Source organism: Magnolia sinica, chromosome 10 (genome assembly GCF_029962835.1).
Source record: "Magnolia sinica isolate HGM2019 chromosome 10, MsV1, whole genome shotgun sequence".
In the NCBI taxonomy this organism is placed as follows: domain Eukaryota; kingdom Viridiplantae; phylum Streptophyta; class Magnoliopsida; order Magnoliales; family Magnoliaceae; genus Magnolia; species Magnolia sinica.
This window is the reverse complement of record NC_080582.1, coordinates 71992560-72054147: the sequence shown is the minus strand read 5'-3', so window position 1 is coordinate 72054147 and position 61588 is coordinate 71992560. Positions and strand designations below refer to the sequence as shown.

Sequence of the window (61588 nt, the reverse complement as noted above, 5' to 3'; positions counted from 1 at the left end):
TCCACCATCTGCTGTGGTGTGGCCCACTTGAATTTTGAATTCGCCTATTTTTTTAGATCGTGACTAACGTGGACTGCCGAAACTGATGGACGGATGGGATGTGGCATCGGCACTGTGATAGGCCGGTTTACAGCAAATTCTAAATCGCTTTTGCGTGACTACACGTGGCAATACGGTGGGCCACCAGTCCCTGTTTTACATAGTATCAACAACACCTACTATCGTCACGTGCGACGCATAAGTTACATTTCAACGTACGTCATGTAATTAAGTTACGTTTTTCCACCCAAGTTGGTTTGGTGAGGCAAAAGTAACTTATGTTCCAAAGGCTATTTATGTATGTTATTAATCTTAGCTTTTTAATATATGACTTTTTTATTTCCATCTGACCATCTATGTCAAAGTAAGTTCTCTCCTAGGATCCACATCAAAGTAGGCTCTACGTGATGGATGACCAATATTAATTGGGCTCACATATGAATAATTCACATCAAAGGTCAGAACATATCAATAAAAAACCAACATTCAAAGGGAACTAGCACTATGAATGAGTCACTTCAAAGATAGGGCCTAGAAGATGAATGGTCCACATCAAAGGTGGGCTCCACATGGACATTGAAGCTAGGCCCCATATGATAGACGGTCCACATCGGTAGTTGGCCCCTAATGATGCACCCACATTCAATGCAAGCCTTACATGATGGGCAACCATCGTTGAAGGTGAGACTCACATAATCGGCAGTCTACATCAAAGTAGGCTCCACATGATGGTCAATTAATAATGGTCGGCCCCACATGATGGATGATCATCAGCGAGCCGGCTCCACATGATGGACGGTCTACATCAAAGGTTAGCCCTAATGATGAGTGGTCCATATCTAAGGCAGGCCCTGCATGATGGATAGCCAACATAAAAGGTGGGGCCCACATGATGGGTGGTGGATATTGAAGGTGAGCCTCACATGATGGACAATAACATTGATGGTGGACCCCACTTGATGGATGACCAACATCAAAGATGGGACCCCACATAATGAACGGTCCACATTAAAGGTTGGGCCATAATGATGAATGGCCCACATCCAAGGTAGACCACATATGATGGACAACTCAAATCAAAGGCAGGGCCCACACAATGAGTGGTCCACATCAAAGGTTGGCCTCACATGATGAATGGTGGATGTGAATGGACTAAGTAAACTTAGAAATAATTACTTATGATATTGGAAACTAAACCTGTTTCTTTTACTTTTTAGTTGATAAGTATACTGGTGTTACCAAACATATTTAACATACTTATATTAACTTAACAAGTAGAAATCAAAATAAGCTACTTATAGCATAAGTAGCTTCTACAAAGAACTTACAGTCCAAATGCCTCATAAGAACCATTATGGGAGATTATGAGCCGATCATAATTGTAGCCAGCTCAGCTCACCCAAGTCCTCGAATGGTTCTACTGAGCTTTGTTCGAGGTCTGCTCGATCAGACAAGCGACCGCGTCAAGCACTTCATCACCAAAGATCAGATAGCTAGGTAGGTCCGAGCCGTGACGAGATATGGGCTCAGATGATTTAGATCGAATTGATTGTAAGTGATCAGGCATATCCGTCTACAATTGATCTGACACGATCTGAGTCCAGTCAGGGATAATTGTGCTCGGCTCATCTGTTTTGTCTGAATCCAGACGATCAGCCAAGATAGTGTTGCCCTACCACGATCATGGGATAGGTGACAATATCATCATGTGCACGGTTCTCACCTAATGGTTGAGATCGTGTTGAGATTAACGGACGCCCACGTCCTAGCAAACACTATAAATACAAGACCACTCCAGGGAATCATGTACGCAAATTCTCTCACCCGAAACGCACCCACGCTACTTAGACCTAGATTACTGGCCTGACTTTGGCATTGGAGGGTCCCTTGCTCTAGCCAGGGTCTCCTTTGTTTTCCTCCTGTGCAAGCTTATAGGGCTTGGTGTGAGTGTAACGTCTCAGAAAAATCCGTACAAAGACCGAGTACCCCCTCTGGCAGAAATTACCCAGGATCAAAACCTTTTGAAAATTAGGTTAATGTTAGCAAGTGTTAAACTAGAGTGCTTGTGAAATTAGCACTAATCACTTTAAATATGATCTGCAAGACCCAAAACGTGCAAAATCATTGACGCTACATTACCCTGAAATTTAGAATCCATCCTTAAACCCGATTGCTCTCGGAAGCACACCGAAACTCCGTATCGGACCTGGACCACACGTCGAAAGTCCGATTATCCCGAAACTATACGGATATGACCGCATTATTGGACTTGACAATCCTCTCGGAAATTAAGTCTTGATTGTGTCTAGAAATACACAACTTAAGCCCCGAGCAAAGTGTGTGAGAAACGTGAAAATATTTAGAAATAAAAATCTGAATTTAAGTAATCTGAGTCGTGTCACTTGCGGGCCAAATATAAAGATTCAGACCGTCAGAATCTGACCTAAATACACCCTCGGATCAGGAGAAATATCCCACACATGTCGATGTACTTGTGGCCCTGATCGAGTAACCGTGACCGTTGAACTGAAACTAGTCCGCCACGGCTGATCTGTAAATCTGATCGGAACGAAAACTCAGCCTGACCTAAATTCATGGTCAGGGAGCTTAAGTCTAACCGCACGTGAAAAAGGGGTCACCAGAAGTGCTCCGTTGGACCGGAACGGTCCATATTTGAATATAACCTAAGTATACCTTGGCCCTAGGGCCATTCCCATCAAACTTGGGCCTATATAAGGAGCTTAAACCCTCTTCCTCTCACCCCATACGAATTTGATAAAACCCTAGGAGAGAGAGAAGAGAAAAGAGAAGGGAAAGGAGAGAAAGTGAGAGTGAGAGTTGGAGATTCTTCCCGAGATTCGATCCCGTTACTCCATGCACTCAACCGCCACTCCTATATCGCTGTACAGGCGATTCTGATTCCGTTCTTAGGTAAGAAAACCTAACCCTAATCTATTTTAGGGTTTCAGATAGTGTAAGTTATGAAATAGCTAACCTAATTTATGCTATAGGTTGCCAATCTGCCGTAGACAAAGACTTAGCTTTAAAACTGAGTTCGTTACAAGTCTACCGGCGAAAGGTGCGGACTATAAACGTATAGATTATGGTTTTTAAAGCTTTCAATGTCGGTTAATAATTTATAACTGACGTGGGTGCTATTTTACATGCGAAATGCGCCGTTTGTTTCGTTTTACAAGTATATATGAACTATGTGACATATAGTGTATTCTATGTATATGTTGTGATATTTGAATACGTATGGAATTTGGAATTGTGCCTAACATGATTATCTGTCGTGGATATAAGCTTGTTATATATGCGACAACTCCTTAGCGAAAGGACTTGCCCTAAATCACGCCACGGCCAATATACGTTATGTATGTTAAAGTGTGTAGCCCAAGTGTTTGTGGAAATGATTAAATGAATATGGAACCCGGATTCCTGCATGCCATGATTATCCGCCGTGAGTATATGTGTGTGGTATACGGGGCAATTCCTTAGTGTAAGGATTTGCCCTAATACGTGCTATCACCAACATACGTCATGTATGTTGGAATATGTAGTCTAAGTGTTTGTAGAAATGTCTGAATGAACAAGTGTGTAATAAATTGTACTTTATATGGGTATTGAGAAGAAATTCTCAACTACCTAATGATATGTATGATTTCCTCCATGTAACTTATATCCTTTGTCTGTTTTACTTAGACACTACCTATGTGTGAATTCATGTTTAAGTTGAAATCCATCAAATGCTCACATGCTTGTATGATTGGAATTATTGATCCATTACTGTTCTGATTAGCTTGTATGATTATCTGTTATAATTGAATGTGTTTGGGACTATGAAATAGTCCAGGCAATCGGTAACAGGTTCTGATTTGGTGGTTGAGGTTGTCTCGCCACATAGGACGTGATCGATGAATCCGAGTCGTACTTGGGATGTTGGCAGTGGTTAGGCCACACGGAGTGCTTACGCACTTCATGTCGATTAACTCAACGTGCGCTCGTACTAGTCAAGCTCGTCAAGTAACCCGATTGACCCGATGTATGTTCGCCATGTATGGACACTATTGCTTGAACCTAAGGCACCAAACTCACCAGTGAAAATCTCGTTGACCTTGGTACCTCAATCCGCTAAGACTCATGAGTCGGGCATGGTGGTATGGGACACCGTGGTCAAGCTGTCGGCCTACGCTGGGGTGACGAGCCTCCCCGTAGTGACCAATGAGCAATCCAGACTTGTGAGCCGAATACGATGGTATGGGACACTGTATTCGAGCTGTCGGCCTACATTGATATAGTGACAAGCCATTTGTAGTGACCTAGAGTGTACGCTAAGACTGCGTAGAGGCGACGAGCCCTTACGTAGCAACAAGAGTACACTAGGCCTGCACTGATAAGATGACAAGCCCTTTGCAGCGACTTAGAAACCACAATATCATATGAGAATTGCTAGGACTGACGACCCTAGAATGGATCAGTGTTTGGGAATTGATATAAGGGAGGTACCTTAGATTCTCAATTCTGCTGTATGAAAGGGACTAATAATAACTTGGTAATCACGCTCATTCCATCGTACTGCATGTGCCCCAGGTTGAAGAGCACAGAGGGAAGAAAGTATGCCGCGACCGTAAGATGGTGTTGCACGAGGGAGTGTAAGCGAGGGCATGCATCATGCTTATATTTCATCCTTGCATTAATAAGAGTATCTAGGAATGTCAGATATGTCAGCTTTATCATTACTGCTTGACTGAATTGATAACATGTTAACCTTTGCCCTATGATCCCACTGAGTTGATCACTCACTCTGTCTTAGTTGCAGATGACGATGCGACTCACGAGGCGGAGCCCGATTACTATGACGATCAGGATGAGTTCTCATATATGCAATTCTTTGGTGGTTTCGCTTAGGCCATCCGGACCGACGGGGCTACAGGGTTTATTATTGTAGTTGAACTATTTTGGACATTTGATTTTTTTCTTTTTTTGAACTATTATATGTATATGGTGACTCAGTGATGTATTCATACTCTGGAGACCGATCGTGATCCTTTTGGCTCATACACGTTTATATACATTTTTCAGTCTTCCGCTTGCATTATATGAATTGATCTGGAGTATGAATTACTGTTTTGGTATAATCTCACTCATGATTAATGCACTAACACAGACAACATTTAATCATCATTATCTATGTTGCATAAGTGATGCGTTGGAACTCGTGGGTTGAGTTTGTGCTCGACCCCCGATTTTCAGGGTGTTACAATGAGTGAGCAAGATTTTTGCGTCAACATTTTGGCGATGTCTATGGGAAGTGAAATAAAAGATCATTCCTACTTTACCAAAGAGAAAATAACAAAAGGAAAGAAGAAAGCACGAGAAAATAGCGAAAGGAAAGAAGAAAGCACATGCTCCGATGACTGCGATCAATCCCGAGCAGAGCAGACAACAAAACTCCACTTCTCAGCTGTAGGAAGGATTTGTGCCTACAGAACCGACTCAGCAATCTAGGAACTGAGGAAGTAGATACCAAGCGTTGCAGAGCCAAGTGGAAATGTTGGTCAATGAGCTCGGCCATATGAAACAACAAATGGCCAGACAACATCCTCCTCTCGATCAGGAGGTGAATTTTTCAAGGGTTGCGGAGCATCCAGCCCCTGCGGCCTCTCGAGGAGGCGCATCTCAAGGCGCATCTGCTCGGGCCCCGGCACTACCCGAGAGACGCCGACTCGGGGCTCCAACGCATGTTTCTGAGACTTCAGCACTTGCTCTAATAGACCTTCGCTACGAATTAGAAATGAGGAGGCACGGGAGGACTCCTGAAGCAGATCAAGCTTGGGAAACTGTGGCCGAGAACAGAAATCTTTGGGAGGCTCCACTTGAGGAATTGTGAGGGCAAATCGGCATGATGCGCCAGGCGTATCGAGCGCAAGCTCCTATCGTAGTAGAAGAAATGATGGAGGAGGCAGAACCCCCGTTCATCGACAAAATAATGAACGCGATCATGCCGTCCAGGTTCAGGATGCCTTCCATCGCGCAGTACACGGGATCCGGGAACCCGACTGAGCACTGGGAATCCTATCGCTCGTGGATGGAGATCCAATCAGCTTCAGGACCAATCATGTGCCGAGCCTTCTCCATAACCCTCACTAGGGGACACATGGTCCTGCTACAGACAACTGAAGCCGAAATCCATCGGCTCGTTCTCTAAACTCAGTAAGGCATTCCTGACACAGTTCATCGTCGGGAAACAGCGTCGAAAGCCATCCCCTCATCTGCTTGCCCTCAAACAAAAGGAGGGAGAAGCACTGAAAGACTACATCATCCGATTCAAGAAAGAGGCGATGTAATTCGATAACTACTCTGACAAGATGGCACTGGCCGCAATATTTGCCGGACTCAAGGAAGGAAAGTTCCTCTTCTCCATGGGAAAGAATCCTTCGACCACATTAGGAGAACTTATGAGTCGAGCTTAGAAGTATTCAAACACTGAAGAGTTCTTCAGTTCCAAGAAAAGTTCTCAAAGCTCGGGAAATCCTCCGGGGGATAAGAAGCGCAAAGAAGAAGCCCCGCACCAGTCAAACAAAAGGAGGTCGGATGAGGACATCTCACATGGCCAGAGCCTAAGCAGAAGGCCTGAAAGCAGGTTCAGCTAATATACTCCCCTCAACACATCTCCAGAGCAAGTTCTCTTGGAGATCCGAGATAAGAAGTTGTTGAGGTGGCTGAGCTGTATGAAGACTGATGCGAGCTAGAGGGATAAGTGCAAATACTGTCGCTTCCATCGTGCCACGATCACAACACTAGCGACTGTGTTAATCTGAAAGAAGAGATCAAGACTCTCATCTGCAAGGGACACTTACGCGAATTCATGAAGGAGGAAAAGCAAGCTCGGAAGGCCGAACCACCAAGCGAAATGGCGGACGATAGCATCGATATCCGAACCATATGCGGAGGACCGTCAGGGGGTGGAGACTCGAACCAAGCACAAAAGGCTCATGCTCGGAGTATTGATCCCAAACATTACATCTACTTGGCGGACAGGCCGAGTAAGGAGCCGCGGATGAGTCTGTGCAGCTTGACATTCACTAAGGATGATGCGCATGGAATTCAACACCCTTATGACGACGCCCTGGTACTAGCTATGACGATAACTAATCGAAATGTATATCGCATTCTGGTCGACACAGGGAGCTCGTCCGACATCTTATATTCTGAGGCCTTCGATAAGATGGGCATTGACAGATCGTGTCTTCGACCCATCAAGACCCCCTGCACGGCTTCGCAGAAGATAAAGTCATCTCGGAAGGTGCAATTCTCCTCCCTGTCACAACCAGAGAAGGGCAGAATCAAGTTGCCTTGATGGTGGATTTCTTGGTGGTAAACTCGCCACCAACGTATAACGTCATCCTCGGGCGACCTTCACTTAACTCCATGAGAGCGGTGGTATCCACGTACCACTTAATGATGAAGTTTCCTGTTGTTGGAGGAGTTGGCTTTCTCCAAGGAGACCAACGAGAGGTTCGGCGTTGTTACTCGATAGCAGTCAGAAAGGGCACGACAAAGCAAGCTCTAACAGTCAATGTGCTAGACCCTAGGGAGGATACCTCGGAAGGAAGCTCCCCTATGGAGGACCTCCTAATATCCCAATCGATGACGCCGACGCGACTAAAACGATTCAGCTCGGATCATCAGTGACCATCGACCAACGGGCATAGATGCTGGAATTCCTACGACAACATAAGGACGTCTTTGCATGGTCCCATCAGGACATGACAGGCATCGCCCCTAAGGTGATGGTTCATAGGCTAGATGTGGATTCAAATTATAGGTCGGTCAAGGTGAAGAGAAGGGCTTTTGAGCCCAAAAGGTACGCTGCGATTGGCGAGGAGGTTGATAAGCTACTCGATGCGGGTTTCATTGAAGAAATCCATTATCCAAACTGGATTGCAAACGTCGTGCTCGTAGAAAAGGCTAACGGAAAATGGTGGGTCTGAGTAGACTACTCTGACCTGAATAAAGCCTATCCCAAGGACAGCTTTCCCCTTCTTAGGATCGACGAACTGGTCGACAGTATAGCCAGGCACGAGCTTCTCATGTTCATGGATGCATACTCCGGTTACAATCAGATAGCAATGCACTCCTCGGACAAGCAGGAGACAACGTTCGCCATGGATAAAGGACTCTACAACTACAGAGTCACGCCCTTCGGCTTGAAGAATCCAGGAGCCACCTATCAGCGACTAGTGAACAAGATGTTCGCTTGTTAGATCGGCCGGACCATAGAAGTCTATGTAGACGACATGCTAATGAAGAGCATTAAAGTGGCTGACCACATATCTGACCTTGCTGAGACATTCTCTATCCTACGAAAATATCAGATGAGGTTGAACCCAACTAAATGCGTGTTTGGTGTGAGCTCGGGTAAATTTATCGGCTTTCAGGTCAGCCAGAGGGGGATCGAGGCGAATCCAGATAAGATTAAGGCTCTCCTGGACATGAGTTTTGCCCGGACCTTGAAAGAAACCCAGTGCCACATCGGGAGAGTGGCTGCCCTCAGCCAGTTCATCTCTAGATCAACCGACAAGTGCCTCCCCTTCTTCCAACAATTGAAGGGCAGTAAGAAGGCAGAGTGGACCTCGAACAGTGAATAGGTGTTCCGATTGTAGCATCCTGGATTTTCACTGTTTTAGATTTTCAAAAATTCTTAAATTTTTTTAATGTAATTAACTTATATTATCACTTACTGACCATTAGCACTCAATGTTAGTTTATACATAGGTGGTACTAGGAAAGAACAGTACAAGTCCGATTACTCAACTGTAGGAAGTTAACGAATCCGCCCGATCATTTGAATATTAAGTTTAGCCCCATGATTTACTCACATAGGACCTAAATCTAACCGACTCATCGTTAACTAATCAAGACAATCATAACTAAATTAAAGATTTAATCGAAGCCGAGTCAGATAAGGCCCGGATCTTGACTAATAGACCAAATCAATCCCGTTACTCTTTTAGCTTAAAACCGACAGTTTAGAGTAATCATGACCAAATCTCCAATTTCACTAGTTATAAATAGGCTACGCTATGAATATAGTTAATCCAAACCTTAATCATTGCCCATGAGAAATCTCAATACCTAATTCATTTTAGAAATGCCCCGATTTTTCGAACAAGCTCTAGGCCGCTCGTTAGTAGGTCATTAGTTCCAAAACTATAGAATAATGTCCGTCTTACTGGGCTCAACATCCATAGCGGGAGTTGGACCTGGGTAGTGTCCAGAACCACTCAACTTGAGCTGATGGACAAGTGTATGAGAAGTGCAAATACCCTAAAGGAATAAGCTGAAACTTAAGTGAATTGGGTTATCCACTCTTACGCAAAGTTGAGAATTTTGAACCGTCGGTTTATGACCAAACTTCACACGTAGAATAAGGATATTTTCCTACTCATATCCATATAGTCGCGGCCCCGATCGACCATCGGTGACCGTTGAACATACTTCTAATCATATTTGTCAATCGACGCATCCAAATGGCGGGTCGATCATGTCCATACGTAGATCATCATTAGGACTAACTATCCTACAGTGTATATCAATATGTACACCCCATAGTGGGCCCTAGAGGTTAGAAAAACCCTTCCATAGGGCTAGTATAGTAAAAACTCAACCTTTGGAGCCATTTACACAAAATCTAGCATTATAAAAGGGCCTCATTTAAGTACCCCCTTCTCCCATACGAATTCCATGCCTTACCTTGGTGAAAGAGAAGAGCAAGAGAGAGAGAAGGAGAGAAAGAAGAAGGGAGAGAAAGGTGGGCTCAAAGGAGGTAGAATCTTGTAACCCCTCTTCTCTCTTCCTCAAGAAACCCCCTATCTACAACTACAAACATGATTTTCTCCTTTAGAAACCTATTGTGTTAAGCTAGGCCTTGCATGTATTCTAACATGCAAGTACGTTTGACTCAGAATCTCTACAAATCGACCCACGAGTTTGGCAACCCTAGGTTGATTCCTCAAGCTCTCAACGATCCGTAGGTGCGGACCATTATCCTTAGGTGGCTAAGTACCAATTTTAGGCTAAATTTAATGATTTTAGATGCTAGATTGATGAACATATGAATTCTAAGGAAAAACTCTAAATTAGGAATCCATATGATGAGTACACCCAACATGCATGAAATGATAAATGGATTATTTGATCGCTATTCTCAAATTGTTTGGGCATGAGATTCGTATTGTGTGTACAGTCTTGCATCTAACATATTTGCATATTCTTTTATGTTGTATGCTTGATTGTAATTTCCCGTACTATGGATAATGGGTGATCTTTGCTTCTTAGGTAGTTCAACACTAGCTGCACACATATTTAATTTATGCTATTAAGAGTAGTCACATGCATGTTAATATCCTAAAATCTTATGCTTGGATGTGTTGTACGTTTTATGCCTTCTGCACTTGAAGATAAACTCTTGACTGCTTAAAATATTATTAAATATAGCCCACCCTCTGGGTTGGTCAAGAATCTGAGATTTGTAAGGGTAGTCCCGTTAGTTAGGCCACCCTGTGACTAGATTAACTTGTGCGGGTATACGCGAATGGGCGACAGTGGTAGGACTACATGGGTTGCTTGTACCCGATGTCGTGCGTTTCGTGCTCGCCTGAACTAGGGCGATCTAGTCCACCGACTGACCAGCCCTGTTTGTTAACCATGTTTGTTCATGTTTGTTTGGAACCTAGAACACCTCTCGCTCACTGGTGCCCACTGATAACGGTGAGTAAATTGATCCACAGCCTCGTGAATCGGGCATGGTGGAATTGGACACTGTGTTAGATCTGTCGGCCTACGCTGGGGTGACGAGCCTCCCCGTAGTGGTCCACGAGCGATCCCACTTTTCAGCACTCCTCACGTGCTTGCATTTGGGGGTGAGGAACCCGATGGGATCAAGGATCGTGGGACCCTGACCTCGCACGTTGAGGGGTCACAGTCTCGCAAAAATGGATAATGGCATTGATATCGTCGAGGTGCACCCGTTTCCCAAATCTACTAGATGAACGGACCTAACTAAAAACTTGGCTAACATGTTCACATTCGCATTGCATTAGTTAGTTGGCAACTCAGCAGTTGAGGTTGCAATGAGGAAGTGTTAGTCATGCGTGATCGTCAGACGAAGTCGCTTAAGGGAGTGTCGTCGGTGAGGCCATGCATCATATCATAATCCATGCATAAGCATTAACAAAAATTAGTTAAAGATTTGTAAATGTATGCTTTTCATTAAATTCACCATGAAATTATTTTTTGATGTAACTTATGGCTAATGACACCCACTGAGTTAGCTACTCACTCCCACTTTGGGATGGTGTTTTAAAACACCAACCAGACATTCCATTAGATACAGGTGAGGCAGAGCTCGACGAGCCGAGCGGGATGAGCATGGATAAAGAAGAGGAGCTTCCCTGCTTCCAGACTTTCGGCAGATCTTTTTAGTCTGAGTTCGGGTTACCGCGAGGTATGGGCCAGGGCTCTAGTCACTTTGGATCATGTATAGGTGGGACTAGTTCCCTACTTAGATGATTTGGGATTATGGTTTGGATATTTTTATATTTAGTGGCACTTGATACTGCTTTATAACTTACTTATGCTTCATGACTTACTTATGCTTCATGTCTTGCTAAACTTTCCATTGTTTATGAGATCATCCAAATGTAATTAAAATTTGAATCCCATTAGGGCACCCGTGGCACCTGGGAATTCGGGAGCTGAGTTCCTACACGGCCCCTGAAAACCCGAGGTGTTACACCAATAACTGAAGCAATATCTAGGGTCGCCCCCATTGTTGTCTAAACCGAAGAAAGGGGAGCCATTGTTTCTCTACTTGGCGGTCTCAGCTTCAACCGTGAGCTCGGCCCTGATTAGAGAATCTGAGGGGAAGCGGCATTCTGTGTACTACGTTAGCAAGGTAATAGTCCCAGCAAAGACATGATATCCGACCCTAGATAAACTTGCCCTGACATTGATTGTGTCTGCCCGGCGACTCCGCTCATACTTCCAAGCACACACTATAGTCGTTCTCACTGACCAACCTCTTCGCTAGGTGCTCCAGAAGCCTGAAGTGTCTGGGTGTCTGACCAAGTGGGCTGTTGAGCTCAGCGAGTTTGACATCGAGTATAAGCCAAGAATCTCCATCAAGGGTCAGACTGTGGCTGATTTCATCGCGGGAGTTCACGGCTCAGAGCAGCGAAGCTGGAACATCTAACCTGGATGCGCCTGCCGATTTGGTAGAGAACCTTATGGTCCTCTAGGCCAGTCTACCTACTGAGAATGCTAAAGCTGAGACGATGATTGTAGATGAGTGGACCTTGTTCATGGACGGGTCATCCAACTCAAAGCGCGGAGCAGGAATTGTTCTTGTAAGTACAATCCTTGGAATATTCCCTTTAGTTGCTGAGGCCAACTTCGCTAGAGCATTGGCCCATGAATTTTCAACCCTCGATATCTGATTGATATCACACTTCTAGAACTTACTCATGACTTTTTCGAGCTTCACCTAGATAGGCTATCATCTTGGTCTCTTTAGCCTTATATTCTGCTGATATTTGATTAACGACGAGCTGAGAGTCGCACCGAATGTCAAGAACTTGGACCCCCAAGGCGATCGCCAACCTGAGTCCTACCAGTAGAGCCTCGTACTCTACTTCATTATTTGAGGCTCAGAAACCCTATCATAAAGGGAAATAAAAGTAAAAAAGGGAGTTAGATATCTCGAATAAAGCCTAGCCTCACTCTATCTAGGACCAGCAGGCCCTGGATGGGCGAGGGGAGGTCACTCTGCAGAAGATTCCTTAACGAGCCGAGCATTAATCATCTTAACCATCGAATCGTTCACCCAGTGCAGGTGAACACGAGTTGGATGGACCCGATACTTGAATACCTCAGAGATGGTAAAGTGCCCGAGGATAAACTAGAAGCTCGGCGTCTGAGGCTCGGGGCGGCACGATATACAATTATTGGGGATACTCTTTATAAGAAGAGCTTCTCCCTACCGTACCTAAGGTGTCCACGACTAGATGAGGCAGAGTACGTGATCTGAGAAACTCGTGAAGGAATCTACAGAAATCACTCTAACGGCCGAGATCTGGCTAAGAAGATTGTCCGCTAAAGATACTTTTGGCCGAGGTTTCAGGAAGACTCCAGAAGTTTCGCTCAGAAATGCAATAAATGCCAAAGGTTTGCGGTCATCCCTAGGCAACCAGCAGAGGAGTTGACCCCCATGAGCAGGCCATATCCATTCACTTAGTGGGGGATCAATATCATCGGACCCCTGCCCCAGGGTAGGGGGCAGACTAAGTACACGATCGTGGCAATTGACTACACCAAATGGGCTGAAACTGAGCCTGTCGCTAGAATCATTAAGCAGAAGGTAACAAATTTCGTCTGGAAGAATATTGTTTGCTGGTTTGGCATTCCACATACCATTGTGTCGGACAATGGGAAGCAATTCGACAACGAAAGATTCAGGGGTATGTGTCAGAGGTTCGGCATTAGGAATGCCTACTCATCACCTCAACATCCTCAGTCCAATGACCAAGTAGAAGCAGTGAACGAAATAATAAAAGACCACCTCAAAACCAAGTTGGAGAAGGTGAAGGGCGCCTAGGCCGAGGAGCTTCTGTTCATGCTGTGGACGTATAGGATGACAGCTCGGTCCGCAATAGGAGAAACCTTGTTTTCCCTCTCTTATGGCGTCAAAGCCATTGTCCCCGTCGAGATAGGACTCCTCACCGCAAGAGTGCGATCCTATCGGGACAACGAGGGCGCTGAGCAGATGACTGTGAGCCTTAACTTACTCGAAGAACCAAGGAACACGGCTGAGCTGCAGATCGTGACTCGGCAACAACAGGTGGCCCGCTTCTACAATTCAATGGTCAAGACGAGGCGGTTCCAACAGGGAGACCCCGTTCTTCGCCACATGTTCCAAAACACCGCAGAGCCAGGAGTAGGGTCCCTCGGACCAAATTGGGAGAGACCCTATTGAATAGTTAGCTCGGCTAAGCCCGGCTTATACCGACTCGAGGATCTGGAAGGGCGTCCCCTACTACACTCATGGAATGTTGATCACCTAAAGATCTATTACTCCCGGAAAGGTTGAAGCCAATGTCGGCATTGCTTGTGGTGAATTTACTCTTTAAATAAAAAAATGTATTTTTCCACACGGAATCGCCCTATTTTATTCTACGCATTCTAACTCATTCTACATAGGACCTCCAATGCAAAAAAAAAAGAAGAAAAAAGGATGGTCCCACAAATGAGCCAACCACTTAAAGGAGTGGTCGACTCGCCATCCAAGCACGCTACAAAGGACCATCTCTCAAGTGCAGAGAAGGAACCCTTCGACGAGCTGACCCTTAAAGAAGAGGTCAGCTCGTCAATCGACGAGCATCACAAGCCTACTCCACAGATCGACAAAAAATAGTCCAAGCAACAAAGTTATGACTACAATCAAATATGAAATAAAGCATGACCATAGAGTCAAAACGCCACAATGAGTAAGAGCATTCATAAAAAATGTGGCATTAAAATGCCATAATATCCTTTAAAAAATGTGTATAAAATATAATGAAGGGCGGATCAATTAGCTCGAGGAGGAGGTAAGTCAGCAGTAGGGGGCTGGTCGGAGGAAGGAGCCTGCTCGGGTGGTGCCTCTCCAGCTTCCTCTGCGGCGAGGGCATCAAGGTTGAGGTTAGGGTAAAGATTCCTGATGTCTCCAAGATAGGCGTCATAGCAGTAATGGTAAGCGTTCTGTGCCTCAGCCACTCTCTCTGCCAAGGATTTGAACATCCTCAAACTGTTGCCACGTTCACCTCCCACGGGTTTGCAGTCGAAAAGCTGCCACCGCGGTACAACACCTCAATGACAGGGAGTCATGATTGCGAAGATTCGCTCTGATTCTGCCGATTCACCATCATGAAGGGCACGACGGACCACCTTCCCCAAGCATTTAATCCCTGAGTCCGAGCTCGGACTCAAAGAGTAGGGGGCTTTTGTTATGGAAGATCTCGGCTCGGCCACATCCTCAGATGGTTCTACCGAGCTTCGTTCGAGGTCGGATCGACCGGACAAGCGACCATGTTAGGCACTTCATCACCAGAGATCAGATATCTAGGTAGGTCTGAGCCGTGACGAGATATGGGCTCGGATGATTTAGACCGAACCGATTGTAAGTGATCAGACATATCTGTCTATAATTGATCTAGCACGATTCGAGTCCAGTTAGGGATAATTTTGCTTGGCTCATCTGTTCCGTTTGAATCCAGACGATCAGTCGAGATAGTGTGGCCCTACCACGATCATGGGATAACTGACAATATCATCATGTGCACGGTTCTTGCCTAATGGTTGAGATCGTGCTGAGATTAACGGACACCCACGTCCTAGCAAACACTATAAATACAAGACCACTCCAGGGAATCAGGTATGCAAATTCTCTCACCTGAAACGCACCCACACTGCTTAGACCCAGATTCCTGACCTAACTTTGACATCGAAGGGTCCCCTGCTCTAGCCAGGGTCTCCTTTGTTTTCCTCTTGTGCAAGCTTACACGGTTCGGTGTGAGTGCCTGGAGCTCGATGAGGGTGAGCAAGATTTCTGCATCAACAAGAACCACAAGCCAACTTGGAGAGTCAATGTGAGATCCAAATGGTTTGGCAGGTGACCACTTGTTAAGCCCCACCTTGAAAATCCAGAGGCAGCCATCACATCAACGGTCTGGATCAAAGAGACGTGGCCTTGCCAACCTAATTAACTTTAATTTGAGGTTGGTGACCGTTTAATCCAATCACACTTTGATTTTTTAAGGGATTTTTATTCAAAAATGCCACCTAATAGCTGATATTACTTGAAAGTACTTTTAGATTGCATATTTACCAAATATTATCTTGAAAAGTCTAATTTACTTTGACGTCGTCCATCTGAATCATAGGTTAGCCTAATTTTCCAGGCTTAAATCTAGCATAAGATTGCACATCTAATGGTGAGAGTGGATTTCACTCACATTATGGTACGCTGAAGCGAGCGTCTCATAAATTATTATTATTATTTTATTATTATTATTATTATTATTTAATATGGAAATCAAAATCTCTTTTCAAACGGGTGGAGAGCCATACGCTGGAAGTAGTGCCACAGCAATTATACCGCGTGGTGCTATAAAACCTCCGTGGCCCATCATGATGTATATGTTTTATCGACAGTGTTCATCCAATTTTTCAGATCATTTTAGGGCATGAACCCAAAAATGTAGTGGTCCAAATCTCAGGTGGACTACACCATAGGAAAAATCGTGGTTATTACACACTCACCATTAAAATTTTATCAGGGGCTATGGAAGTTTTTGATCAAGCGGATATTTGTGTTTTCCTTTCATCAAGGTCTGTGTGACCTAATCAACAGGTTGGATGAATGGTAAGCTTTCAATCACCACATTATCGCGATACCTTGGCGGGTGTTTGGACGGTGGGAATAGATGACAATGGGTGGGATGGGTTTTAAAAAATGTAATGATGGACTTTGTCAGAGAATTGTCTTACAATGCCATGGGTTTTGTAATTCCATGGGATCCTGTGTCATAGTGTTTGGATGGCATGGGATGGAAGGGTTTCAACAATTCCAAGTTGGTGCACTGTGGGCCCCACCATGATGTATGTGTTTCATCCATGCCGTCCACCCATTTTTCCATGTCATTTTATGTTATGAGCCGAAAAATGAGTTTCATCCAAATCTCAAGTGGACCGCACAATTAGCCTTAGGAGGTTTTTAATGGTGTAATTCAATCACTAATGTTTTCCCATGGTGTGGTTCACCTGAGATTTGTATCTACCTCATTTTTGGGATCAAACCCTAAAATTATATTTCAAAATGGATGGACTGCATAGATAAAACACATATATTATGTTGGGGTCCACCCAGCACCGACCACTAGCCACACGAAACCCAAAGTAAGCTGGCGTTGCTTCCGAGAAGACCCTGCAAACTCACTTCCAACGTCAGTCCCAAACAGACCCAAGCTAAAATCCATGGGTTTCACAAAGCCACTCCCACCTACTCCAATCTATTCCCACGCGCCAAATAGCCCATTAGATTTAGTGTAAGACCCGTATCCTATTCCGTACCATTCCATAGGCTTCCGCGGTCCTCCCGGTTGGATCCGGCAACTCTCGACCCATATTCGACGTTTGTGCGTGTACCTAAGCCGAGTCCTATATACTGAAGTCGGCTCGACCCGAAATTTGTACCTTAACGACCGCGCCGTCGCCGCGATTCTAACGCTGAACCGATACCCAAGCTAGAAGATGTGGGCCCACGTTCATTTCGAGATAAACGTCGCGCGTTGCAAATTTCGAGGGAATCTCTACAACATGTCACATCCATCAAGTCAAGTACATTACCCATACCTCATGCCACCTCACCCTATCCTAAGTACAAATGACCACTCCCTCTTTTCCCATAAGTCTCTCTCTCCCTACCCATCACTCTTTTACTAAAATTCAAACAAGCCCATATCATCCATATCCTTTTCTTACAACACCCATTCCACCCACCCATTTTCATCCCATCACTTTCTCTCTCCATCTCATTCCATTCCAAGCTTCCATGAGAGGAAATCTCTAAGGAGAGAAGAATGCAAGAAAGGGCCCATTTTCTTAACCCCTCATCCAACCATCTAACCCTTCGAAATTCATCTCACTCCCTTAAAGAAGGAGCTTAGGAGCCAAGGAGTCTAAGGAGCTAAAGAAGGAGGCCATAGGTGGGTGATCGTCCGTTAATTTCAATTTTCAAGGGCCCACTTGTTTTGGGACCCATTCGATGTATGTGTTGTATCCATGAGGGGCCCTTAATGGTGGGGTCCCTCTATCACCGTCTCTCTCTCTCTTTCTCTCTCTATCTGTTCTAATGTAGTGGGCCCCACTAATTTGTATTTTATCAGCACCGTCCATCATAGACGGTGGGAATCCACCGTGCAGTGCACACACAGGTCCATAGCTCAACTGGCAAACTGAGTAGAGATATCTCGTTTCAACACCTGAGCTCTTGGCATCGATCTCTAGTGGGGTGGCTAATATGGAGTGTGTACTGACGTCACCAAGCTGGTGAATGTGGACCCCACGACATGATGCATGTGTTGCACCAAACCGTCCATGCATGTGAGGCCACCATCACTCGTCCGTCCAGCGTCCAGAGACGCTGGACGTGAACTGGAAACAAAAACATTAGCTTGATTCCAAACTTTTGGGTGGGCCACTCCTGTGGGCCCCACCTTGATGTATGTATATAATCCACGCCGTCTATCCTATTTCTCCACCCGTTTTAGGCGTTGAGCTGAAGAATGGAGCCAATCTGAAACTCTGGTAGGCCACACCATCTAAACATCACTTTTAATGTGTCAAACCTACCAACTTCGGACTTGTTAGACCCGTCTTGAGCTAAGGAACCCAGCCAACGGACTGGATTCCCTTGATGTGGGCCCCACCTCTAAAAATCTTCAAAAAAATAATTAAACAAATATATATATATATATATCTACAGATATATATATATATATATATATATATATATATATATATATATATATATATATATATATATACGTTTGTTGCTCATGTGAGCAAGGAAAGAAAAGATAAAGTAAGAGAGTGGGCCCCACCTCAGGCCCCACCATGATGTGAGTTGAACATCACCACCGTGCATTTTGTGGGCCCCTTCTATTTGTAGGGCCACCTCAAAAATCAGCCGTCCAAGTAACTCAAGTGGCCCACACTACAAGGAACAGTGGTGTTGAATGTCTACCATTGAAACTTTTGTGGATTTTTAGAAGTTTTGGATTAATATGAAATTAATTAACTAATTAATTAATTTATTTATTTGGGTCAGTGTGTGACCTTATCAAATGATGGGATGGAAAATAACGTTATGATGGGCCCCACATGGGACCCACCTTCATCATGATGAATTCACCGTCCAGATCCATCTGGACGGTGAGTCTGGGCAGTCTGCTGCCACACAGTGAAGATATTTATTAAATATATAATATTATATTATATACTATATAATATATTAATAACATTATATTGGCGGGCCATTACGTGGGGCACACCATGCTTAATGGTTACATCTGCACCGTCCAGTTGCTGGACGGTGCAGCAGGCGTGATATCCTACCGCCCATTCATTTGGTGCTCGGCCCATCATGAAGCATGTGCCTCCATCCTCACCATCCATTCATTTGGTGACCGACCTCACCATGATGCATGTGCCGTATTCCATCCAGGCCATCCATCTGTTTGGCGTGCCAGGTGTGGCCCCACCATGATGCATGAGTTATATCCTTACCATCCGTACCATGCATCCACGTGTGTGGAACCATATGTGTGGGCCTACCATGATTGCATGGGTCTCATCTCCACCGTCTAGCTGTTGGACGGTGGTAACCCACCTTGTATGCATGTATACCCTGTCCAAGGACAGGGGCTGGACGTTTTCAAAAAAATAAATAAATACATAAAAATAAATATATAAATATAACATGATATTGTATAAGATATGTGTATGCACGTGAGAGGTGGGCCCCATGTGGGACCCACCTAGATGTATTGTTATATCCAAACCGTCTGTCCGTATGAAGACGGTGGGGCCCGTTGTTTTTCGATGTTAGCACGTTTTGTGGCCCCACCACGATGTATGTGTTGTATCTACCTCGCCCGCCTTGCATGTGTGCTACATCTAACACGTGTGGCCATGATGTGTGTTCTTCCAGCCATGTCACTACAACGGTGCAGATCAACACCAACCATGAAGTATGGGTTATATACATATTGTTCATCCGTTTAGGGCCTTGGGCTCTCCATGAGGCCCACCATGATATCTATCTTTTATCCCTGTCATCCATCAGTTTTCGAGCCCTTTGGTGTGACCCGTTGATACCACTCATTTGGTATATATGAGGCCCACTGACATGGCCCAATGGGATGTATTTCCGCCCCTTGTAATGAGGCCCATGTGATGCATTTTCGGCCCATGGATGTGGCCCATTATGGTGTGTATTAGGCCCATGTCGTGTGGCCCATTCGATGCATATGAGGCCCATGTGCAAGGCCCAACTGTGATGAATATAGGACCAGGTGTAGGGCCCACCTGTTGTGTATTTGAGGCCCATGTGATGAGGTGCCAATGTGATATATTTGAGGTCTAGGTGCAGGGCCCACCTGCTGTATATTCAAGGCCCGTTGAGATATGTGATTTTTGCCATAATGTATGTAATGATGTTTATGTGTGTTCACTCCCCAAGTATAGGGTTGTGATGTAGTAATAAACTCGGTGAGACCGAGGTCGAATCCCAAGGGACTGATACCTATACGTAATTTGAAACTAACTAGAGCTAGAACTAGAATGAGATGAAATCTAAATCGAGTGTAATTTAATGAATAATTGTGAAATAAATTAATTAAAAATTAATAAAAATAAAGGTGAGAGCTAGAGTGCCAAGGATCCACTTGTAGCAATTGGGAAGCTACCTTGCATAATTCAAGGACACAGCTGGAATTAGAGTCCTATCTTATCCAGCTGGTAAGAAGAGATTTGTCAGATCTCTAAACTTCTTATGGATCTAATCATCAACAGATAAGATTGGTGAAGATTTGGAAGTGATCCCGTCACCTAACCATGCCCAGGAGACGATAGCAAACAACAACGATTTACTAATGTCATGGCCAATCAGAAGAGACTTGTGAAAGTTAGGAAGGGTTCCGTCACCCTACCATGCCCATGGGACGATGGTGAACAACGGGTCTTACTAATTTCACAATCTCAAAAATGGAAAACATACTTAAAGCTATCGCAGATTCATTGTAATTTAAGTCACAACAAACCATTAAAAACTAAAAGTATACCTTCATAATCAAACTAAAATCCAAGAGAATCCATAAAACATGAATTAAAGCAAAACAACCATCCTAATCACGCTACAAGCTTCACCTCTTAGCCCTAGCTAAGAGGATCAGCCAACCATAGACATGATCAACTAAAGTCTCTTAAAACATCAAAAGAAGTAAAGAAATTAAAGAGGAAAAGGAAAAGGGAAACTCCACGCTGATGGCCGTCCACCCTCTCTCTCTCTCTTTCTTCCCACGTCCAAGCTCCCAAGGTGCCTCCACGGTTGCCCTAGATTATTTCCTCCCCTTTCTCATGTTTACAACCTCCTTTTATAGCCGCTGGAGGGCTGGAGTCGGTGGCAAAGTCGCAGTAGGAAACGGAGTGTAACTTTTCGCAGCTAAGTTTCAGTGTCTCAAAACTTACCACTTTTCTCGCTCAATTTTCAAAGAAACACCGTCCCTTAGGACATTTTTGAGTGCTCTAGATGATGGATGGTTCAAATTTACCATATGATGAAAGATGGTGGGCCACAACCGCCTGAAAATCTGGATTTTTGCGGATGTGCGAAAGCTTTCGCACCTCTTCGCTGTCGTGATCGGTGGGCCCCACAGAGGTATTTTCTGGGAAATCCACACCGTCCATTAAATTCAGGACGAAATTTCAGTTAAGAATGGATGGTTTTGAACGTCCATTGACGCAGCCCAGAGAAGAAATCACGCCAAAAATCATTTTGAATGTCACAGGACCGCTTGTTTGTGGCCTCTGTATCGCGCACATATGCACGCATGGGTGTAAAATTTCAGTAAGGTTTTGTAGTATTCGAGGCCGTCTACACGATGAACGGCTCGGATCTGTTGTACAGGTGATGTGTGGGTCCCACAGTCGTCCGCAAAAAGGGCCAGCGGCAGTTCGTTACGTAGTTGAAAACGGAGTCTTCCGTTTCTGTGAAGGTTGCCGCTGGCACGGGCCGGCGCTGGTCCAGTGCGGCTCGCGTACATGTACCCATGCAATGTACACACCTCACATACGGGCCCCACTGTGATGTGTTTCAAAAATCTGATCCATCCATTCATTTTCTCATCTTATTTAAACCATCAAGACCAAAGTTGAGACAGTTCCAGATATCAGGTGGGCCCAAAATCAACGGTTTATGGGCTGATCTGTCAGTTGGGGCACTTTTATAGTGATCCGAGGGCTGAAATTTGATATGTACGGTTAATTTATGGCCCTCAGGCCATGTATGAAGTTTTGAGCCAATCAGATGGCGGGAACTATGTGATCTTGCATTCTTCACCAATTTCGGGCCTCTTTAACATGAATGGCTTGATTTCCTCGGATCCCTGGCATGTAAATTCTTCTGTCTTGGTTCTCTGGAGTGTGTCCCTTGCTCTGGTGACTTCGGAGTGTCAAATCCATGCTTTTAGTGCTATTTTTCAGTCCACGCTCCTGATTACATCTTGTAATAAAAACACGATTAAATCGGGCCATTGAACAGTATCATGCTTATAAATCCAGGTAATAATTGGGTCTGATATGCAATATTTGACCCTCAACAATGTGGGCCACTCCTTGGAAGCAATCTCGGTTAAATGTCCACATTGATGGGCAATGATGGTTGAAGGTCCTTATTGTGACCTTCCCTTAGGCCATTTATTAGACTGATCTCGATTGTCGTGGCCGATTATTGATTCCAATTATCGTGACCTATTTGTCGATTTTGATTATCGATTGATCCAATTGTCGTGACCGATTTGCCGATTTTGATTATCGATCGATCCCGATTGTCCTGGCCGATTGCCGATTCCGATTGACGTGACCGATTTGTCGATTCTGATTATCGATCGATCTCGATTGTCGTGGCTGATTGTCGATTCCGATTGACGTGATCGATTTGCCGACTCTGATTATCGATCAATACCATTTGTCATGACCGATTGGCCGATTTTGATATCAATCGATCCGATTATCGTGACCGATTTGCTGATTCTGATTATCGATCGATCTCAATTGTCGAGGCCGATTTTAATTGTCGAGGCCAATTGTCGAAACCTATATGGTGTATATGCGACTTGTAGTTGAGGCCTAGTGTGATACATTTAAGGGCTAGGCGTTGGAGCCCATTGTGATGTATCTTAGGCCCATGTGAAAGGCCCATCATGATGTGTATTAAGCTCTTGAGTGAGACCCATGTTATTGTATATTTGGGCCCTTGTGTGAGGTCATGGGTCCACTATATGTTAGGATCTATGGGGTCATTCCTCGAGGTGCAATGTTGGTTAAATGTCCACATTGTCGAGATCGATTGTCGATGCCGGTTATTGATACTGATTATGAGTATGTGACAGCATAGCATCATGATACATGGTCATACGCATCATCTGCATGTTTGTTATGAGATGTGGTTGATCATTGCATATATCATTGAGCATGTTGTTATGAGACTCCCCGATAGGCGAAAGTTATCTCACATGAGCGTACGATATGCGCATGATTGATGCATGAGTGGATTGTATGACTCATGCATCTTGCATTATGATTACTGTACGCCCTAGCGACATCAGGGCCGTAGCCTCCACAGGCATATCGTGGATGGCCAAACGGGACACCAGAAATTTGTTCTAGCATACGGGCGCCATAGATGTCCTTGGGTGAAAATTCCTAAACCTCCGGGCCAGGAGACTCCCCAACGTCGAGACCGAGTGGATACATGAGCGCCCGAGTGCCGAATACCAGGAGACCGCGTCTCCCACTGTGTCGTGGTCGGTTGGGAGGGGGTGTGGCCTTACTCGCCTGAGGGTAGGGGACAATACTAGGTTGAGTTTGACTAGCTCGTGAATGGGTCCGCTATCGACATGCCAGATAGGTATTGGCAGACTATTGGCTAGGTGGATAGTGTGGTTTCTTATGCTCACTTGGACTGTGCGGCTGGGAGAGCGGCAGTGCCATTTGGAGTGTACTAAACCCCGGTGATGATCCCAGAGATGAACTGTACTGATATGTGGATTTAGTGAGCAGGAGTTGCATACTCATTCATGCATTCATTCATTCACTATCCACTCGGGTTGGTGGTGCGCAACTAGTTGTTACGTGTGCCTTCGCAATGGCCAGGATTTCGGTTGGGGCGCGCGACTAACCTGAGATCAGGAGTTTACCACATTGAGTCTGATTATCCAAATTTAGGTATGAGACTGGTTTGGATAGAAGTCCCTTGTGATGGACCCCATAGCCCGCGATATTACGTACTACCATCCCGACTTCACACTCCAGCATGGTCATTCCATTCGCACCGCATATTGCATTACATCCGCGGCATACGACATTTTGGGTTACTGTGTTTCTGCATTTATATGGTTTAGATACGGCTGATGTATTTGTGATCACATAAGGAATTATACATTACATTGCATTCTCGACATTTGATATTTGGCTCTTTATGACTCCTCGTTTGCATAGCTGTTATATATATTGCGTATTCTGATATTGATTGGCTCATGGACTTGTCCGTATTTCCGCTTACTCTGTTATCGTATGATCTATGATCTTGTTAGTATTTCTGTTTACTCTGATAATTCATGATCTTATCAATATTTCTGCTTATTCCGATATTGTATGATTTATGGATTACCGGTATTTTCGGTATTATATGATGATGTCATTATGTTGAATACTTGGCAGTTATCTTGTACACACACTTACACCACCCTCTAAGCTTTCTATAAGCTTATGCACGATAGATGCGTGCAGGTGATGTTAGGTTGCAGCAGTGTTGAGCTTGGAGCGTGCAGCGGTCTTCTGGAGCTTGATTTTCGATTTATGTATTTCCCTTTCAGCATTGTACTCAAATGATTATATTAGTGGATATGTGATGATGATGTTGCCTTGTGATTTGGGTAAACTCGTGGTTATGCTTATTACGAGTTAAATGTACAAAAAAATTCTCTTTGTAGGATCCCAGGATCGGAATCTGGCGTATGAACGTTAGTTGCCAAGAATGGGGTACTATGGAGGCTGTCGGCACCATATTCGGCGATCAGGATTCTTGTGAATTCGATTTTCGGGTTTGGGGCGTGACATTTGGATCTTCCTCGCTCGTGGGAAGCGGATTGCATACCAAGTAAACTCTGTGAGCTTCACCATGATTTATGTATTTTATCCACTCCGTCCATCTATTTCATCAGATAAATTTTGGGCTTGAGCCCAAAAATGAAGCATATCCAACCCTCAAATGAACCACATCATAGGAAAAAGTGTGAATTTAACATCTACTGTTGAAAAATTCTTGGGGCCATAGAAGTTTTGGATCAAACTTATTAAAATTTTTTCCCTTCATCCATGTCTGTATGATCTTATGAACATCACTGTGGGGCATAGCAGGGTCTCAACGGCGGAAATCATTATTCCCACTTTTTTTTGTGGTATGATCCGCTTGATCTTTGGATATGCTTCAATTTTGGGCCCAGCCCCTTAAATTATATGGAAAAACAGATGGACAGCATGGATAAACCATATACATTCATGGTGGGCCCAACTGAGTTTAATCTATGATAAGAGCGCATTGAGTAATTCAGTAGGCAATTTGATTTCCCACTCATGCCATTAAATGATCTCATACAATGAGATTTAGAACTTCCTTGGCCCCGCTATGATTTATATGTTGGATCTACACCGTCCATTAATATTTACATACTAGTATAGAGCATGAACCCAAAAATGAGGCACATCCAAAGCTCAAGTAGATCACACCACGGAAAGCAATTGGGGGGATGGAAGGGAAAACACAAATATCATCTTGATAGCTTTCTGTGACCCCAAAGAGTTTTCAATATCACACCTCCAAATTCCCACTATTTCTCATAGTGTGGGCTACTTGATCCTCCTCTCTTTTTTTTGTCTTTTTTAAAATTTTTGTCTTATGCCCTAAAATGATAGGGAAAAAATCGACAGACTGTATAGATATGACACATTAATCATAACAGGTCCTTGGAAGTTCCGCATGGCAACACTTCCATTTTTCTTCTCCCAGAATGTGCTGCACCACGCAACAAGCAACCAAATTTCCGGAGTTGTGAAACTTATATGGACCCCTTAATGATGCATTTGTTATATTCACATTGTTGGTCTGTTTTTTTTCTATCATTCTAAAATATGAGCCCAAAAAGAAGGCAGATTCAAAGCCCAAGTAGACCACACCACATAAACAGTAGAATTTGGCACCTACTGACTGAAAACTTCACGGGCCACAGAATGCTCTGATCAAATTGATATCTTTGTTTTCCCTTCATCTAGGGTCACGTTACCTTATGAACGGGTTAGATGGCAAATAAACCCTATGGTTGACCCTAGAAAGGTTTCAATTGTAGTTTGTTCAATCCCAACTGTTTTCTATAGTGTGGTCCACTTGAGCTTTGGATGTATCCAATTTTTGGATTCATGCTCTAAAATGATATGAAAAAATGATGGACGGCATGGATCTAACACATAAGTCATGGTGCACCCATTCCGCGCCTAAAAAGTAGTGTTGTGCAATAGGCAACCAAATCCCGAGAGAGAAAATGGACCTGTTTTATGAACGAATGTCTACGTGGACCAATGGGAAGCCACGACATAAACACAGACGGGCGTCAGCTTGGGTGAAACCCTATAACCAGCGATGTGGGTGAGACCCTGACTATAGGGCCCACCTCAATAGATGCATTATATATACACACCGTCCATCTGTTTTTCCAGCTTATTTTATGATATAGTTTCAAAAATGAAGCTGATGCAAGTTTCAGGTAGACCACACTGCAGGAAACAGTAGTCATTGAACTTCAACCATTAAAAGCTTTCGTTTTAGGTAGACCACACCACACTATAGGAAACACTAGTCATTGAATTTCAACCATTAAAAGCTTCCTAGCATCCACCATGATGTTTATTGACCATCCAATCTATTGATAAGTTCATACAGATTTGGATGAAAGGAAAAACAAATGCCAACTTGATCTAAAATTTTTTGGCCCACAAAAGATTTTCATTGATCATTAACCACTATTTCCTATGGTGTGGACCACCTGAACTTTATATCTGCTTTATTTTTGGAACCGTGACCTGTAATAAGCTGTAAAAACGTATGAACGGCATGGATATACAGTGCCTATATTGTGGTGGCCCCTACAATCTTGGTTTCACCAATATAGCTGGTTTTGGGTCTCACTCATTCTCTCATGAGAGTATATCAGGCTTTTCCCTTCCCATCCGTATTACGTAATTGCAAGAATGTTTTGGTAAGTATCCAACCTCAAAGCATTTTCTCCTCTGTGGCATATTAAGATGAATTTTCAGATTAAAATTTCTTATTTTTTAAAAATTACATTCCCACGGTTGAGAAAATATAACCCCAAAATTGCATCACTTCAAATCAGTTGACTGAAGGTATAGAGTAAACTAAGAAAAAGATTTCATCTCATGAAACTATTAATACCATGATCAAAATCACTTAAGGTACCTATATTATAACCCCGATAGGTAGGGGTGTCAATGCGTCGGGCGGGCCAAAAAATCAGAATTTTGAATAGGGCCGGCTAGACAATTGGCCTGAAACAGTTCAAAATCTGGGCCGATATATCTTGTACCCCACTTGTGCTATACGAAACACACAAGTAGTGAAATATATCATACGTGTTCGATTATGTGAGCATTTTTTATTTTTGATTATTATTTTTCCTATAAATCATGTTAAATCAACGTCAAATTGTTACAAATTCATGATTTTCATATTATAGATTGAGAGCTTCAATTTCGAGATTTAGACGAGATTAGCTGAGTTGTGAAATTTTGAAAAATATCAAAATTTCTCAATTTCTCACAAATCAGTTGCAATTTGTGTCCAAACATAAAATTAAACATGTATTTAACCTCATCTAGTGGTTCCTCTTTTGCTTTTGAATGTATTACTTGTGTTTTCACGTGTCTTCTTATATTTATAAATTATATGAATAAACTTTGAATATACTGGCATCAATTTAATTAGACAACACATAAATTAGGATCTCATATAAAGAAAACTTATTATGTGCGTTTTTTTGTGTAATGTTTTGATTTATATGTATTAATGTCTTTTTTAACAATCACTAAAATTTCATTGAAAATTTTGACTAATTTCCCAATGTTTCCCCTTGTTTCTTCATGTTTTCCAACAACAATCATACATTACATGATACAACCAATATATCTCATGCGATAACCAATATGATGCATCTATATGGTGCGATACGTAATATGATACCGTTATTTCGAACATTGGTTCAACATGTGCCTAGCTATGTGAGCATGCTTCATGATATATGGGTTTTGTTCCATAGGCCCGTAAGCAACCTCATCAGACCTTTTAAATGGCACACGATGACGTGAGCAACCTCCCCAAACCTTTTAAAGGACACATAGGGTGACCTATTGTCGATTTGAAGTATTCCATTGATACAACTAGGAGCAAGCCATGGTGCAAGAATCATATTAATGCGATGATCCAAGCCCTTTTAAACGGACTGGGCCAAATTTTTTATGACTGGAAGCCATAAATCACATGGTTAGGATCATTAAATCAAACTGTTAATTTAGAATCATTAGAAATACATGTAGAATCTTATCTAGTAGATGTTTCAAGATGGTGATTGTGCCTATTTTGTTTCTCCAATCTATCTTGTTTGTTTGACTGTCCATTTTCATGCTATAATAGATCATAAGTTTATGATCACTCGATTGGCATGATATTTGCACCATGGCCTGTTCCTAATGAACGGTTCCAATCAATATAAGTCACCCAGTGTGTCATTTAGAGTGTGTGCGCGCGTGCATGTGTGTGTGTGTCCCCATCTCTCTCTACAGTACAAGGGATTTGGAGTAAAGGTGAATCCCGAATTTGAACTGAGGAGAAAGGGATTTGCAGTTCCCCGCCTTACTACTGGGTCTGTCGGGCATGCTGCCAAAATGATATCAAAATAGACAATAATCATTCTTTTTGGAGGGATTACTGCACCATTACTTTTTAAACCCATGTGGACCTGAATCAATTTTTAACCAGGTCCAAATTTATGGACCCTACCCAAATCCAGCTAGACCCAAATATAACCAGGTCCCTAAAGGCAAGACTCAAACCCAACCCAATTTCTTGATGGGTCTAAAAAAATTGGACCTGGACTCGATTTATGGCTCCAAGTTCATCTGATTCCTGAGGGGCCAGGTACCAATTGACAATCCTACTCCAAGCCCCATCACCATGCATAAAGAGATGATGATCCACTCGCTCATTTCTCCTCCAGCTCATAACAGGTTCTGAAATGAAAAATTCAACAAAATCTTCAGATTTCCCAACCTGTTTGGGTGAAGAAGAACAAAACCCAAAACGGAAGCAAACTTTAAAAACACACATTTACAGTATAACACTATAACAGCAATGTCCTTGTTAATTTACACCATTCCTTCTGTTGAAGTAGAGATGTATATATATAAGCAAGACAGCATTTAGGTCCTCATCAAAGCCATGCTAGGCTCCGATACACCATATTTCCATGTGTATCTTCCCAACGGCGAAAATCAAAGATTAACAACAGAACTATACACACACTGTATCTAACCATGCAGTATATTACCGTTGCCTTCTCGATGTCCTCCGCCTCCTTCCACGTACAGATTTCATCCATTTTACAGCATCCACACCAACCCCATTGCTGTAATTCAGGCCCCTTCTCACACGTCGGTTCTGTTTGTTGCTGCGGCCTGTGCACTCTCTACTAGATTGGCTTGACTCCATCTCTATCTGAGTCTCAAAGCACTGCCACTTTGCATCGCACTGCGATCTGCACGGTGCAAAACTTAGCAGTATCTTTGCTGCAATGCTCTCACATGCTTCTTCGACAGTAGAACCATTTTCAAGTTCCTCCTCACTTTCTTTAGTCATGGCAGGTTCTTCGCCCTCTCTTTGGCAGTCTGTTAAAGTTCCAACTTGAACAGAAGGCGAAAGAGATGGTTTGAAGTCATCGTTAGTAAATTGGGGTGCTTCTTTAGGCTCTGATTGTACTCCTGCTTCGACATGGTCCACCTTGACTGGCCCGCTATCCGAACCACATTGATCACTTTTGACAGCAACAATGCTGAGATCTCTGTCCCTGCAAGCCTTTCTGCCTTGGGATGCAGGACTGTTGTTTCCATGACCGGAGCAATTCGGGATTTCAGTCCCGTCGTTTTCGCCTGTTTGACAGCTTAAAACACATGACAATGAGTTACGATCTCCTGACCCTTGGATACAGGTAACATTGGGACCTTTTAAATGAGACAGCATGGATGTATGGGTGGACCCCACTTGAGGATACATGACAGGATTTGAAGGAAGCAAGGGTTCACTACATGGAAGGCATGCGGCAGAATCTCGTTGCAGTTGTTCGTCCAATACCGAATGAGGTACCTTGCCATTGCTAATACTTTCGAGAGGCTGACGTAGATCGATTGAACCTGGAATGTAGGCATTCTTCGGGGACAGATTGCTGGCTTTGACTTGCTCATGAGTTTTTCTCTCGGGATGCAGTTCTTCAGATTCAGGTGAATCTGATTTGCAGCCAGAGCTCAGCCTTTCGGCAGTGATAGGCGTTGATTGCTGCGAGAAGAACAACACAGACGCAAATCTCACATCAATAATTGAAAGCACAGAAAGCTCATTGAATGATGGAAACAGACAATTTGATGATTTTATCAAGTGGAAAAATGCTAATCCCACATCCATGCTTGGAAAAAAATGCCCGCACATGCAACCGAGTAAAAGAAGTGACACCTAATCGGATGCATGGGTTCCACCACCTATCTGAACCAATCAAAGACAAGCGATTAGCATTCCTCCTAACAACTGATATCATCATCATCTAAACCTTTACCCCAATTAATTGGGGCCGGTTTCCTAACAACTGATATCAGTTTCGACTTCATATAGTCTAAATAACTGGGAGAAGATGATAAGGGATAATCAAAGTAACAATTCATATTAATGCATGATAAAATTGACTTATGCTAAGTACAATACCATGTGGATTTTCAACGAATGACAAAATCATGTCATACAGAATACATGGTTTATAAAAGGAATCTTCACTGATAAGTAGTTGATAAACCTTCCATGTGATTTTTCCCATGTCAATGCTAATTCATGTTCCGATCAGAAACCACAAATAAAAAAATGTAGCCTGATGGTCTCTATTTATGCATCATCATGTTGATTTTGCAGCCATGTTCACCAGATGTGTTACAGGCACATCTCAGAGCTCCTCTTTCTGATTCCACGATAAAAGATTTTCATTGAAAAGGGAAATGGTTGCAGAACACAATAAACATACCCAGAAGACAAATTTAATTGCTTCCGTAGAACTTTGACTTCTGATTGAAACAGGACTACTAACGCTTACTCATATTAGGATTTGAATGCCACTCATGGGCACATGTCAATTGTAGCATACGTGTGAGAGAACCAAACCATTCATCAGACAGGCCATTCATGTACATGCCCTAGCCGAAAGATAAAGCCAGTCCACCCATCAGGTGGGCCCCAGATAGGAAGAGAATTGACCAATGGACTACATCCACTGTACTAGTACAATTGTGCAACTGATGAATCAACAGGCACGAGTTTTGGGCCAGGTCATATAAACAGTGTTGCTGCCTGATGAATGGCCCGATCACCCACACGTGTGCTATGCTGGCATGTGTGCCCCCCAGTATGATTCAAACCTACCGGCAAATGTAGCCTTCGTCTTTCTCAAAAGTATTTCATTAGCAAGTTGAAAGGTAAGCATAATTTCTTTCCCTCAAAATGAGGATGAATCATGATAATATAGAGTAGCAGTCCAATCAAACACCCACAAGCAATGGACTGGTAACAGATGAATCCTACCTAAGACAAACGACCTAAATTTAAGATTTAAGGGTCATTAGAGTCATAATGAAGGTTTCACGTAGATGTTTGTTATGTAACGTCCTTAGCAAAGGTCACAAATGAATCCTACCTAAGATTCATGACATCAATTTAAGACTTAAGGGTCATTAGCGTCATAACGAAGGTTACAATCATCTATACAATCTTAATCACATAGATGTTTGTTATGCAACATTCTTAACAAGGGGACCTGTATAATTTTTCTTAAAGAGTAATTGTGGAACTACAAGTGGTGTTGGTAAAGCAGGTTTCTTTGCAGTAGAGGTATCATATACAAGGGGACAACCGATTCTCTTCTTTCTCTGTGTTTATCTTATGTATCAACATTTTCATTAATTTCTTTTTTTAAAAAAATAAATTGATGGGAATCAAATGGATATTTACTTTTAAAAATATTAATATAACAATCTTTTAATTAGTAAGTTGCAGATTCGCTGGCTAAAATGCTGGGTGACTCAGGCCTCTATATATGGATCCAAGCTAGGGCTCTACCCTAGATAGCTTTGCTTATGCCTCTGCACCCAATTCAACTGAATCAATAGGTTTTTCCACTGCTACTAGTCGATCCGGGTCATTGGGGTCAGCAACAGGATCAAAAGTGGAATCTTTCTCCCTATCCAATCTAACTATCGAGAGTGAAAAGAGTATCACTTAAAAATTGTTGTATTCAATATTCCAAACATCGGTGATATTGTCAATAATATTACCGATATTATCAGAATTGGCAGGTCATTGATACGAAAACCCCAAGTTATATAGAAAATTCCAAATATCATTGAAAATTTTGATATTAGTGACTATATTTGCTGATAGAAATCTCGACTCAAGTGGAGATGGGCCTAGTCCATAGAAACTATTTTTTTATTTCAAATGTTAGCATATATAGCAATGTTTATGCATGATTCTCATGCATTGACATTGATTTGTGGTGAATAAATCAACATTTGAGTGGGTAAACAAGGAAAATGTGGGGAAATCTTAATTTCCTCCATTTTTATCCCTCAAATTGAGAATGGATGTTTTATCATGTCATTGTAGGGTATTTGAATGATATAAATTCATCTTGGATATAATTGCACTGCTTTTTCTGACAGTACATAATTTAGGCCCCTATAAATAGAAAATTATTATGTAATAGTTATTTTTGGCAATATTTTGATTCCTAAATGTGTAAACATGTCTCTTAGAGCCCATTTGGATACTACCAAATAAGTAGGTTTTTTAACTTACGCAAGTTAATAAGTTACTTTTCTTAAATAAGTTAGTTTGGTTATTAAACTTAAATAACTTTTTACAAAAAGTAACTTATTTTTATAAGTTATTATTATTAATTTTAAATTGCTTCTCAACTTCCAAAAGTAACTTATTTCCTTCATTTTCATTGGTGACACAGTAACATGGGAAATTATTTAAGGGAATATGCTCTTTGTGACCATGAACCCTTTCTAAGTTCATGAGATTGGAAAGTCATCCAATGAATGGGTAGATGATCTAGTGGGCCCCACATGATGATGGCCCATATCGAGGTGGTCCAACATGATGGATGATCCAGATCAAAGGTCTACCCCTAATGATGAAAATCTCACATCCAAGGTGAGCTCCGCATGATGGGTAACCCACATTGAGGGCAGGGCCCACATGAACGGCAACCCACAAGGTGGGCTCCACATGATAGGCAATTAAAATGGTGGGCCCCACATGATGGATGATCCACATCAAGGTGGACCCCACATGATGGACAATTCATATCAAAGGTTGGCCTAATGATGAGTAGCACATATCCCAAGTGGGTCCCGCACGATGGATGACCCACATCAGAGGTGGGCCCACATGATGGACGGTCCGCATCAAAGGTGGGCTCCACATGATGGGCAGTGTATATTGAAGATCGGCCTCACTTGATGGATGACTACCATCAAAGATGGGCCCTATTTAATGACCCGTGCACATTAAAGGTCAGCCCCTAATGACGAATGGCCCACAACCAAGGTGGTCCCTACAAGATGGACGGCCCACATCAAAGTTGGGGCCCACACAATGAACAATCCACATAAAAGGTTGGCCCCACAAGATGGACGGTGGGTGTGAGGGGGACCAAACAGACTTTGGGGATAATCATTTATGATGTTGGAAACAAAATATGCTTTTCTACTTTTTGGATGATAAGTACGTTGTTTACCAAACATACTTATGTATTGATCAAGTAAAAACCAAGATCAACTACTTATGGCATAAGTAGCTTATCTAAAGTAACTTACGGTCCAAACGCTCCCTTAACATCTCCTGAAGTTCTACTGAAAAATTCCACCATTTTCCCAATGTTTCTCTCAACTAGCGATATTTTCCAAGTACCGGTGATATTGGAACAAGTTTCCATATCCCCAATCATCATTGACATGTGCAAGGATACTGATGCTTTGAACACTGGCTGTATTCAATTCATTCGCCAAATAGATAAATGAACAAAATATAATATGTTGTCCCCACAATGTCCTAACTAACATGCTTGCATGTTGAAATGTTTATGAAGAAGATAAAACCTGAAGCAACCACAATGGCTTTCTTTCATGCTGGTTGAGTGAAAAGTTTGATTCCCCACTGATGGAGCAGTTTCCTACAGCAGGTAGATGATTCCATGAGAAGTCCTGCAATATGTTGCGCCGGAAAGCATCTTGCAGACTCTGAATGCCTATGATGCACTTCGTATAATCTGTACAAATCTTACTTCCCAAATCTCGACAAGTCTCCTGGCTTGATTTTGAAGGTGCTCCATAGGAACCCGTTTGGAGAACCGATCGATTGCATCCCATGAATGAATATGAACTGGCATTAGCACCTTGTATGTCAAAGTTGTTTGACTCTGTCTGGTAATCAGATTCATCCATATATTCTTCCGGTGGCCTTTCCAGATCAATACCTCTCTTCATTGTATTGCAAACATTTGGTGGAAGCTTCGCTTCCATGTTATCGATTGAGAATTGTTTTTGGGGATTGCTACCTGAAGACTCCACAGCCGCATGAATAGGATACGTGGAAGGAACATTTGATTCTTCCATGTAATCTTGACTGCAAACATAAGCTGCCCCTAAAGGTTTCCCTTCCACCACAGAACTATGAATCTGATCATCACAGGCTTCATTGGTGTTGGAATTGGATGCTGACAGTTGAGCAGGACTACAAATCAATTTCCTTATTTCTTGCATTGCGGCTTTTTGGACATTGTAGAGCTTGTGCAGAGTCCGAACCTGACATTGAAAGAGGTATCTAGCTAGTAAGTAATTGTCGGGCAGAGACAAAGGATTTGACAAGATCTGTAATGGAAGTGTTACATAATATTGAAATCTTCTGGAAGATGAGAGAATAACTTGGATATAAAATTTCCTAATGCTGTGTTTGTATGCATCATCAAATTGAATTGCAATAAATAGGTCAATGTACTCAATATGATTAAATTGCTACTACCTTATTACTCATATTGAGGGAATGGACTCCAAATGGCAACTATATTACTTTCAGGTTGGACTTGAAAAAAAAAAGTAAATTCAATTTGAAGCTGCTTCCTCATTATGATACCATAAAACATTGCTAAATATACATTATCTCCTCTTGATTTAACTGAATGTTTGCAATTGAATTCAGCTGTGCATCCAAATGGAGCCTAAGGTAATCTCTCTGTTTGCACGAGTGCATGAGGATGGGTGGGTGAGGCCGTGTGGGTGGGTGTGGGGGCGTGTGTGAGTGCAAGCTTGTTGTGTGTGTACATGAGTCAGAGGTACAATTTTCACCACCCGAAAACAAGCAGAGAATAACTGCAAATACAGTCACTCCCCATGTCTTAGAGGCTAAAATTGGTATTCATCATAGAATTAGGGAAAGATTGTTGATCATGCTAATGTGGAAGGCGTAGTCACCACCTAGTTTTGAGTAGAAACTGACAAAAAAAAAAAACCTAGCTCCGCAGACAATGGGACAGCGGTAACTTAATAGTTGAGCAATATGAATTAAGGAAATGCAAAAAATTGAACGTGAAATATCAGCACCAGATAGTCATCTATATAATATAACATGAACATAAAATCAATGCACAAAAATGATAAAATAGTTACAGAAATAAAACTATTGAAATTCTAAATTATTCAAATCACAGTTATCTTGACAAAAATCATAGCTTTGAATGCTTTACAGAAATGTTCAAGAAACTTCCTGTTGTGGAGAAAACCCATGAGATGGCCGAGAATCAAAAGGCTCATTTCTCTTGGTAGCTGTGCAAAATCCACACCAGGGCTAGTATTTCAGAGGTAAAAGATGGTGAAAATACCGTGACTGTTTAAGGCTAGAACTTCATCTTCTTTGTTTTATTTGAAATAGCGCCTAATGATCTTCCATATAGAAATGCATCAAACTCAATTTATAAACCTATGCTTCTTACATGACTGTAGTAATACATCAGCCATGACCATTTAAGGCTAGAGCTGTATCTTCTTTGTATTTGTTTAAGGCTAGAGCTGTATCTTCTTTGTATTTATTTAAGGCCAGAGCTGTATCTTCTTATATTGAAACACGTTGAACTGAATGTATGCACCTATGAATCTTAAAATGATCTTAATAATACATTAGCCACTCTAGTCTATCAACTCCTTGCAGAAATAATAGAGCAAACAGCTATAAATTCAGGAGAGGCAGCCAAGGCTGTATAGCTTAGAAAATGATGATCACACAGTCACGTGTCAGTACAAGCACACAGTAGCTCATGTGAACGTATGGATGAGTGGTTGTCAAAGAATTTCAACCAAACAGATATGGGGCAAAGGCAACTAGTGTATAAAGCAAAATATGTTTCACATATGTCATTTGCCTCAAGCTTGGGCAATAGGACAGCAAGAAGGCCCATGTATTGGCCCCAACATCATCGTCTGCTGGTGTAAGAACAGTCCATGCGATGGCCCCCAACAGATGGGATTGTTTATTCTCTCCAACAATTCCCAAATTTATATAGAAGCACTTAAGAGCACCATCTTTGAATATAAATTTGGACAGTCAAGGAAGAATCTTAACATATTTACAATCAACCAGTATTTAATTTGCCAATTTGAAGAAACATCATCATAGCCTTGTCCCAGCTATTTAGTGTAACCTTCTCATGATTGCTTGGCGGAAGTTCAACGACTATGCCTCCTCGACATCAAACTGCCTTCAACCAGGCTTGTGAATGGCTGGCACATCGCTACCATGAAGAGATCAAGATGTTTGAAGGCTATGTGAATGAGAGAATTACTTTGGGGAGGGGGTTGGGTTTGAAGAATGAGAGATATTTCCTTAAATTGCTCATATATTAGTTATTTGGTAAATGATCACGTAATGCTAGTAAAGCTCTTAAAAGTACATTAAATTGCCCCCTTAATGGATGCAGGCATTACTTCAATTTTTATTCTAAACTTGATTTTGTCAGCCATACGAATTGAAAAGATACACATCACAATACCAAGCTATTTAGTCGCGCTCAGTTAACAAAAATATATATTGAGTTTACAACACAATCAAACTTTAAGGTTAAATCCACTGAATTCTACTTGGGCCAGAAGATATCGAAGCCAAGTGGTTGCTTCTTAGCTGAATGAGTGCCAAGAAATGGTAGCAAAATGCCTTGACAGGTGAGTCAAAAATATACTTTGTTCTGTAGAAACTTTTGGAAAGTATCTTGGACCCTTGCAACATGACATGAATGGTGCCCAAATGCATCGGATTGTACAAATGGGGTCATGGCTCTATGATCCAGACTGTTGATTTGATGGGATCCACAGTAGATTCCAAAAGTCATACAGACCAGATTATCCTAACCGCTTGATTAGTGGATTATAAATCTCTCAGTTGAAGATCAAAGATTAGATGGCTAGAGTGTTCTGAACTAGGAGATCTTTGAGGAATTCCCCAATCATAATGAGCTTTCTCTGAAATATGGGCTTCACTTGTAGTAGATTCGCACATCAGGATTTACTCATACCCTGAAGCATCAGCACCTTATATTGCTCGCCATCACATTGGTGATGGGTGAGAATCAATTTCATGTCCTTTGGGGAATCATCATCATCATAACCATCTTAGCCTTCTCCAGCAATTTGGGCTGGGCTTATTTTGAGAAATGGAACAGAAAAAACAATTAAAAAGAAAAAAAAAAAAAAGAAGGAAAAAGGATGGGTTATTTAGCATTTCTCCCATGAAACCACTCACAGTACAGGGGGAGGAATGCAAACCTGTTCCTTGAATAGTTCTTCGTGCTGCAGCATTGTACTTCTAATCTGATCCATACTTTCCCTGGAAAGACTTTGCAACTGATCTTCAGAACTGGACATGCACATGCTGTTGCCGTTGATTTTCATGTTGGCGTCCAAGTTAGCTGAGCTGATGGCTGGCAAACTCACAGCTGTCATATCTTTCATTGATCTATATAAAAGTGACACATCATAGGTAGGTTTTGGAACCTGTATACGTGAATTTTAAGGGTTAAAATAATGCAAATATATATAAGAAGATTTCTAGGACAAATTCCAAAGACTAAGATGTGAAACAAAAGGGAAAGTTTCAGTATAAATGCTGGAACTTCCAACAGATCTACTGCCATTCAAGTTGATAGCTAAGGTTGCATTTGGGTGTATGATCAAACCATGTTCCAGAAGAAACCTTTTGAGGCAACTCAGCATTCACGGGTGGAGTGGACCACCCATTTTTTCCACAAACCAACTCAAAATAGCCATTTGTCTTGTTTCATGTATGAGATTTCGGCACACCCAAACACAACGTAAGTGAAAGATTTACTTCAAAGTGATCCTTCCTAGAAGAGAATTGTGTCAGTCCCCCATTTTCACTACCCTGACATTTTCATCTTATTCTAATTCAGTCATTCCAAATTTGCACTAGATTGCTTGATTGTCATGCTAGGTGATTATTTTCTTAAATAAAGCATCTCAGGAAGCAGACCAAAGTTCACCAAATAAAAAATAAAAAATGCCACGTCATTCCTGTGACAGAAGAACATGATTATGTGCATCGGCATCCATCCTACCAGTTGTAAATACAGTTGTAACCATGTAACTGTGTATCTCTATCCCCATGTATAGCTGTACCTGTATCCACATACAGTAGCATAGTGCATTGTGTATTTACATGCTTCATGTCAATGAAAGAGCAACTCTCATCTCTCATAAGTCATATGGTATCAGAGCCATATTCAAACGACTGGGAAACAGCCACCCCAAACTGATCTCAGCCCGCCTGCACACCCCTGTCGATCTCGCCATTGTTTCCAACGACTGCAGCACACACGCACTCTGCCTCTGTTCTAGCAGCAGATATCCATCTTGTTTAAACTACAAATCCATTTTCCTTGACGGTCAGACCTGTTGCATCTTCTTGAGCAAACCCGTTGCTGACACCTGCTTTTTTTCCAGTCTCCGTCTCCGGCAAGGCCATCACCACCATCTGGTCCCAGCTAGACAGTTGCTGGATTCAGGCATGTTTTTCCCCAAATCCGAAACACTAATTGTTGCCAGAAGCCCCTGTCGTCACACCTGTTGCTGACGTCTCTTATTCTTCTGAAGAGAAAAGGTGACCAGATTTTGATTCCCATCTTCAGATCTCTTGCTGTCTGCTTCTTTTATGTGTGTGATCTACTTTCTTGTGCTGCGACTATCAAAGGTAGCCACACTATTATTGGAATTCCCATCGCCAAGTCCCTGATTTCGTCACCTGCATCGCCCTCATGGCCTCATTGCATCATGCTCACATTTTTCCTGTCAAATTTTATGGGAAAAATTATTACCATTGGGAATTTCACCTACTAGTCTTTGTCCAAGGCAAAACTGTGTGAAAATAGTTTATGGATCTGAAAATGAACCAGATTCCAAACATGTTAAAGCCGTTGAATCATGGAACACTAATAATGCTCATGTTATTAGTTGGATGTTGAGTTCAGTTGATTGACATGTTGCCCTGATCCATCGACCATATAAAACCTTGCATGATATGTGGGAATAGACGTTTTCAACTGGAGTATGATATTGCGGTGTACAATCAGGGAGATAAATCCATTCAAGACTAATACTCCGAGTTCATGGCACTTTGACTGGAGTATGGGCCTAGGGTATATGCTTCTGCGGCTGATGCTAATGAAGCTTCAGAAAGAATTTGAAGCAGTTCGAGCGAGCCTTATGAATCAAACTACTGCTCCTGATCTAGATTACGTGCCTGCACGGACTTTTACAAGAGGAACAACAATGCGGTTTTCTAGCTGCTACTTTTGAGGAGAATCAATCCCTATTCACACGATGGCCATCTTTGCAAATTGAAGGTGCTCTCTATGCTTCAAAAAAAGGTCCAAAACAACAACCACGGTGGCTACTCAATGTAAGAAAGCCTAAGTCTGCACCTACTGCAATAAAATTAGGCATGTGATTACTAAATGCAGAAGACGACCAATTCGTGGTCCACAGGTGATGGGGACATCATGCGCACATGCGCACGCACACCACCCCCTACACACTTACGTACGCAGAAGGAGGGCCCCACCATTGATCTGGCTAGACGACGACGTCCAGGGAGGGCCTTCTAGCTAGAAGATGAAGTTTTGGTTCAAAAGGGTGGGCCCGATAGTCAAGAAAAACCCATCATGGGATCTCATGATCATGACCCACTCGTCGGATTGATGTCATATTTTAGGTTTTGCTTATTGTTATTATTTAGAACATCATAAACGCTTTGGATTTCCTTGTTTGGTTTTTATTTTAATTTACTTCACTGCCAAGTAATAGGTTTTCACATGGTGCGAGTTTTGGGGTATAGGATTTTCCCTATAAATAGGCACCCCTTGTAGTTCTTTTCATTCATTCAAGTTTAATAAAAAAATTCCTGCTTTATTTTTCTGCTCTCTTCGTGAGTTGTAGAAGAATTTAAAAGTGGGTGCGAAGCCTTCTCTTTTCGAAGGGCTAACTACCGTGGTACGAAGCCACATTTATCCCCATTCGCCCCTACCCTCTTCCATCCATATCTCTCATCTTCTATCATCATTATTGCTTTGAATTTCCCAGCTTTTGCAGCTATTCATCCCCCCTACAGCCAGTTTCCAAAATGTGGACCTGTAGGAGGGTTGAAACTTTGGTGGAACACTATGCCTCTACCTTACGTTGGATCGTCGTCAAACTTAGAGGGATTTAAGGTCTCCCGTGGCCAACCAAGGCCTAGGTGTCACTTTGGGGAGGCGGGCTTCCATCACACGTGCGGCTAGCCCACCCGCGCACATGCGTTAGCCCCGGGTCACCATCTGCACGCGGGAGCTTTCTCCGAGTCAGGTTTTCCTCTTTTCATTCATATTTCCTAAACCCTAGCCTTAGTTTGCATTAGCCCTAATTTATTTGCCCTTTTTTTTTTACCCTAGGGTTCCTTGAATTGAAATTGGGGAATTCCTTGGATTAAGGACTGATTTTTATGCATATGTGGTTGATTTCTATTTCCTTTTAACATCGTTTGGTTTATACTTTTTATTGGTCCAGTCCTATAGCCTGTGTCGGTCTGGATCCGCATAGATTCCCCTTTTTAATTGAATGATTTAGATTGTCATGTGGGATGTGAAATTTGTGTAACTATTTCTGAAGTGGTATGATCTAAGCCTAAATTATTGCATCTCATACTTAAATTTCATGTCCTGCGTCAAATTTGGTATCAAAGCTTAGGGTTCTTATAAGGGAATACATTACATGTTTAGGGTTAGTTTGTTTGAGTCCATCATGCATTCAGTCCATCATATGTAGCTTTTAGGAGTCCATAGTCCCTGATATTAGTTGCTGAAATTTCTGTTAGCAGGAAGTTAGCAATTTACATTGTCGTAACTTTCTGTTATTCCTTTATTTTGACAACTATATTGCTGGATTTTAGTAGCACTGCGTAGTTTCCCTCATATAGAGTCTCATAGGATTATTTAGTCCCATATAGTCGTTGTATAAAGTCCTTAGGTGGAGTTGCAAGTTGTACGCCCACATGTACGGGTCATGGTTTTGGCTAACACCCTACACTAAACATGGAACAACTGCTAGAGTCACTAAACAAGCTGTCCCAGCAGATCGAGTCTTGGGGTAAGCGCTTAGAACAAGACATAGATCAACGCCTTGACCAAATAGAGGCCTCCCTCAGGACAAACCCTACCATTAGAGAAGATGACCAATCTCAGGCAGGTGGCCAGGAGGATAGACCAATGAATGGAGGTGGCCAAGGAATCAGTCATGGGCGTGCACCCGTACCCCCACCCCATGAGGGACATCAAGACCATTATTTTGAGGGGTACAACATGTGCGGCCTCGTGGCTAGAGAGAGTGCACCAGAGGCTAGTGTAGAGTTACTTACTGAGGCTATTCCGGTAGTGGATGAGTTTCATGATGTCTTTCTTGATGATCTACCGGATGAGTCTCCCCTTAGGAAGGATATAGAACACACCAGAACATGGGACACCGTAATACCTATAGTCGAGTTTGCGTTTAATAGTTCTATCGATAGGTCCACAGGTCTCAGTCCTTATGAAGTCATTACTGGTTATAAACCTGAGAAACCTATTGATCTTATCCCTATGTCACTGCCCCCATAGGCCGTCAGAGCTTGCAGAGTTTTTTGTGCATCACATTCATTCATGGCATCAAGAAATCAAGCAGAAGACCACTACTAGTAATGAACATTACAAATTTTCTGCAGACAAGCATAAATGTTTGAAAGAATTCAATGAAAGGGACTCTATGATGGTCCACACCAGGCTCGAGCGGTATCCTCCGGGGGCCGTTCGTAAGTTACACGCGCGTAACGCTGGACCCGTCAAAATTATAAAACGAAACGGTCTCAATGTATATGTGGCAAATCTTTCACCCTCCATGGGAATTAGTTCTACATTCAATGTGGAGGATCTAGTTGCATTTCAAGGGGCCATTGATGCATTGTCTAGCTTTTCGCCTAACCATCCTGATTCATCAGACCTTTCATTTGATCCATGGCCCCTCCCGACTCATTTTCCCAGCCTCTACCTCCCATACCTATCCGTCCTGACCCATCTTTCCAGCTACTACGTCCCATACCTACCCTCCGGACCCATTTTTCCAACCTCTACCTCCCATACCTACCTGTCCCGATCCATTTTCCCAGTCTCTACCTCTCATACCTACTTATCCTGACCCATCTTCCCAGCTACTACGTTCCATGCCTACCCTTCCCGGCCCATTTTCTCAGTCTTTACCTCATATACCTACCCTTCCCACACCTAGAGAGGAAATAGAGGATATTTTGGACCATCAGATAATATCCACGTCGGAAGGCGGGTTTCATAAGTACCTGGTTAAATGGAAGTCACGCCCAGCTTCAAATAGCACATGGCTCACTGAGGAAGAGCTTAAGAGACTTGATCCTGACATCCTGGATCGGTTCAGGAGTTTTATTTCGCCAGTGGGAAAATCTTCGTAGCCGGGAAGAATTGATGGGGACATCATGTGCACACGCGCACGTACACCACCCCCTACGCACGTACGTACGCAGAAGGAGGGCCCCACCATCGATCTGGCTCGACGACAACGTCCAAGGAGGGCCTTCTAGCTAGAAGACGAAGTTTTGGTTCAAAAGGGTGGGCCCGATAGTCAAGAAAAGCCCATCATGGGATCTCATGATCATGACCCACTCGTTGGATTGATGTCATATTTTAGGTTTTGCTTATTGTTATTATTTAGAACATCGTGAGCGCTTTGGATTTCTTTGTTTGGTTTTTATTTTAGTTTACTTCACCTCCAAGTAATAGGTTTTCACATGGTGCAAGTTTTGAGGTATAGGATTTTCCCTATAAATAGGCACCCCTTGTAGTTCTTTTCATTCATTCAAGTTTAATAAAAAAAATTCCTTCTTTATTTTTCTGCTCTCTTCGTGAGTTGTGGAAGAATTCAAAAGCGGGTGCAAAACCCTCCCTTTTCAAAGGGCTAACTACCCTGGTGCGAAGCCACATCAATCCCGATTCACCCTCATCCTCCATCATCTCTTTTTTTTTCATCTTCCACCACCATCCGTACTTCGAATTCGTCCTTTGTTGCATCAGTTTTCTTCATTACAGCATGTTTCCAGATTTCGGCTCGCAGGAGGGCTGAAACTTCGGCGGAGCACCACGCACAAGCCGTAGCTCGGATCGACCCGAAACTTCGGGATTTTCGAGCATACCCCTGGCCGACCAGGGCCAAGGAGGGCTTTTCCGCAGTCGACGCCCCCTCGCACGTGCGACCAGGTACCTGCGCACATGCGAGTGCCCTAAGCCCGCTGTCCATACGCGGGATCGTCTTTTGGCTCAGGTTTTTATCCTCTTTTATCCTCTCATCGCTATTTTTTCATGAATCTTAGCCCTAGATTACGTTTTCCCTAAGTTATTTGCCAATTTTCTCACCCTAGGGTTCCTTGAATTGAGATTGGGGAATCCCTTGGATTAAGGACTGATTCTTATGCATGTGTGGTTGATTTCAATTTCCCTTTGAGTATTATTTGGTTCATAATTTTCATTGATCCAGCCTAACGTGTGTAGGCCTGGACCCGCATAGATTCCCCTTTACTTGAATGTTTGGATTTTCATGCGGGATGAGGAATTTGTGTGATTGTTTCTGAATTGGTATGATCTAAGCTTGAAATCTTGCATATCATATTTAAATTCATGTCCTGAATCAACAGGTTTATCACAGTATGCTGAGGATACTTCACCAACCTCAATGATGCGACCTCAAAACTCTGGAGCATGCCAAAACTCAGCCCAGCCCAATGCTTCAACTACAAATACTTCTACTGCCTTCACTTCTGTTGCGCTCACTCCTGAAGCTATCCGACACATGATTCAAACTTTCATGGCTTCTGCCTTCTCGGCTATGGGTTCTCAGGTACTCCCTTGACCTCCTCGTCAGATAGGATTAACTATTTAGACTCGAGAGCATCCAATCATATGACTGGATTGCCTCATGATATTCACCCATACACTGGACCAAATCATGTTCTTATGCTAATGGTGAACAACTACCCATATCTAGTGCTGGAATCATCTGTATTTCTTCACCTCCTTCTACCCTTCACCTGAAAAATTTTGTTGGTTGTTGCTAAGTTGACAACAAATCTTCTTTATGTGGGACAACTGGATAATAATTGTTTGGTTTCCTTCCCTCATGACAGTTGTGTGATTCAGGACCAAGCAACTGGGAAGCTGATCGTGAAGGTGCGTAGGTGTGGGCTACTCTTTACATTGGATCTGTCTTTCCCTCACTCTTGTTTTCCTCATTAACCACAGATGGAACTAAAGTATGGACCATGTGACATCATTGTTCAAGACATCCTCATTCAAATAAATTAAGTTCCATGTTGAACTCTGGCTTAATTTTGAATAAAAATCATCTCATTTTTCATTCAATGATTCTTTTTCTTGTTTTAGCTGTTGCATGGGTAAAGTTCTTCCCTTTCTTGTGAGTACTTATAATTCACATGCATGCTTTGATTTGGTACATATTGATGTGTGGGGACCTTCTCCTATTGTATCACATTTTGGTTATAAATATATTGTGAAATTTGTCGACTTTACTAGATATAGATGGGTTTTTTTGGGGATTTTTCCTGTAAGCTCTCTATGTTTTGGTCTATGGACCGAAAAGCTATTACTTTTAAACTATTTTTCCAGAACGGCCTACTGTTTCTGTACACAGACTCTCTACAGCCTGGACAACTTTTAACTAACAGAAAGGTTTTGTTAAGTGGAAAATGACAAATTTGTCCACTTAACAAGTGACGACAAGACGTCTATCAATTCAATGGGGGCAGACTGTGATCGTGGGGCCCCTCGTATTCTTTTCAAAAAATCCAAGTTGTCCATCATTTTCTTCATATGCATTTATGATTTGGGCCAAAAAATGATCCCTATCTGAAGCTCAACTGGGTTACACGGCAGGTAACAGTGTATATTGAACCAGGGCCTTTCAAACCATCATTTTCTTGTTGTCGGACCCACCTTTGCATTGAATCTGCCTGGGTTTTGGCACATGCCCTAAAACAAGAGGCTAAAATGATGAATGGTTCAAATTTATGACAAGCATAATGAAGGTGGGCCCAACAAAATTAATGGTGGTTGCATGAAAACATCTCCTCCAGTTTCAACTAACCATTTTTCAATAGGGTCTTGTCTATCAGTGACCAAAGAAAAGAGATGGACATGATGCATATGCCTCTATGCCCCTCTCGAAAAAGCTTTTCCTAACAACTCTTCGACTAATTTTCCTGTCAGTATTCCGATTTAACTTTTACTCTACACTTGCAACAATTCCTGTTCGTCGTTCTTCTTGAATTGTTTGAGCCCCTGATCAATTGTCCCTTTTTACTTTTTAGATTCGGTCTCCGTCTCCACATCTTATAAACAGGTTGTAGCACCTGAATGTTGGCATACTGCTATGGTAGAATAGCTAAAGGTATTAGCAGAGAGCCAATATCACTCCTATTGGCTGCAAGTGGCCCTATTCAGTCAAATTAAAATCAGATGGTACACTAGACTAATACACGGCTCATATGCATTGGGATATGGGCAAGAGCATGGGATTGACTATGATGAGACATTTGTGCCCATTGTGAAAATGACTACACTACAAACTCTTCTAGCAATGGCAGGTTCAAAATTGTGGCCCATTTTGCAGATGGACGTCAAGAAATGCATTCCTACTCGGAGACTTGAAGGAGACAGTATACATTGTACCCCCACCGGGACTCAAAGTAGCTTCCACTCATGTCTATTAGTTATGAAAATCCCTTTATGGACTAGAACGTGCCCTTTTTTCTTGGTTTGAAAATTTTACATCTACGATTCTTACAACAGGCTTTATCCAAAGCCAATTTGATCATTCCAATCCATTTTAAAGGGGTCACTTTACTTCTGGTCTATGCTAATGATATTTTGATCTCAGGAAGTGACTAATGAAGGTATTCGACAGTTACTGGCATTTCCTAAATCTTCTTTCATATGAAGGACTTGAGAAATCTCACAGCTCAAAGTAGAAACTTCTCCGTGGGGATTCTTTCTTCGTCATCGAAAGTATACATGAAGTCTCATCATACTTGTCCATCTGATGGATGCTAGAACAATGGATACTCCAATGGAGTTGAATGTAAATATCGTTGTTATGATGGTGATCCTGTAGACGATCCTACTCTTTATCATCGTTTGGTAGGATACCTCATATATTTGACTATGGCTAGACCTGACATCTCTCGTGCAGTACACATTGGTTGTCAATTTCTAAAAGACCCTGGACACCTTCACATGGTAGCAGTTCTATGAAGCATTTGGTACCTTCGAGGTACTATTGGACGAGGCATCTTCTTTCCCTCTAAATCATTATTGCCACTGTCTGCTTGTGGTGGTGCTAATTGGGCAGGCTGTCCAGACATTCGACGGTCAACTACTGGATGGTGTATGTTTTTGGGAAATTGTCTCCTGCCATGGAAATGTAAAAAGCAGGATCGCATCTCGAAATCCTCCTCTGAAGCAGAGTACAGGTCAAGGTCTTCAGCATGTTCTGAAATTACTTGGATTCGTGGTATGTTTCTTGAGTTAGGCATCGCCCTTAACGAATCTACGCCACTTCATGCAAATAACACAAGTTCTATTCAAAATGCTTCTAATCTTGTCTTCCATTAACATACCAAACACATTAAGGTTGATTGCCACTCCATTCGTGAATAGTTGGACAGCGAATCATCACTCTACCTCATATCAATTCTCAACTTTAGATAGCAGATACCTTTACCAATGAAATGATGCAGGAACAGAACAAATTGATGCTGCTTGATACTCCACATCAGTTTGAGGGGAGTGTGACAAAAGTGCATGAGTTACAAGCACCGGCATCCATCCTACCAGTTGTAAATCCAATTGCAACCAGTGTAACAACCCTGTAGTAAGTGTAACTGTGTATCCATGCATCTCTATCACTGTGTATACTGTACCTATATCCATATACAATACCTATAGTACACTGTGTATTTATATGCTTCATGTCAATGAGAAAGCAACTTTCATCTCTCATGAGTTAAAATTCCTCTCTGTGAAACAGAGAATAGATAAATGGCTGGCAAAGCAGATTGAAAAATCCGTCTTTTTTATCAATCGGCAACAAACCAAAAGCCCCTTTTCCACGAAGATGGAAACAATATAAATCTATCATCAATACAACGTAAATCCCCCAATCAACCCTACCGTCTGAAAACATCCACCTGTGATGCAAACCTGAAGGGAAAGCAAATAAATCAATAAGAAAAGAAAGAGATTGCGGGAAAAGACCCAACAATCCTCTAGCCAAATGCTAGAGATCACGAATGCAAGACTGTGAGCAAGCTCAACAGTCCTCTAGTCTAGAACTAGTCTTGAACTAGAGATTAATAAGAAAATATTTAAAATTATTCCCTGCCTAAAATAAAGATATGAAAGAAAGAGTAAATTTCCTGATCTAGAGATTTGAAAGAAAAGGAAACTAGAGATGAGCTATAAAAAAAAAAGAAAAAGAAATGTGGGCATTTTCTTGTGCACACGTGCGGAGCATGCTCGCGTGAGATGCGGGCCTTTTCTTCAAATCTTGATCAATCAGCATGTGTGGCCATTTAGTTGCATCAACATGCCACGAAATTCTAAATACACGAAAATCAGTCCCACAAATGATAACTAAAAAGAATGCACAACCCCACAATCTCATACTTATAAGACTATCGGCAGTACCAACTTCTCATTAATTGGGCCCTGCCATGAGCGATCCTCGCTCAAAATTCACACCAATCAAATAAATTGTACCCGTCCAATCTTAGCACTTCTCCGTTTCTTTAACGTCAATCTACACACTCAATCCAACCGTTAGGATTATCCGACATCATAGACCCTGCACGGCAAGGCCCACATAATGAACATCCTGGATCGATCGGTACATGCCGCATATACGATTTCAGATCAAAGGAGAAATCTCCAAATATAACAACAATGTGTTATATAGACATTTAAAATGTACCAAAATCAAAACATATTCAATCAAACTATAAAAGAAAAAACACCGAAAACCTCAAATTTCTGCTAACACGAACATCACCCAAACACCATCAAATTCTCAAACCTACAATATATATACATATATAAATATATAGAGAGAGAGAGAATCACATAACAAACACAAGAAATTCAGAAAATCTGATTGATAATACAAGAAATACAGAGAAAAGAGAATACAAAATCGCAAGCAAGGCGTACCCAAGAAAACCAGATCCGATCTGCAATCGTCCGTACGGTAGCTTTTTTTTTGATATTTTGGAGAGAGATGAGATTTTTGTATTTTTTGGATTTTTCATTTTTTTATTTTAAGAGGATGGAATGGTGAGAGAGGTTTTTGCCCTAACACAGAAGCCAGTTAAGTGAATGACACGTGTCGGTGACGTCAGCGGAGATCAAAGGCTGAGACTTGATTGGCCTGTGATGGTATTTTTCTCGCGGGATTTTTTCCTTTCTTTTCCGTTTTCTTCCAACCAGAACCCTCCACAACGCCCAGCTCTATGAGGCCCATCTTGTTTTTTCATGTTAAATCTAGTCCGTTCATCAAGTGAGAAATATTATTTCCACTGCACATACAGAAAATTAATCCGGATAAATATCTCATGTGGGCCAAAAAGTGTAAAATGAAGGATAGATGTTTTAAATTCATGTGGTCTTTGCCACAGTATTTTAGATAATGTTGTTTTTTTTAGTGTCCTTTCGTACTGATTTACATGGTTTGGATGTGACCTGACATGGACTTTTGACGCCACAGAGCATCTAGAAACTTTTAATGGTGTGTGTCCCTATCTTCACTTTTTTTTTTGTGGTGTCGTTCATCTTAACCGTAGATCGGGCTGATTTTTGTCCATGTAGTATACATTCCAGGTTGGAACCTAATGGACGGTTGGATTTTAAGTAAATGAACCTTTGGGCCACAGAGCTCTGTTGTTTGTGAGCCGCTACCTACAACAGGTACTGTTGAGGATTCTGTCCGTTTTCTTAAATGATTTTAGCTTTTTATTTTTATACCAGAGGAAAGCTTTTATACTCTGTCAGAGTGTGATTGATGATACGCATGCAGTGAGAAGTTGTACACGTGGCATGGAATTGATTAAAACTCAATTGGCAAAAATATGTGCCCCAGTTTAGATGTTTCATACACCAAATTTTATTATATAAATATATCGGATTGGTGAAGATTTTTTGTATTGTTGTAGTGAAAAATATCCTACGGTCATGATTTAACAAAAAGGTGACCATAAAATTACATGTTAGAATCGTTCAACGAATCTGATCTTGTGGTTATTACTACTTGAAGTTATAAAAAAATTTAGACGGTTTTTATTTTGTATTAATACACTATTTCTGTGTAATTTATTATGCCTGTGTATCAAGCATGATACGCTGCCAGTGTATCAAATAGAAATTCCATGAGTCGTTTGCCAGAAAAGGATTTTTTTGGGACAAACAAGATTCTGTCCTAAGGAATGAGTGAGAAGATAAAGAAGAAAATTCTGTACTCTGCGAGACTATAAAAATTCATACTCATTCACTTGAGTTTTTACCATGAATCCAATCAAATCAATCCATCTGATTCATGAGAGAGATTCTTTATACTCTATAGACTGTTATTAGGCATTGTATGGACAGTTCAAATCTAAGTATTCAACGGTCTTTGATTAATGAACGCATGTCCATTAAGTAAACGTTATTATCTTCCTAGACTATCTGAAGTGGATTCCAAGATTTGGGTGATTTTCTCTGACTTATTTGACTGACACGTGTATAGTTTCTCGAAGCACGCTTACGGAAAATCAACTTCGGCCAGAGTATCAAACAACTCGACCGAGTAGATATGATGTTTGTTCGGCGAGGTTGACGCTTTAGCCGTCGCGGTTAGGTTCTATTCGAGAAATGATATAGTTATTCGCGCGAGTGGAGATTTAAGAGCCATTCGCAGGACACGTGCGATCTTAGAGCTTCCGTGGGAGGATGTAACGTGGGGCCGCTTTCATATTGGCTCAAAAATCAGATGGGCCACACAAGTACGACCAAAGTGAACGGTTAAAGAAGGAAAAAAAAAGGAAGACCAATGGTTGGATTCGACGTAGATTTTTGGCATGGTCACCTGATGAACGTCCTGAGTCTGTCACACGTGTGATAAGTTGATATAAGTGCTACCAGTGCCTTTCCTCGTTACCAATCACCTCAGCATTTTTCTCTTCGGATCCCCGTTGCACTGGACGCGACTTAGCTGCGACAATGGATCCAGTGATGTGGGTGGGACCCTGACCATGGGCCACCTTGATGCATGCGTTGTTTATCTACGCCGTCCATCCGTTTTGCCAACTCATTTTAGTGTATGAGCCCAAAAAATAAGAAGATACATATGTCAGGTGTACCACACCGCAGGAAACAGTGGTCATTGAATGCCCACCGTTAAAAACCTCTTAGGTTCCATCGTTATTATTATTATTATTGTTATTATTTTTTTCTGTCGTCTAACCTGTTGATCAACAAGGTCACACCGACATGGATGGAGGAAAAAACACAAACATCAGCTTGATCCAAAACTTTTGTGGTCACCACTGTTTCTTGTGGTGTGGTCCACCTGAGATTTGGATCTGCTTAGTTTTATTAGCCCATCCTATAAAATGACGTGGAAAAATGGATAGAAGGTGCAGATATATAACGCATATATTGAGGTGGGCCCCATGACCATGGCCCCACCTGCATGGCCGGATCCGGGGTCACAGCTATGTCGCATCCTAATACACCTGAGGTCTATTAGGGGTGTACACGAACCGAGCTAGCTCAGTTAACCTGCTCGACTCCACTCGAAAAAGCTTGATTCGACTCGGTTCGAAGTTGAGTTTGAGCTCAGTCGAGCTGATTTTTTAAGCTTGAAAATGAGTTCGAGCCGAGTTCGAGCTAGCCCCATCTCGACTTGACTCGGATCGAGCCCAGCTTGAATCGAACTCAGATCGAACTAGTTCGGTGACTCATTTACTTTGATATTAATGTTGATTACAAAGTGTTTGATGAAATGACTCAATGAAGTATGGCTGGTGGCAAAGAAGATATGTATATGAAACAAATACTCTTTTTTTGGATTTTTATGTTGCTTGGAAGGTATTTGATAAAGTACTTGAACAACCTTATTGTTGTTTTATAGACAATGGGATTTTGAAGGTGTAGTTCAAGTGTTTGTGGAAATGCTGCACAGAAAAACTCGGCTCGATCTTAGCTCAAACTCGGCCTAAACTGGCCAATCAGGCTCGAGGACCGAGCCGAGCCGAGTTCGAGCTGAGGTTAGCTAGTGGCCGAGCCGAGTTGAGCTGAGGCCAGCTCGACTCGGTTCGGCTTGATGTACACCCCTAAGGGCTATCAACGGGCTAGGCTTAGGTATGTCTGGGCCTAGATTTTGAACTATTTTGGTCCGAGCCAAACCCATTGACAACCTTATCTGTTATGAGAGCGGATTACCCTAACCATGTGGGATTCACCTTGACCTAGTTTTTATATATCCATAAGGTTCATTTGTTTTTTCATCTCAGTTTAGAATGAGATCCCAGAACTTAAAAAGATACATATCTTAAGTGGTCCAAACACTGCTAGAAATAGTGATGAATGACCATTATTATGGGCCAAAAAAGTTTTGAATTAAGGTGATCTTTGTATTTTCATTTAATCCATGTCTTATTGACATTATCAATAGGTTGGATGGCAAATAAACATTATTAAAACCTTACGATGGGCCCTTTGAAAATTTTAATGGTAAAGCATTGAATCACCATTATTTCCTATTGTGGTCCATGTGAGATTTGGATCTGCTTGATTTTCTGAACCGCATCCTAAAATGGGATGAAGAAACGGATGGACGACATGGATATACAACACATCATCAAGGTGGGCCCCATGGTAAGGGTGTAACACCCACCAAGGTGTTATCTGGTTAACACCTAATCCGCTTCATTGAGGTGGGAGCAATTGCCTATGACCCTAGGGTCCAGAGAGATGTTCATGACAAATTCACTCAGTCCATCTATTTTGAAAGACCACACTAGGACATGATTCTAATTAGATACAAAACTCAGGTGGGCCACACCAACAAAACAGTGGGAATAACAATTTCCATGTCTATCATTGAAATCTTCGTGGAGCTGACTATTATGTTTATATTGATGATACTTGCTTCATCTTAATTAGTTTATTATTTCGCTACCAACCTTGTCTTGTATCTATTTTATTTCTTTTTAAAAATTCACTTGCACTCCATCACTTTTCAGTCGATGAGAAGCTTTACCAGCTCCCACGTCTCATTTTTGTACATAGAGTTTATCTCCTTATACATTGCTACTTTTCACTTTTCGACATCGACATCATCAAGGGCCTTTTGAAAAGTAGACAAACTCCCTCATCCATAATAGGGCATACGCAACATTCTAATCATCCCTGTACCTCGCTTGTAAGCTACTATCTCTTGTAAATTTTGTTTTCATAGTGCATTACTCGTTGCTTTGTGCCGTGGTTTTTTTCCGCAAGGATTTTTTCATGTAAAATTTGGATTGTTCTTGTTTGAGCTTGATTATGCGATTGCATGTACTTTACTTGATTTGTCTCTATGTGCTTACACAGTTCCCCAACAAGTGGTATTAGAGCTAACGTTAGAAAGCATATCAAATCTGAAAGCAAGGTATCAATGACATCTAATATGAAGTTCAATGTAGAAAAATATTCTAATAAAAATAAAATTGAACTATAGAACGTTAAGATGAACGATACGAAACTTTCCTTGGAAAGCGATTAAAAACTATGTTAGAAGGAGAATGGAACAAGTCAACGAATAAAGCTACTATATCTATCTAGTTGTGTCTAACAAAAGAATCCTCTAAACAAAAGAATCCTCTATAATGTTATGAGAGAGAAGACTGCAACAGATACATGGGCAAAGTTAGAGAGCATTTATGCAAAGAAGTCTCTTGAAAATCATTTGTATCTGAAGCTACAGTTGTTCAATCCGAAGATGAAGAAGGAGGCTGACGTTGAGGCATACATCAGTAACTTCAATAGGCTTGTTTACAAGCTATTGAATATGGAGGAAACGATGAAATATGAAGATCAGTCATGTATATTGTTGAACTCTCTTCTAGTATCGTATGAGTTGTTTAAAGACTCTTTGTGCACTGATAATGTCACGCTCCAAACTCGGAAATCGGGCTCACAACATTCTCGATTACCGAATCCAGTGCCGACAGCCTCCGTAGTACCCCGTTCTCAGCTCCCAGCACCTATACACCAGATTTTGATCCTAGGATCCTATAAGGAGGATTTTCAACATGAATATGTTTCATATGAAGCATAACCACAAGTGTACCCAAATCACAAGAACAAAATCATCACTGGATATTCACTAATATAAATATTTGAGTACAATGTTAAAAGGGAAATACATGCATATAATAAAATCTTCATAAAGCTCGGCTGCACGCTCCTACTCCTGCTCAGCTACGACTGCATCTTAACGTCACCTGCATGCATTTATCGTGCATGAGCTTTATAAAAAGCTTAGGGGGTGGTGTCAGTGTGTGAGCAGTATATGCGTGCTCAGAATGTAATATCAGAGTAAATAGAAATACTAGTAAGTCTATAAAATATCATCAACCTCATCCAGGATATGCGATGAAAAGACATAACAAGACAATGTCATAAACTGAGAGAGCAATGTAGGTCGGTTATGCAATGCGGAGACATAATGAGCCAAATATCAAATACCGAGGATGCAATACAATATACAATTCGGAAGAGCTACGAATACCATCAGCCTCATCTGGGTCATATAGATGGAGAAACATACCAACCCAAAATGCCATATGTCGCGGATGGAATGGAATATATGGTACGAATGAAATGATTAAGTTAGAGCGTGAAGTCGGGATGATAGTACGTAGTATCGCAAGCTATGGGGTCCATCACAAGGGACTTCTATCCAAACCAGTCCCATACCTAAACTTGGATAGTCAGACTCAATGTGGTAGACTCCTGATCTCAGGTTAGTCACGCGGTCCAACCGAAATCCTGGCCATTGCGAAGGTACACATAACAATTAGTTGCGCACCACTAGCCCGAGTGAATGATGAATGAATGAATATAATGCTGAGTATGCAACTTCTGCTCCACAAATCAGTACTGTACATCTCTAGGATCATCATCGGGGTTTAATATACTCTACGCCAACTGCCGCCCCATCAAGCGCACAACTGGGTAAGTGGAAGAGACCTTACTATCCGCTGCCAATATCGGGCCTGACTTGTCAATAGCGGACCCATTCCTCAAGCTGGTTAAACTCAGCCTAGCATTGCTTACTTCCTCAGGCGGGTAAGGCCACACTCCCTCGCAACCAACCACGACACAGTGGGAGAAGCGACCTACTGGTATATGGCCCTCATGCGCTCATATATATCCACTCGGTCTCGACGTTGGGGCATCCTCTAGTACCAAGAGGGTTTAGGAATTTTCACCTAGGGCCATATATGGCAGCCCAATGCTAATAACATATTTTTGGTGTCCCATCTGACCATCTACGATATGCCTATGGAGGCTATGACTCCGATGTCGCTAAGGCATATAGTAATCATAACACACAATGCAAGATGCATGAGTCATACAATCCAGACATTCATCAATCCTGCGCATACCATGCGCTCATGTGAGATAACCTCCACCTATCAGAGTCTCATAACAACCTGTTCAATGACATATGCAATGGTCAAGCACATCTCATAATAAACATGCAAATGATGCTTATGGGCATGTATGATGATACTATGCTGTCACATACTCATAATCGGTATTGATAATCGGCACTAATAATCAGCCTTGACAATCGGAATCGGCCTCAATCGAAATCGGAATCAACCTTGACAATTGGCCTTAACAATCAGAATCGGCCTCGATAATTGGCCTCAACAATCGGAATAGGAATCGACCTCGACAATCAAAATCGGCCTTAGCAATCGGAATCGGAATCGGAATCGGCCTCGACAATCGGAATCGGCCTTGACAATCGGAATCAAAATCGGCCTCGACAATCAAAATCGAAATTGGCCTCAACAACTGGCTACGACAATCGGAATCGGCCTCGACAATCGGCCTCGATAATCGGAATCATCCTCGACAATCGGACTCGGCCTCGACAATCAGAATCGACCTCGATAATCAATCTCAGCCTCAACAATCGAATCGACCTCGACAATCAGAATCGGCCTTGATAATTGGAATCGGCCTCGACAATCGAAATCGGCCTTGACAATCGGAATCGTCCTTGACAATCGGCCTCGATAATTGGAATCGGCCTAACAAAGGACTTAAGGGCCTATTTGGTTTTCCTGAATAACAGTATTTGGAAGTAAAGTAAGTAATGATTGGTATTTTATTTGTATTTCTAATGATTGCTGATATTACAGTTGACTACAGTCACATGTTTGTTTTCTACAATCTTCTAGGTGGACCTTATACCAAATCAGCAATCTCGTGTTTGGTTTATAAGTGTATTACGTGCATCACACCGACTGCAGTGTTATGGTGTCCATCACCTCATTTTCGGATTTCACTGCATTGGCTGTTTGATTTTGTTTGTTTCCATTGCATGTCTGATACAGAAGAGTGGACTGACGGTCTCTGGTTAATTTGTTGTGGGCCCCACCTTTGGTACATGTTCCTCCCTGTCTTAGTATATGAGCTCCACTTTTTGCACATGTTTCTATAACGTTGTGCGTCAGTGCGTCTATAGCACAGCGTTTTCATTCATCCACGCCGTTCATCTTCGGGCCCCAGTTTCTGACGGTGTTATAAGGCACAACTATTTGAAGTTGTCGTATTCAAGCAGTTCATTTGTGGTCCCCACTTCCTATAGTTGTTTTATCCACCCCGTTCAACTGTGGGCTCCACTGGCCAAAAATATCACTGCTGCTTTGAAAATAGCATAGGGGTACCTGATTACTCTGCAATATTATCTATTGGAACAAAACAAACAGATGGGTTGTAAACATATACTGAAATCCAAAACTATATGAACAAAAAATTCCAACCCAAACAACGATTATCAACATCCATAATACTGTCCATCAAAAAAGGTAAACAGAAAGTTGTCCAAAACATCCCCACTAATGTCCATACAAACAAAACTATATATCACTACTTCAGCTTTGATATAAGCTGAATGACAGTAACCATTACCAAGATTCCAAAGATGAATCTTAGCAGTGCCCCACAGTCTCCAACGTCTGGGGCACCTCCTTGTCTGTTTGTGCCAAATTCATATGGGGCACAAGAGGTCATTGCCGAGGTCCGTCCATACGTACGACTCAGGCAGATGGCACTGCGGTTCTCTCTAAGCTGCGACCTAACACTCTCATGGTCATTGACAATCTCATCCCATGGGACAGCTGGAAGCCCCATTTTCTCAGACCATTCAAACCATTCAAGAAATACCTTTATTGCAGAGTTGTATCCACAGAAACGTGCCTGTGAAAATCCCTCCACTTGCACCCGACACTCCTCCCAGTCATAATATATTCCAGGGCGTCGGCCGTTGAAGACAACATAAGCCTTTTTTGCCATCTGCACATTGTCAAATAATATAACAATATCTGAGTGGAATATACCAAAAAATAGTTGATCAATTTCTAATATCATTACTTGTTCAGAAACCGGAAGAAATAACGTAAAATATTATTGTAACAATCATTATATTACAAGGTATTGAAGTATTTCATCTCACACACCTGAACCGGCCTTATGAAGATCACTGACAGAGTAAACCAAAAATAAAAACATGTGATGCAGTGTATAAGAAAAACGTCCAAACAAACTATAGTCTGCAAGTTCAAAAAATGTAAACAGTCGTGAAAATATCATACAGTTGACAGGTTGTCCAACACTGCCAATCATGTAGTAGCAAGCACAACCAACAGATACTGTTCTATATAGGCATATCCATATCCACTGCCTGTTCTAAACAAGCACATTCATCCACATATTGTCACCAACAATTACAAAAAAATAATAATTTGTCCTAACAGAAAATGTCTAAAAAAAACATCCATCCAAAATATCAAAGTCTATATACGTCCGACTGTGCTCAGTCGAAGGACTGGTCCGGTGCAAGTAGCATCAATACAAAGTCCAACCTCCTGTGTTCGGGGAGTGAAAGGAATGAGGCAGACTGTTGCTCATCTTTCGATAGAATCATTGTAGCACGAAGGATCTCATGTTCTGTCAGCCCTTCAATCTGCTCCAAGGCGAGAAGAATCTGCGACATGCGTACCATGTCCTTTCCTTGGTAAATGGTTATAGCCAGTGACTTCACTGCTTCGGCAACCTCACTCATTCCTTGCCCAATTACATAAGGACGACTTGGTTTTGCTCTCTTCCTTAACGTCAAAGTGCTGCCGGTGTTCACAGAACTGTTCTCGTTTCCATCCGAACTTCGGTGGGCCCTGTGGCCGCCGTCACGACTATGATATGACCAATGGATGTCACCCGTAGTGTCTCCTACATCGTCACTCGATAGCACAAGCGTATCGTCATTCAAATCAACAGACGTTCTCGGAGAAATATCAGTATCCATAGACCGTTTAGAAGCCATAGAATCTGGAATGTTGCCTGTACTTGAACGACGTCCACTAGCACGATCATTCCCAAACAGGACGGTCAAGTCGTCATACCTCCGCACTGCTTTGCCCTGTACATGTTGTGCATATGGATGGGACTATTGACAATATAATGTGTCAATACAATGTTAGATAATATAAATAAAAACAACAACACTAAATATATTAAGACTTGGATATTTTGCCATTCTCACCCGTATGTAATCTTTCCATACGTCATCTGGAGCAGTGACTACCTTCAAATCTTCATCCCATCCAAAACCAGAAGCACTTAAAGTCTCGTGCACTTGAAAATACAACCTCTTCAGCGTACAAAGGCGATTCCCAACATGTTTCTCCTATAGCGATATCCCTACGGCACCCTTCACAGTATCGACAACCGTCTTATATGTCTCCTTCTTAAACCTGTTGGCACTCTTACGACCATTTGCGACAACTTCCATAAGAGTGTCAATAAGACAGTCGTCTATCTCATCAGTCCATCGCATTACACCATTAGAAGACACATTTTCAACAATTGATTTCTGTTTAATTTTCCTCGGGGTCCTCCTTGGTGTAACACGTGGCTCCTGACTGGATGGTTTTATAGGCGTTGATTGTTGGCTACTCTTGTTAGGTGACATATCTCCGTCCGAATCTTCGGATATTTACATAGATTGAAATGAGAATTTTAAAATAAGCAGAAAAATCTCAGATTGTCATGCACAATTGAATAATATTTTGCAACATACAGGCTAACACATTCATATTTCTTAATATTAGTTGACATGGAGTAGAAAAATGGTGTTTTGTTAAAACAACAGGGAAATGTATACTATAGATAATTGAGTGACGGAAAACGAGGACATATATCCCTTATATAAAAAAAAGGAGACATTTTCATAAACTCCGACGTACAGGATGGTAATCATTCCACATCCTAGTTGCAATATTGTCTCGAAACTTGTTCCGTTCATCTCTCTCACGTTGAGTGGCATTTGTAACCATCTGGCCATCTTCTTGAGAACCTATTTCAACTGGAGATGGGTTTATACCATCCGCTACAACCGTTGAGGAGTCTTCATTCGCATCAATACCATCTCTCCCAAATCCTCGGATAAAGTTGTGTAAAACACAACATGCGATAACTATCTTCAGTTGTGTTAAAAGGTTATATGATGGAGCTGACTTGAGGATTGGAAACTGAGCTTTCAGTACTCTAAAATCCGCTCTACAACATTTCATAGTTGAGCATATCTGTAGTTGAATAATTTTTTTTTGTTGCAAGGCTTGCGACCCGCGTGGTATTCATTGAGGTGGTACCGTACGCCTCGGTACGGGGCCATGAATCCTAGAGAATGTGCATAACCAGCATCAACTACGTAGTACTTACTTACAATTAATTACGAGTAATTATCAATATGTAACTTAACATTCATTCATTTAAAAAATAACTTCTATTCCATGGTTAAATACCCTCTGGGATTGTAAAATAATCATGTGAATGTGTCAATGCACTCTGTAACACGCATGCGTCGGAGGCCGAACCTTCCCATCTGGCCAGCACATATACGAACTTCATATCAAACGTACAAGCGGCCATTACGTTCTGCGAGAGAAACCCTTTTCGGTTACGATAGGTGATACTGTCCATCGTAGGAACATAAGCGGGTGCATGAGTTCCATCAATTGTACCAATACAATCCTAATTTAAAAGTGGTTTATCAGGAAAAAAATAGTAGGTGACATAATCTTATAACAATAATGTTCTTGAATAGCAGTGATTAGCATGATCCATACCTGAAAATACGTCCTCCAATTGGGATTGGATGAAATCTTCATGGGTATTTCTGCACTGGGGAGTTTTACAAACTTAGGATATAGTCCCACAATTGCATCCAATGCTTTAGAAAAATATTAGCGTACGGTTTGTCCAGACCATATAAAGCGATGCCCAATGACACGATTTCGCACATTATGTCCTACTGTATGGAGGAACATGACAAGTTGTTCCTCCATAGTTACATGTTTTCCATCCGGTAGCAGATTCCTATCCTTGAGAACGAGCATAGATGAAAGAAAATATCCTTTTTCATTCGAAGTTGTGCCATGCACTCATTATCTCCGGCTCTAATTATCCCATTAATTATCTTGCTTCTTTCATAGTCACCAACTCTCCAGGGTATCTTAAGAAAGAGACTATTGTAAAATTCTCCAATCACAATCACTGTAGTTGCCACTGCAACTGAAGCTGCAAAGGCAACCAACTCCTCTTCCATCCATCCATGTCCTTCCATATTATTACATGCACTTGTACAACAAATGTATAAAATTGAGTCAGCATCCACTAGTAGGTGTAATACCGCACTGGTTCCATTTGTAACTCTGTTTGTTCAGATATAACAACGCATTGGTATTAAAAAAACATGTCCCATAACGTTCATAAAAGGACAACGCAACCTACAGAGCATTTAGTCAAAATCTCTCTCATACTAGCAGTTGTGCCAACAAACTCAAATTATTAAAACAAGACAATATGGAGTATGCCCTGGTCATTACTGATGATAATTCACAATAGACAAACATGAACACACTACACAAAAAAATAAAGATTAAAATATCGTCTATGAACTGCGACAACATCATCATGTAATACCGCACTGTCAGTTCACAATTCACTTTTAACATGATTGGGATACTCAAACCAGAAATTGAAATTTACATACGAGCATTACACATGCACCATTTTAGTCATGTGTACCGCTCATCTTGGCCTGCAGTTACTGCATTATCACCACTCGTACAACGGGACTGGCCAATGGTGAACCTTTTTTCTGATCATACAATCACAATAGATAAACATAAATACTTCCGAAGAAAAAATATTCTATTCATTATCTGTAAAGTAATATGAATATGATA

The 61588-nt window shown here is 41.9% G+C and overlaps 1 protein-coding gene across 6 annotated transcripts; it reads right to left on the bottom strand.

Moving 5' to 3' along the window:
• Positions 1-29341: 29341 nt before the first annotated feature.
• LOC131216968 (uncharacterized) lies at positions 29342-49385 on the bottom strand. 6 transcript variants are annotated; one of them, XM_058211619.1, is made up of 6 exons: positions 49233-49333; positions 48786-48870; positions 39046-39711; positions 38176-38403; positions 34465-35169; positions 29342-30598 (listed from the first exon to the last, which is right to left on the bottom strand). In XM_058211619.1, the coding sequence occupies exons 3-6, from the start codon at positions 39055-39057 to the stop codon at positions 29594-29596; spliced, it is 1950 nt and encodes a 649-aa protein (XP_058067602.1). In that variant the 5' UTR covers positions 39058-39711; positions 48786-48870; positions 49233-49333; the 3' UTR covers positions 29342-29593. The 6 variants fall into 6 exon arrangements, with proteins under 6 accessions (XP_058067602.1, XP_058067606.1, XP_058067603.1 ...); XM_058211623.1 differs by having other exon boundaries at positions 38985-39711; positions 49233-49332; XM_058211620.1 differs by lacking the exon at positions 48786-48870 and having other exon boundaries at positions 49233-49350.
• Between the last annotated feature and the right edge of the window lie 12203 nt (positions 49386-61588).

What these genes read in the sequence shown, in the direction of transcription:
- LOC131216968 (XM_058211618.1), bottom strand. Translation starts at nt 49,330, where the DNA reads ATGAAAAATCCAAAAAATACAAAAATCTCATCTCTCTCCAAAATATCA. An exon ending in AAGAACTATTCAAGGAACAG is followed by an intron (nt 35,170 to 38,175) that starts GTTTGCATTCCT and finishes TTTCAATGTCAG; the next exon opens with GTTCGGACTCTGCACAAGCT. An exon ending in AGCCATTGTGGTTGCTTCAG is followed by an intron (nt 30,599 to 34,464) that starts GTTTTATCTTCT and finishes TTCTTCTCGCAG; the next exon opens with CAATCAACGCCTATCACTGC.